This window comes from Homalodisca vitripennis, chromosome 5, assembly GCF_021130785.1.
Source record: "Homalodisca vitripennis isolate AUS2020 chromosome 5, UT_GWSS_2.1, whole genome shotgun sequence".
Classification (NCBI taxonomy): domain Eukaryota; kingdom Metazoa; phylum Arthropoda; class Insecta; order Hemiptera; family Cicadellidae; genus Homalodisca; species Homalodisca vitripennis.
Genome location: NC_060211.1, coordinates 181,823,866 through 181,895,954, shown reverse-complemented (window position 1 = coordinate 181,895,954; position 72,089 = coordinate 181,823,866). Strand labels below are relative to the sequence as shown.

Genomic DNA, 72,089 nt, shown 5'->3' with positions numbered 1-72,089 from the left:
CTGATACTCGAGCCGAGCACGAGCTCCTCCCGTTTTGTTTTCAATGGGGTGATCGTGACAGGCGGAGAGAAAAAGTGGGGGATGGAGGGGCCCCTCCTGCCAACTAGAGATAGCCCGCGTATTAGAATAGTGGAATAAGCAGTCCGCGCGTTCTCGCTCTGTACTCCTCTGAATTTAATAGAGCCTGGTGGGTGTAATATGTATATGTATGTATATGTATAAATGTAATATATATATTACATTTTCAAAGCTGGATGCTGCAGGATGCAGCGCAATTAAATTTATTTCATTGAACCGTGATTTTACAACGTAATTAATGGCAGGCAATTACTCTTGTCTACATACAAATAAACCAATTACAACGGAGTATCGAAATACCAAAAAAGACGTAAGGAAAGGTCTAATGTAACAAAGTAACTTCGTTACATTTCAGTGGCGTAGCTATAAAACATTCGAGGGTGGATTAAACATCCAGGAGGATTAAAAAGAGCCCTACTTAGCATAGTAGTTAAAGAATTTATCTTCAGGGTCTCCAAACACAAAATCAACAATTATGTTGAGTTTTTTTAATTGCATCTTTCGTATTAAAATGTAAACCAATAAAATTGTTTCGTAACATTATATTTGGTTCATTGCATTTTCCAACTGCCTTAATCAAATAAATATAATTTGTAGGTTACATTACTATTAGTTTAGAAATTATTCGATAATTTCCATGTACTATAGATCAGATCAGCATTATAATCGCGTACGCCAGACGACACAAAATGACACTTATCAGGCTTGGTCGAAGTTGCATGCACAATTTCAAGTCTAGCTTATTTCTCACGTGCTATGTTAGGTATTTAAGTCAGGTAGTTGTCATTGATTTTGTCATATTTCTATAATTATGTTTTTGGTTAAGTAATTATTAATTTATTTACTACCAATTAAGGACTCCACATTATAATATGTTGCTTTTGTCCTATTAATTTTGAATATATTCCAATATCACAAAAAGATAACTGGATATGGTTATAATTTTATATTTATGGCATTTTATGTATACTGAATTAGCTTTAGGACTTTGGAAAATTATATAATGTGTTTTTAATTCAAATTTAAGTGTTTTATTAAAAGCTTAGTTTAAATGGGTAGATTTATCGTATTTGAATTTATTTTGTTAATTTCATTTTGCTTGAGTGTTGTTTTCTTTTGTTTTTCTAAGAAAGTTGGAGCCTCTACACAGGCAGTTCCTTGCCTTTTGAGGTCCTATTTTGTTTTCTTGAATTTTGTTTATTGATGTACCCTAGCTGTATTAAAATAAAAAAAGACATGTTCATATTTCTTTAATAAAAAGTAACATTGCTTTATTTTTATTCTCATGTCAATTGTGTCTACAACTAAGGAGCAATGTTTGTGTTTGTGCTTAAGGTATAAATGATGTTTATATAATTTTACTATTGTACATATTTTCAAGAAAATAAATAATTTTTCTATTCTATTCTAGATTATGACATTTTATTCGTTTGTGCACCATCTCACATTTTGTAAAGTATCTTTAGAGTTATAAAGAAAGTTTCAATATTAATATAATTAATTCGATATAATTTCTATGTTTTGCAGATATGTTCGGATATAAAACGACTCATTAATTCGGATATAAAACGACTCATTAATTCGGATATAAAACGACTCATTAATTTGTAAGATAATAGAAATCAGAACCGTCCGAACTGAGGTCGCTATCAGCCGCAATGTACAGGGTTTGTCAGGAATGTTCGGGATTTATCGGTACTGCTCGGCTCTGCCCCCACTCTTTCTCTCCGCCTGTCACGATCACCCCATTGAAAACAAACGGGAGGAGCTCGTGAGCCGAGCCGCACGGCAAGCAGTGGCGGATCCGGCTCGGCGCGCCTGAATTTGACTCGGCTCGGCTCTTTATTGTCCATACACTGACGGATTTGGTCAATTTCTAGGCGAGTCGAGCCAGGCTCGCAGGTGTATGGGGCCCTTTAGAATTGTAAGTCGGACGTCGCGCACCTGGCTCGGGTCCCCCGCTCGGCAAATGTCGGAGGCGCTCGGTAAGTTCCGATCCCTTCCACAGCAACTACTCATTGCCCTCCCTACAACCGAGTTTGCCAGCGCTCAAAGCGGATTTTTGAAACATCGTACTGCGATTTCTGGCCTGTGGTAGAGCGCACCTTTAGTTTAAGGTCACGTCATCAACGATACATACGTTGTGGCAAATCATATGGTTTGGTTATTGTTTAAAATTTTAACATGGTAATTATAACAACTGCGTATCAGGTTTTCAGCTTACCTGTGATAAGTTATCCCCTCTAGTTTTCCTTTATTGAAGCATCCAAAAGCAACACATGACATAGGCATTGTGTGTTTGTGAAGACAACACCATCCACAACATAAACAAGAGTAAACAACAAGATGTTTAGCAACACGCCGGAAGCACACGCGTCAGTAAGCGGAGTGTATAGCAGGTCACTACAGTAAGCTCGACAAGGGCGAAGTGAAGAGCGCGGGTGCAAGGCGACGCTCCTCAGTAGGGTGACTCACGCCCGCGCCGCCATATTGTTGAGTTTAGCCGCTCCGCAGTGGCTTCACCTGCGAGCACCCGATGTCCTGTCTATTGGTCTTATTGTAATCTGTGGTCGCGACCCGTGAGCTGAGAGTCGCCAGCAGTTTAACATTCTTCGGTTCTCGTAGTTCTTTATGATCTGCTAGACATAGAAGAAAACTGTTTAAAATCTGAATTTATTATGGACGACAATTACACATCGTTGAAAACTATTGTATTTCACTTACAAAGCTTTTGAACCATTAAATGTATTTTACTTTACAGATAATATTAACGATGATTTCTTAATCATCTACATTTCATTGTACACAGAACGAGAAATTAATTTGTTTACAATAATTTTTAATGATAAAACCAAAATTGATTATATTAACTATTAGGCTATAATAATAATTGATCGAATCAAGATAAATGAATTAACTAAATTAATTGTTTATTTTGAATTGGTCCATTCGATGATCTGATGGAGCAGACGGATTGAGTGACGTCAGTGATCGGAATGATATGAAGAGCCGGTTCATTTCAGTGATCTGATCCGAATGAGCCGGATCTTTCTAAAGAACCGTTCTTCCCATCACTAGAAGGCAAAGCAGCACCGGTTTCCCGCCTTAATTCTGGCGCGGTTTTATACACTGTCACAGCCATCCACAGTTATGACGTTGCGCGGCAGGCAGTGCATGCGCGACCTTGACCTAGTTTTACTTCCGCTCGCCAGAGTGAGTTGTGCTTTATCCCCTCCACAGTGACGTCACGTCTCGACGTCTGACCACCAGACGGCGACGAGCCGATTCTCGCGACACGCAAAACCAAGCCACGGCTTTTACATCGATGGCAACCACTCTCTCTGTTCCTATTCCAACAACGAAAAGCTAACAGTGACTTCGTTACAGTAATGTTGTTAGCATGTACTGTATAAAAGTAACGATAGCACTGTAATCGATATTAATGGGGTTTTGTATAATCAGTAAGTATAATTTACCTTGTTTATAAGAATGGTGATCCGATAACGTTCTTATCTTATCTAGTATTGTCTCACCTGCGAATTAAAAACATCCTGCAAGATAGTACCTAGATTGTAACTGGCATTAGTGGCGTAAACACAACAATGTGAGAAAGGAATAAAATATTGGAATGTATAAATCATTTTAGAATAGTTTGAATTGTGGTGGAGAGGGCTAATAAAAATACCGAATATCAACTTGTGATCCCCAATATAAGATGAAAACAAACACCAGGATCCCCTACAATCAAGGACGTAGCCAGCGGGGAGGGGGCCCAAGGGGCCCGGAACCCCCCAAATTTCATTTTTTCAATTACTTGTACTGCTGAAAGATTCTTCTCAATAAAGAAACGGGTCAAGAACTTTTTAAGGAACAAAGTGGGGCCATACTCTCTGTCCACTACGAAAAAACTATCAGTTGTCTGGACCCCCCTCCCCAAATTTTTCCTGGCTACGTTCTTGCTTACCATATATTGATAAGACACATTGGAGAAGATATATCTTTCTATCAATCCTAATGCTCATGAGCGTTTTTAAACAGTACAATTATTTTCACCTGGTTCAGTTCTTGCTGTTCAATTTCCTTTCTCACCAATGCTTCGGAAGACGGCAAAGGCAGCTTACAATTTCTTCTCTTTGGTGGTTTCCCCTTTTCGTGTTTCGGCGGAGTACCGTCTGGGAACAAGGACGGTATGACGTTTTCTCTCACTCTAACACAAGATAGAGAGGTTCTGTCTAAATCCTCCTCGCGAAAGTGCTTTGAGCAGAGAACAGTGTTGGCCTTGGGCTCCCAGTCAGATCTGCCAGTGGCTTCCGTCCACTTCTGGCGGAGTTGGGGATTTTTCGGGAATCTGCAATAAAAATTATAAAAGAAAAGAAGCCTTTGCACTACTTTTGAAACTAATTGACACAAGAGACTACAATAGTGGCGTTTTGACCACGAGTTGTAGCTTACTAAGGCAGTGTTTGATTAAAGCACAAATAACGTTTTATTATTCAAGAACAATAATTTTGGGGGGGGGGGTGTTATGTGTTTAGTATTTTATTTTTTTAATTTATTTTGTTAATGATTTAAACATATTCTTCATTTATATTATGTAACTTAAACGTATAATACTGAATGATCTCATTTTACAATTTTTTGGGGAAAATATTACATTAATTTACCACCCCTTTTTGGTACCTCCGGGCAAGGATCAAGTTACGCCCCTGCTTCGTCGTGCCTGTTGTAGTAAATATCAATCAAATAGAAATACTGTTGGTATAAGCTCGTAACCATAAAAATAGTCTTTACATTAAACAATTTTAGCACTCTCACGAATGTGCTTATTTGGAAACCATTGATAAGTTTGAACCCAGAGGATAAAAACACTTAGTTCCTGATTTTCATCCTCCTTCTGATTTATATCGTGGATCCTTTACTGGGTCTTTTCTAATATGTTCTTGCATTCACAAAGATCGTAATTAAATATCAGTGATAAACGCGCGCCGCTTGATCTGGGTTTGGACTTTGCAAGCTCGAGTTAATTTATTTTCTAAAAGAGCAAGCAGCGGGCAAGCATCGCGTGATCTAACCCATTCTGAAAATTTTGTTGATCCTACAACAGGAGCACACACACAGAGAATCGAATCGCTCTGGGCGTCGGCAAAACGGCGTAATAGGAACGAATGCGGTACAAGTCGCAACTTGCTAGACTCATACTTGTGTGAGTTTCTGTGGAAACATCGCCACCAAAACACAGATTTGTTCGAACAAATCCTGGAGGACATTAAAGCGTTCTGGCCACCAGAATAGTATATTATTTTAAACATCTTTCATTACTAATTTGTGTTTTTTTCGTACAAATTAATAAACTTGTTTTTCAATTGTTTTTGCAAATTATTGTCAAAAACCTAGCTTAACCTAACCTCAAGTACCTTTAGAAATTACATTTGTAGCTCTAGTAACGTAATCTAACTTATAGAAATTAAAATATAGAATGCGGGGACATACTAGAAAAGACCCCCTTTACTGGGTCTTAGGCTCATTTTCCATACATTTTCCAATATAAAAGTACTCTTACCTGTGGTAAGTAAGGTTATCATTATAACCACGGCTTTTGCACCCAGGCGCTGAACAACAAGCTGGCATAATGTAAGATCCACAAACAATTCGGAACCAAGGTTTACTCGCGTGGAGGCTCCAAACTACATTGAGACAAGCTGGCCGAGTCGAGTCACTCGACACTGTGGCAGGGATGGATAGTGGAGGGAACCGCCATCTTGGTCTGGCCCCCCTCCACAACATTTTTCACTTCCGGTAACTCTTCTACTATCCAGCGTCACTGTTCTGTGATGTTGTCTACCTCCAAAATACTAATGTACACTTCGTCATTTTGCTCCATTTCGTACAGTTTGTTCAAAAGTCTCTATATTTTATTTGCGGAAATTGAATCTAAACCATCCAAACGCCCTTTAATGGGTTATTAGAAATGGCTAAAAGACAAGGAAGCAAGGACGTAGCTAGCAAAGGGGTCCAAGGGGTCCGGACCCCCCACATGTTCAAATAATCTTTTAGTAACCGATTCAATATTACTAACATGTACTACTGAAAGATCGTTCTCAACAAAGAAAAGGGTCAAGAAATTTGTAAGGGACAAAATAGGGCCCTTACTCTGTCCTACGAGAAAATGTCAGTTGCCTGGACCCCCCTAATTTTTTCCTGGCTACGTTCTTGTCAGGCTGTACCTTAAAACTCTATTTCGCTGTGGTTACAAAAGTCATAAGGTATTATTTGCTAAGATTAAAGTATATACCTTTCATAATTACTACTTCAATACATTGTAAATTTAAGTGGGTAATTCTTATTAACTAGATAAGTTACACAAGTATGTACAACTTAATTTTTTGCAATTTATCGGTTACCAGTTCGTGTACAATCATTTTGTAAATTATAGGGTTTCTACAATCGCTTAAATTTGGTTTCTTTATCAGACTCACTCACTATAGATAAGATAAACGGCCAGGTTTTTGTTATCTTACCTGTAGCAAGTAAGTTCGGTCATCCAGCAGCGATAATGTGTCATCTGGTCGTTATGGATAATTGAACATTTAGGGCAGAACAAAATCCTCTTTCAGCCAGATTCTCGTTGATGGAAATTATTAGATAGATACCTGTAACTTGTGTGAAAATAGTGGAAAACCGGTTTACCAGAACACTAATTCGAAAACATCTTCCGTCACGGTATCACCAATACTGTAAGTTAATACAAACGGATTACTGTTTCCACTAAGCAATCTTTGCTTCAACATTCCCAATCAAACATAGAGAGCGGGTCGTAGCGAAGTAAGTAGGTCATATGTTGAATGATTTTATCGTTTGCAGGAAACGGAAAATCTAACTCTGTAAATAAAACAACGGCCGTCCAATTTTGAAATAGGATACTTGACTAATCTTCCCGTAATCCATCTCTTAGAATCGAGAGAGTAGACATTCCAAAATGTGAATAGATTATATCACTATATACGGTTTAACTAACGATCACTGCTATTATTACATCCCGTCATGTACGCTAAGAATACATATATCATGTTATACACCTCATGTATGCCCTCCTCCTTGCTTCCTTACTTTGTAATATTTAAATTGTATTTGAACTTTTAAACGCAATATAAAACCATAGAGTAAGATATGTTTGCTATATTTATCCCACACCTGTAAAAATCTAATTAGGGCTGGCGATAAGATTACTTTTAGGTAAACATTATACTCACCTTTTACTTTGAGTGAAATGCGATCGGTGAAATGTTCTTTGTTGTGCATTGATAGCTCTTTGTTGCCTTCTTTGAAAACTTAAAACAAATTTATCTCTGCTGCATTTCCATTATTGCTTCTTGCATTTTACGTTTGAAGGCGTAGATGGACGCACGTATATTGTAACTAAGTGCGCACGATAATAAATTGAGTTCATGGGTGTATATTGGAGGGCGACTCGTGGGGCTGAATCGACTCCCCCCCCAAATTATGAAAGACAAACATTACAATTTGTCGCCGGAAGATTCCCGAATAAAAATTCATTTAATCAAACGTCAATTAGTTTTCTGTCTGCTTTATTTACAAAGTTTTGTCCAGAATAAAATTTTCCACGAGTTGTATTAAAATGTGTGATCTGTTTCTTGGTGAAATAACAAAGTTATTGTTGACCAAAGATGAAAAAATGTGTTTTTAACTCCATTTTGTTGCATTTGAGACTAGTTTTCTCAGACTACTATACTTAAAGGTCTGGGACCTGTTTTATTCAATTTATCAAGTCAAAAAGCTATAAGACATTGAATTCGCCCCTTAATCTACCTTACCAAAACCTTACCCTTATCAAAGCAATCACAAAGAAAAATAGTTCACAGAAATATATTTCTGAAAAATATTTAGTAACGGGACATAAAACGTATAGAACTAATCACTGTTTATAATAACACTTTCCTTTGTCACAATAAAAGTGAACCAAGTATTCGTTAATGATAAATACACGACGCATATTCGTTGGATGTTATTGACTAACACTCATTCATTAAAAGTAGTTCCAATCATTCATTAGTAGTATTTGTTCAACAGAAAATAGGCCGGAGCATCCCGCACAAAAATAACCCGATGGTGGCTGTGCACCTCGCGCCTACCAGTGTTGCCAGTTTTACGATGGAAAATTACTACTGAACCGTCTCAACATCTGTTCCGATATACCGACATCAGCTGTTACCGTACGTAAATATACGCATTATCTATAAGGTTTTATCATCTATAAGATAACATGTAAATCTAGCAGATCGCATGTGACCGGCCACATGACGTCATAGCGGGAACAGCTGGTGGTCAGCAGCGATGTGGCAACACCGCCTCAAACGTAATCGGACTACTTTCGTGCTGATCACAGTAGTAATTAAAATCATTCATTGAATGAATTCACAAAGAACAAACAAGTATATCGATGAATATCGATAACAACGATGAATATCGATAACAACGATGAATATCGATAACAACGATGAATATCGATAACAACGATGAATATCGATAACATCGGTGAATATCGATAACATCGATGAATATCGATAATATCTATGAATATCAATAACATCGATGAGTATAGATAATATCTATGAAATAACGATAACATCGATGAATATCGATAACAACAATGAATATCGATAAGATCGATGAATATCGATAACATTTATGAAATAATGATAACATCGATGAATATCGATAACATCGGTGAATATCGATAATATCGATGAATACTGTTCCACTCGAATACCACATCAATAATCGCCACTACGCCTATGTTCTAGTTACTCTGTGGGAAGCGTAAAGTTAGCAAACGCATGTTATGTTCTGGACGTCGCCTTACAGGTTAAATACGGAAGGATTTATCAGCATTTAATATTTGTAAGATAGATTTTCAATAATTTACAATTTTATTTTTAAAGAGAAAAAGCGAACTATTACATAATCAACACTAACCTCTTTACGGCCCAAATTGAGAGTTGGGACAGCGTCATCTTTAAGGAGTCTTCTTTGAGGCAAGCCTAAAAGTCTGTTTTTCATATCATCTACGTAGTCACTCTCTGCGAAATGGTCACTGCACACTCTGCCGGTATGTACATTAAAGGTGTCAGTTCTATTACACTTCAAAACCCACACATCATTCACGGACAGACTTTTTGGAAACACGTGGTAAATTACGTTTTTCGTGTACTTAGAGTGGTTTCTGCAGTTGGCTACACTGCACCCCACCATTGTAACTCAGTACATAGTATAGTGTAGCTAACACAAGTAAATTTGCAAGTTACAAAACGTCAATATCCACATTTGGGTGTGGAACAAAGAGTAGGAAACAGAGCGCTGGAGCACGCGTTATATTCAGCGCGGTACCAAACAGATGTTCCCGAGGAGTCGTCATTGTCTGGCACTGGCGTGTGGTGTTGATGGGGGGCGAGGGGTCGGAAGGCAGAGACAAGATTAAACACGCAGTGAAGCCCTTGGTATGCATTCCTGCATGACAGCATCTGTGTACCCAACCGTCTAAGCAAACAACAAAACAAACCCCTCTAACAAACAGTGCACTTATACAAATAACTGCTGCATTCAATCAAAATGCATTTCCTGCCCTATTTTAAAAATTATTTATTTCTAGTGATCAATTTATAATGGTTCATATACGCCTTAATATGGACTGCTGAAGTATGGTTCTTGGAATTAAAGTAGTGTTTAAATTTTAATTAAAATATGCAATATTCGTTTGAACCTCATTGTTTTTATCACATAGTCAATTTTTACAGAAATATGTAGGAATAAAACTGGAGGTGGTTTAAATTGAGGTAGGTTGAGGAAGAGATAAGATTGCAGATCTGAAAACATAGTGTTACTGATTTCTTGTATCACTGAACGATAAAACGTTGCTTCCCCGGTTTTTAAGTTTACAAAAGATACGACAATGGGGTTTGTTCCGTAAGATTAATGTTAAACACATTACGACCCTTTTTATGGGTGTAAAATTATTGGATATGTCTCACTACCCTTTAGATCCCAACCATTTTCAAAATGTAAAAATCCCAGCCATTCTAAGGGAGGCTTGTTGAGAAAAACAGTGTGTTATGTTTTATGTTTTGAAATAATTAATTTGTGAACATTCATATAGGCCTACTCGGACTCAGGAATTTTATGCAGATATGGCGCCTGTCTATATATCCGAGCATTTAGGGTCGAAAGCCTAAAGTTGTAATCAATGTACATCCAATTTCTTTTAAAAACTTCTTATAAAGCATATAATATTAAAGTATTTCACAGAAAAGGTACAAAAAATCATTGATCTTTGAAAAGTCTAAAAAGACGAAATATTTTGGATGCGTATTAAATAGAACCATTGTTGCAGTTAGAATCCAATTCTGATCCATATTGTAATAAATTATGAAAAGTAAATATGAGCTCTGTTAGAAAAGTCTAATCTTTTGCATGCCTGTAGTTGTTTTTGCTCCGCCATCGGCAGCTTAGACACGAAATTCGCCTCTACTTTTCTCAAATGCAAACCTTTGGTCAAAATGGAATGTGCCGAAAAAGTGGTGATGCCCACCTCTTCACAAAAGTCAAACGACGGTCCCACATCAACACAGCGTTCACTTTGGCAATGATCCGATCATTTCGGCCGACCGGAGCTGTGTGGCCATCTTGGAACCGTTTTTATCACTCATTGATATGCTTGATGCCCATAGCATTCGTGTCTGAATTTTCCGAATGGTTTCTACTTGGCTATAGCCCATTTCCTGGAAAATTTTGATGCAGTTGCGTCGCTTCAATAGTTCCGTCATTCTAGCAATAAAAGAAGACGAGAGCACCACCTCACTCAAACACTGCCAGCCAGTGACAGACTAAATGAATTCAGCAGGTAAATGGTAGGAATTCGTGGAATTGGCAAGGATAGGTTAGTCTATCTCTATAAGATAACAATCACTAAGAAGATAAGAGGGAGCTGAAGCCGCGAAAAGGCGGGAAACAAGTCAGCTGAGATTGTATTGTACCTGCTGCCGACAGGACACAGACAACAGTTCTCCGAGTGAGCTCCAACCCATTTGATAATCTTGTCGTTTATTGATCCAGTCAGTAGCGTATCTAGAATAGCTTTGGGGGGTTATCAAAGGGGATACTACTTAAAAGGAAAGGATGGACCGAGCTTATATTATAAAATTATATACTGAAATGATAGGGTGAATGGAAAGTGTGAACTACAAGTTAGAAAAATGGATTTTAGTCAAATTAAAGTTCGTTATAAAAATATGGCCTGCTCGTTACAGACTATATTTAAGCAATGCATGAATCTGTATCTCGTGAACATAAATTTAATATCCCTAATGTTATGATTGACTGTCGTCTTGGGATTATCGAATACCAGTTGTACTATTTTCCTAAATTTAAACAAAAACATGTATATTAACCAAGCAGGGTATTGCAACAAGATTAAATTGGAGTCTGAATGTATTTCCAAAAATTTCGATAGCATATTTATAAGGAAAAAGAAAGGGGGGTCCCACCAGTCTCCTTAATGTACGACTATCGCGATTCGACCTACAAAAACGTCCGTAACTCAATTAAAACGAATAATTCATGAAAAGTATTTAATTTATGGAATACTATATTAATTTATTACAAAAATATCCACTATTAGGAAATATTAAATTTTATCTAATGCGTTTTGGGAAGCGCTCCCCCTATGAATAAGTCGCTGGAACCAAAACCAACGTGGTACCCATTCAACACGCGCAGTACATTGTGGACACTGGTGTTCTTAGCAGTCGGGGAAGACTTTCGTTTCGTCTTCTTACCTTGTCATTTGATTCTTCTTGTAGCGATCTGTTTTCAGATGATACAGTTAAAACAGTTTATATCTTAACCCTTCCCACGCCGTAGATGGATTTATTAGAATTGTAGATTTTGACCAAAACGCCAAATACAGTTATCCAATATTATAGATTATGTGTCTTGGAGAGTGTTTTGTTCACAAAAGGCCTTCGAAATGCCTGATGCACGCTCCGTGCTTATTGTGGTTGCCAAGGAAGCATTTATAAACGACCTTCTCTCAGCGGCAGGGGACGGGAGCGCACTTTGTTCCCGACCGCCTGCTCATCAGTTTCTCCGTCTCCTACAGAGCCATTACCAAATATATCCGTAGTGTATATTACTATTGCCTCACAAGTGAGCGTCTACTACATATCTCGTTATTATTCTTCATTGTGAGGTAGTGTTGTGATTAGTTTGAAAGATTTATCTTGTTTTATAGTAAAATGTAATTGAATTTTTAAGTTTATTTTCATTTTACAATGAAATTAAAATTTATTTGAAATAAAAAGATTTGTAAATAGTTTTGTTATCATTAAATACGCAATTTTAAGTAAAATGCCCCGTTTTATACGTTTTTTGCTTTTACCTTTAATCATTTAGCTTCAATAAAAATTAGCTTTAAACGTAAAAAACAAAATTTTCTTACTTACGTTCGTGTTATAGGAAAGTTAATTGGATTTATTAGTGGCGTGCGAATGGTTAATAAGATACTCATTTAAATATTACGTATTTTCTTAACCGCTTTGTGAATTCTAGTGGTTTATTTGCGACGATCCATAAATATTAAAGTAGTAATTAAGCTAACACAAAACCATTGTTTGAAACAGGTTGAAATGAATGATGCATAAATACTCGTAATTACGAACCATGCGTGGATTCATCGATTGTTGAGAGTGAAGCTCCGCCCACTCCTGCTGTGACGTAGTGCCGGGCCGGTCCTCTTGCGGTCCACGGCAGTGCACTTCTTCAGGCGTGTTGACAGACAGAAACACGTTTTTTCCCCATCGTTTTGAACGTGAAACCCAACTCCCTTACAATTTTAAAAAACGTTGTTCTCTTGAACGTTGGTAAACCACTGTCCTCGTTCACTGCACGCAGTACTTTATCCACGGTCGGTTGCTCATTGTTGGAAACGTACTCGCACACTTTACGCCTTATAGCACACTTTGTAAATTCCTCTAGTTTCTCAAAAGAAGTCGCTCTTTTCTTTTTGTTCTCCGCCGATTTTAGTCCGGAAAGATTATCTTTCTTATAAGCGGAAATGATCCTATACACGGTGCTCTTTCCGACACCCACCATTTCGGAAACCATCTGAGCCACACTGTCGATCGGAAGGTCCTGCTTTTTACTCACTAAACTCGTGTAGAGGTTTACAACACACAGTTTTTTCTGGCTGTCAACAACTTGACCACGTTTGTTCTTAGTCACTGGAGAAAAGCTCTCCATTTTAGAATTACCGGAAACGCGATTCACACACACTGTCAACACTGAGGGCCGATTTACTGGCTACATGGAACAGAATCAGCAGTACAGTGAAACGTGTCCCGGACGAAGAGCAAGCGTCGACTAACTGGCCGCTGAGAACTGGGAGTAGGATTTCTCCCGCCAATTGGTCTCAACTCCAGAGCGCGCCTCGCTGTGGGTGGAGCTTCACTCTCATTACTCCGTGAATCAATTATAGTCTAACCGGTGTGCGGTGTCCACGCAGGGCCGTATACAACAATTCATTTTGGGGGCTCAAATTATGTTTATGTTTCTGGTGTTCACGCAGTGCCGTGTATAACAGGTTATTTTGGGGGCTCAAATCATGTAACTTATGTTTCTGGTGTCCACGCAGTGCCGTATACAACAGTTCATTTTGGGGGCTCAAATTATGTAACTTATGTTTTTGGTGTCCACGCAGTGCCGTATACAACACTTCATTTTGAAAATTATATACTGATGTATATCGTGTCCACGCAGTGCCGTATACAACAGTTCATTTTGGGGGCTAAAATTATGTAACTTATGTTCCTGGAAGAGGGGCGAGGTAGATTTAACTCGTCTCTTTAAATATGATTTATTACTAAAATACAGGATATTTAGAAACACTTCAAAAATTGGTAAACGGATATGTCCTCTTCAAGTAGCCTACTTCTTAAAGAGACGAAGCTATGTGCTAATCTAGTATGGTGTGCTGTGGTGTGCTGGATAACGTGAATGGACGAATACATTTACGTTACCGAATATTATATGAAAGACAATTGTCTCGAAATATCTCTGAATCGGTTTTTAAAGTTCTATAGCAGCGTAAAAATACCTTGTCTTACATTCGTAATGTGCTTGATATCAACACAAAGTGGTGCAACAACTAACAAAACATTACGGAGACGTATGCTAATTTTGTCCATTTAATTTCATAAAAACGTGATTATGAGTATTTACAAAGTAATGCGTTATAATGTTGATTTCAAATTTGTACATTCATGTATTCCCTTGACCATGGCTTTAGGTAACAACTCGCTATTACCAATTAGGACGGGTTAGCTTAAGGGCCAAACATTTTCCCTGATGAGGGAGTGTCACTAAACTATATGGCCAACTTTTTCTCCTGATATGTCTCCCCGACTCCAGAACAGCTGCGGCGGAAGCACTTCTTAGAGTTGAAGATCGAAGAGACCGTAGGTCCTTTAAACCGTTTTCGCACAAGGCCCAAAAAAATCATCTGCAAATGCGCACCGCAGACTCAACTTTAAAGAGAAGGCGTAAACTGTTTGTGTCGAGGGTTTCAATCCATTTTTCCCGCAGATCTTCGCCTTGTAAAAACCTTAAAGAAAGGCCTTACTTAGTTTCCAACAAGGACATCTGAACCTTACCACTGATTGTTTTTGGTCGATTGTTGGAGAATACTCCAAGATAAATTCGGGATACTTTGTGCATTCGGTTGTTCTTCGGTCAGAATTCACTATATTTAAAAATGTTCAATCAAATATATAAATCTGCAGAAATGGTATATTTAATCCTCATAGACCATAGGACGTATATATACGTCATTATAAATCTGGCTTTATCCATTACCTGTTTGTTTCCTACACCGTGTATGAATTTATGCATTTGTATTATAAATTAAACCTTTTCATGGTATTCTCTAGAAGGATAGAGACCCGTGACTAGTTACAAAAATATCTGTACTAGTAAGTTTGTGTTTTATTTTTTATTTTTTCTACAGATAAAGTATTCTTGAAACAAATTACTAAGCAGATGACGAGAAGGGAAACCATTTGTTTTGTGGATAGTCATATAAAAAGTAACAAATTTTCGAAGAAGTCAATCTAAACACATTCCATAAAATAAGAGACCCCTCCAAACTTAAATCCTTTATACGCCCCTGGTCCTATCGGAATAATATAAATAATTCTGTATAGGTTATCCCATTATATTTGAGATTTCTGTATGGTACTCTATGTACTGGTTGAGAATACTGATTAGGATTCATACTAATTCAATTCTACACCATCCCATACATAGAAGACATTAATTGAAAATAGTTTTTTGTTAGCAGTGGCTGCTTCCTGGACTGGAAGTATAATTTTGGTCGAGCGGCATCATTTCCCATAGGTTTATTTTATTCTTAGGCTTCCACGATATTAGGCTTCCACAGTGATTAGACTGTCGCCATATCATTCGAATTTTAACGCGATAAAACTAATACGGGCTCAGTTTATAAATATATACAAATTTAATGAGAATAAATCCAAATCAGTATTCACATCCAGTACGTAAATCTCAAAATGATAACTAATAACCGATTTCATAAGGGTTTACAAAAAAAAAAAGAATTACGTCTTTAACTATTAACTTAGAACTCTCAATTATTAGTATGTTGTTCTTCTAGAGATGTACAAGAAATGCTGAAAGAATTATTTCTACTATAATTAATAAAAAGGAGTTAAAGTGGAGGAAGTTTAATTATTAAACAGAAAACTGTGTTTTTCTCCATATTCTTGATTATCAATCCACAATAACTCACAAAATATTTTTCTCTTACTCGAATACATGGGTTAATCTACTAATCAAACAGTAAAAGATGTCTCCGATGTATTATAGGTAAATATTGTAGTGTGGTAGACGTTTGAAGTGAGATGTTTAGCGTATGAGAGAGGTCGCCGAGACCCGGATCCGTCAGGGATCTTTAGAAAAACAAACTACATACATATAATGTAACCTTACTCATTAATTCGCTGTATTGGTTTTGATCCGTTGGAAATAAATAAAAATGGAAACTACCAATTACAGGACCGATAAAACTTCTTAGTCCATACAGAGTTAGTGAGAAGTGGTTCCTTGGCTACAGTGACATTCACATGCTGGGATTTAAGCGCCAAAGTAGAAGTCTGCACTGCGCATGCGCAAGACAAACAGATGGCGCAATCGATAATTTGGCCTCACGCGCCAAGGTCATTTCACCACAAGCTATGATCACGGATCAGGAGTTATGATCAGGATGATCAAACACAAAATATACTTTTTCATCGGTTTATCACAGTCATGTTTCCGTTTTTTTGAGATTCCAAACGGACGCCCCAAACGTAGTCAATAGTCAATTATTTATTACGGAGGCAAAATACATTTGTATAGAAAACGTCAAAACATGATACAATTTGGACATACATACCACACCGAGCTCTCATTCAGACGTAAATCTCACCACTCAATCCACATTCGTCCATTAGCAATACTTCCCACTTCGTTTAGTTTTGTTATTGTGTGATCTCCCAGTTAAACTCTACAAAAATCTTTAACATTATAAAATGCATTTAACGCTAAACAGCGTTCCAAACGGGTTTTTAACGCCTTAAGCGCCCAAGGCTTTTCTTAGTTTATAAGGGAATGTGTGAATAAAATGAACTCCTGCCTGTGAAGGAAAGCGTTTATAAACCACCGTCCTGTGTCTCCCAGTTGGGTAGTTGTCTCTGCCTCTAGTCCCGTACGAATGAATGTCTCGGCCCGTAGTCTAGGCACATTTAGACATACAATACAACGTTGTTTCCAAAATGAAGAAGCTAGACAGAGTTGCAACCTTTTGAAAGTTTGAAACCAGCACGACTCTCTTAACTTCAATTTTGCAATGATCCCTTTTATGGATTAAAAAAAAATATATGTTCTGGAATACTCATGAATATTTTACCATCTCCTATGAAACAGCGCAAGCTATATATTTTTACTCCATTTCACTCTTATTATTTTAATTGATAATTTTGAACGGAAGGTAAATATTTGCCGGTTAATTGGTTGTAATTGTTTCCATAAATTACATTTTTCAATTTCTTTTTGTATTTAAACTTTCATATTTTATAGTTTTACCTCTAAGGGTTTAATTTATCTTCAGTCTCCAGACAATTAACACTATTTACATTACAAATTATCGCGGTTGATATTTAAGTTACAACAGGACAGCTTATTTCCTTTGTTTTAATCGTTCCTGTCTTGAAAATCGCGTATAGTCTATTTTTAACATGTTTCTAAATAAACTCTAAGTCAGAAATGCGCCTATGTTAAGTTTCTAAATTTTCTAAAGTTTCTAAGTTATAGATTAAAGATCTATGTTTTACAAGCTGCGAGAAAAATTCATCAAAAAAGGGACTAAACGTGAGTGGTGTTTTTGAGGTTAGCTTTATCTTCCGCCGTTGATTACGTATCAGTCTAAGATAAGATATTGGATCCCTTGCTGATATCTATTACCACTTTAAACTGTGTGGTTGCGCGCTATCTAGCGATAAAAGAAGGAAACAGCGATTACAAGTATTATTATGGACAATTAAACGTGTTGTATTGAGTAAACCCGGATAATAATAAAAAATATTCAACATTTCAAATTTACTCATACAAATGAGGTAATTACTATAATATTAAAATGGATTACAACTCTAAACAAAAGGCTACTTTTACTTTTACTCTCTTTTAAACTATGACGTTATGTTCTGAGGAATCGCTGCCAAGTATTTACTGAGTATTTAAATTACAGGAGCGGGCAATTCAAATCATCCGAGGGCTGGGATATCGGGGGAATGGTTATGTATATATATATATATATATATATATATATATATATATATATATATATATTGTCAAAGGCATTTTAATCTGTTGATTACTTTATGACGGGCCGCTTGGATGAAAAATTAACATTTTGTTATTATTCTATTTCTTCTTTTCTGATATCCAAAACATGCAAAATACAATATATTGTTATGTTAACACATTAATATGTGTACTCGACTTTGCCTATGATAACTTAAGATAGGTTTAGTTTATAGATATTTTAATCAATATTATGAAATGACGCTTGCAATTCGATTTTATTAATTGTTTTACTGCAATAAAGAATAATTATTATAATATTCCTCTTTATAGCAGACGGAAAAGGGGTACAATGTGGTTGGTACCAAATGGGGGGCCCAGAAGTAAATGTTTGCACAGGGCCCTGTGCAAAATATGGCCGGCCCTGTTGAAATCTTAATGCTACTAAATCAAACATGTTAGTATGAAATAGGAATAATCGTCTACTTACAAGATCACCGAAATCATCCACGAAATTTGGATCTCCAGGAATTCCAACGCTGTTTTCGGTACGATTCCTCGCTCTCCTTTTCGTGATTCTTTTCAGCCCACACCTGTAAGCGCTGATCGACGACCTCGGGCGGCTCGGAGACAGAGAGGGCACTGCTGAATGCCTCAGCAGTCTCTTCCTGTCGGTGTTCATCAGTTCCGATTTCAAATCCCTTTCGTAATCTTCGTCCAGGAAGTGTTCAGAGCAGACCCGGGCCGTGAGGACGCTGAACACCTCCGTCCTCCCGCAGGCGCTGGCCCACAGCTCGGCGGCCTGGGGGTTCCTCGGGAACCGGTGGAAGGAGATACCCAGCGTCTTCCCGAAGTCGGTGTGATTGGTGCAACCGGAGTAAGCGCAACACGGCATATTCACCGGAACCGTAACGACCGTTTGTTCTGACAGAAGGGAAACACGGAGAGGAGATGGTCACGACAGACCACGTGGAGAGAAAGCGGGACCCACACCGCTGACAGGAGGGGGGGAGAGGTTAGCCGGTACCTGTGTCGTCATCGGCGCAGTAGACCACTGCGCAGCGCATCCGGTGATCAATGGAAGCGAGCTTATGTATGCACAAACGTTAGACACAAAGAGAGCGTGGGCAATTCCCAATGCCACATGCTAGAGGGATTGGTTGCCACGGCAACGCGGACGCTGAAAAAGTCTAGCGACAAAAAAGCGGGCATCAAATACCCATAACAATCTCTACTTCTGAATTATAAACTACCCTTTAATTTAGAGATCATTACTTTTTGAGTCAACTTTGTTTAAGTAAGTACATTTCGATAAATTCTTTTCTTTGCAAATAGATAATTTCACAGATTTTGACTTTTAAACTACTGTTTGTTCAATAATATGATAAAAGTTGCCTATGATTTATAATTTGACAACACGTCATTCATAATTTATGTAAATAAAAACACTGACATAATTTGTTTTTTCTTTGCGAATTAAGTAAGGTCCTGCAAAGGTCGAGTTACGGAATATAATTTTCCTTGGCATGCGTTACAATTCTTATTTTTATTTACTATTAAATAAATGGTTGTAATCCGAAGCAGGATGTGATGTGTTGACTCTGACAGTCGCCCTCCGAAAATAAATAACGGGACGTTCGCATTCATTTTACATCATGCACAGTTTTTATTATTAATTATTTTACAATTAATAAGCAACAGGTTATATTGCCCATTAGACCATTTATGGATAGTATAATTTTGGAAATGTTTTGTTATGTTACAAAAAGTATTACACTACGTTTCGAGGATTGAAATCTACCCCCTTCATCAGGTGTAAACGTCCTGATTCATAAACATGCAATTAAAACCTAAAAAAGCGGCAATCGACTTCCACTAAAATGCCACACATAGACTGCCACTCCAAATTAAAAAAAAAAAAAATTAACAAAGGCCATAGCCTACAAAAACCAGTCACACTACTTTTCGAGATCTCCAGAATTATATCCTCACTTTGACAACTAACCTAAGACATAACTACAATTTGGGTTAATCTTGATTTCTTATGGCCTTGAGCGGTGTCAGTAACATTATAAATGGCTAAGAAAATTTCTCAGTATAATATTTTATTATTAGCCGTTACAAATAGTCTACTCTTGATTCCTCAGATACCCTCCAATATCGGTTACAAAATAATCGTTACAAATACAATCGCCATCACAACATGATATCTAAGTACAGAACTGGAGAAGAATACCAGTTACTCCTACCGTACCCATTACGAATGTGATTTGAAATACCAGTTACTTCTACGGGTATTCATTACGAATGTGATTTTAAATACCAGTTACTTTTACTGGTATTCATTACGAATGTGATTTGAAATACCAGTTACTTCTACGGGTATTCATTACGAATGTGATTTAAAATACCAGTTACTTTTACGGGTATTCGTTACGAATGTGATTTAATTATTTTGCTCGATTAACGACACGATATTCTTAGGAAAATTTGCGAAGACACAAACACAATTGATGTTTAGATTAAAATTTAGTACCTTATAGACATAGGCCTACTTAACAAATCCTCAAATTCGTCAAATCAACTCAAACAATGAAACAAATCAACGAAAACTCAATTCTAATACATAATGAAATGCAATAAAATTCAGTTACACATGTTAAGGAGGTGTAGGAGAGTCGTTCATAAAAAAACTTTATGACTTGATTCGTCATGTGTTTAAACTTAAAATGTTATAAATCTACATGATATTATACAAAGCGCTGCCGATCGCTTTGTTTTGGCTTCAACTCTTCAAGTGCCACTGTCCTATCAGTTCGTGATAACCAAGGCTGATACTTCAATGCCCTATCATTAATGGTAATCAAGACTTATACTCCAATGCCCTGTTTGTTCGTTATAATCAAGGTTGATACTTCAATGCCCTTTCATTAATGATAATCAAAACTGATACTCCAATGCCCTGTTTGTTCGTTATAATCAAGGTTGATACTACAATGCCATATCATTAATGACAATCAAAACTGATACTCCGATGCCCTGTTTGTTCGTTATAATCAAGGTTGATACTACAATGCCATATCATTAATGACAATCAAAACTGATACTCCGATGCCCTGTTTGTTCGTTATAATCAAAACTGATACTCCGATGCCCTGTTTGTTCGTTATATAATCAAGGTTGATACTACAATGCCATATCATTAATGACAATCAAAACTGATACTCCGATGCCCTGTTTGTTCGTTATAATCAAGGCTGATACTCCAATGCCCTATCAATTCGTGATAATCAAGACTGATACTCACCTTTTTGTCGTCGAAATTTCCACGAACGATTTCAAAAAGAATAGTTCTTGAAATGTCAGGGAAGAAAGGATGCAAACTATCGATCGTGAAGTGTCCAACTTCTTCCATTTTCTCCTTGACTCTGGATACGAGCTCCTCGGTCACTACGGAAGGCCGCCCCGAGCGCTCCTCGTCGTGAACGTTCGCGCGCCCTTCCCTGAACATAGAGCACCATTTTCGAACTGAAGATTCGTTCATCACATTGCCATAGACCTCAGTGAGCTGCTTGTGAATGTCAATTGCGCGGAGATTTTTCGCGTTCAAGAACCGGATCACGCTGCGCACCTCACATTTTGCGGGGGCGGTTATTTTGTGGTACATTCTACCGCGCGACGCTCCGGTACACGCCCATGGCGATCGCTGCTCGCGCCGTACTCGTACTGAGCGAAACGGTACAGTGCTGTACGTCATTGATCGAGTGACGCGCGGTGGGGGGTGTGCCCGCGTGACGCAATACATCTAAACGTTCTTTACTTCTTGGATGGACCTTGAATACAATTAAATCCATATGTATCTAGAATGTTGAGTAACTTTACGCTCGTTATAACTAGTAGTGACACCTTGGGATTATATGGAGTATATGGAGATAGAAACTCGTATTTAAGTGACACATTGGACTAATAAAATATGATCGAGTCATATAGTTGCATATATACTGACATTAACTACTGCAGAAATATGTTAATTCCTTCCAATTAATCTTTACTCTCACATCCTAAAATGTAATCCAATAATATAATATCTATCTAATTTTTTCAATGTAACTGATTTAAAAGTGACGTTAATGCAATAATATAGTAGGCACTATATATAGTAAAACTACGTCTAACACAAATATGAATTCTAAATCTTCAAAAGTACAAGCTGATCCTGAAATATGAAAAAATGTTGGGTCTACGATAAGAACAAACACATTGAAACAATGTGATGCTTTTGTTTCTGTTAATGCTAGTTATGAAAACTTTCTGTAAATAATTGCTCTATAATTTGGCATTTGTCAAATAAAAACTATGATTTTGACATTAAATCATTTCCTTCCTTATTTTTGGGGGAGATTATCACAAGTTATGGAGATTATTACAAGTGACAGCGTTCTTAAAAGTAACGGAAATAATCAAAAGAACGGTGGCAAACTTGACTGAATTCCGATGCCTTCACTACCCTAGTAGAGGTATTGACTACCCTAGTAGATGCATTTACTACCCTAATAGATGCCTTCACTACCCTAGTAGAGGTATTGACTACCCTAGTAGATGCATTTACTACCCTAATAGATGCATTGACTACCCTAGTAGATGCCTTGACTACCCTAATAGATGCATTGACTACCCTAGTAGATGCCTTCACTACCCTAGTAGATGCCTTGAATACCCTAGTAGAGGTATTGACTACCCTAGTAGATGCATTTACTATCCTAATAGATACATTGACTACCCTAGTAGATGCCTTGCCTACCCTAGTAGATGCCTTAACTGCTCTAGTAGATGCCTTGACTACCCTACTGGATGCCTTGACTACATTACTAGATGCCTTTACTACCCTATTAGATGTCCAATTTCCAATATTAAGTGTGACAAACAGTAGCTGAAACATTAAGACGAGCAAAATAGAATTTAAAGTGCTTTGAAAATTATTGCCACATGAAAAATGAAACACCCATTGATAAAATTCCGACTTCCTGACAAGAAGGAATCTAGATATATCTGTATGATGTGTAGGACATCTTACCTTCTTAGGATGGGTTATGGTCGGTACTGCATGCTCCTTTAGTTGCGCGCGTAGCAAAGATCTGTCAATGTCGTCTTTTTTGAAGTGGCTGGAACACAGCGAACTCCACTTCGACGGTTCCCAGCCTTCTCTGTTCATGGCAGCAATCCATTTTCTGCGCAGCTCTTCGTTTCGTGGAAATCTAAACACGTAAAAACAATACTTTAGAGTAGGTATGCACTATCGTTATGCAAAAAAATTATAATTAAAAAATAACAGATTGCTTTATGGTTTAGCACCACAATATTTATTTGTGAGTGGAATTGTTAAAAAATACTTGCCTGTGAAAGGTTACGCCGTCTACATTATTTTTGGACGAGTGGTTGCAACCGTACGCTGCGCAATACGGCATCGTACGCTCACAATATACAACACGAGTGCCGCGGGATACAATGTAACACGCTAGCAGACAATAACAGAGCGAACGTATCGGTGAGTAACACAGACTTGGCATAGGCGAGCGCCGTGTGAAGAAGCGAGGTCAGACTGGTCGACTGTTGGCACTAATGAGGAGTGGGGGGTCTGCGCGAGTCACTGCCATCTCGATTACACAACCACTCCCAGTTATTTGCTTACCTAGAGATGACTAAATCGGTACGTAGGCCTACATGTAACCGTTACATCTGATACCGTTACTCGGCGATACCGAGTTCAAAAACTGCTTATAAATACAAGTATTTCCGTACTAGTAACGTTTTAAATACTAGATACTCTAAATCACTATTTCAGTAATTGTAACGCTTAAAATACCGTACTGAGTATTTTCCCTAATAAAAACACAGTTTTGTAAATGCTTTGATGTAATTAATAATATTCAAAAGTACAACGCAATTATGTAAAAAATATATAAACATAATTTTTATTATTATAAATTTTATACTTTTTGAGATATAATTAATGGATTGTACGATAAATTGAACCTCTGCTTCTTTGAATAGAGTCCAATGGGCTGTTCCATTGGGTATTCTTTAAGGATATGACACTAAAATATTCTATTTTGTAAGTAATTTTAATTTTCTTTGTTGCATTTTCGGTAAATTAACACATTTTTCTACTCTGAATAAATTAAATAAGCTCTCATTTGAAGTAAAAACATAAAATATCCAATAGTTTACATAATTAAACACTTTTAACTCAATGTATTGTATAAAAACTGCATAGTTTTCTTTAAAACATTAGATTTATTAGGCTACTCAATAGCTAATTCAAGAATATCGCACTGACACCGGGGTTGGTAAGTGATTTACATTGTGAACTAGCAATATTTTCCAATTGGAGCTTTACAATCACAGTATTTATATTGTATTTGTCAGCATCGAGTTAATATTTCAGTATTCGGTATCAGTAAGGATATGAGTACTTCAGGACTAGTGAAGTAATCAGTACGAGAAAATATCTGTATCTTGTAACCATACAGAGTACCAGATACAAAGTATCTGTTATCAGTATTTTTAGTTCTCAGTAACCGTTACAGGTACTTGAGAAACGTAACCGTTACAAAGTACTGATTACTGAAATACCGACTCATCTCTAGGCTTACCTAATATTCTATAGTAAATAATAGGTATAACTGCTTCTGCTACTTTTAAATATAATTGCGATTTGTAATCTGCAACGCCATGATTTTGGGATTTGTTACATCCATTGTGAGCCATTTAAAGACCGAACTTATTTTTTTTTTACTTATAGATTTTTTCGTTTATTTTTCTTATATTAGATGTACTGAACACAATTATATCCTTTTTTGGTTCCAATTACATTTTGATGTACTGAATATTACATGTTCCAATTTGGGAACAGCGGGCTTCAAAGGGTAGGGCATTTAAAATTTAAACATATCTAGGGTATTATAATAAATTATTATGTAATAACACATAATATTTGGTTTAAAAACACACACATTTTATTATTGGCATATTTACATTATTGTAATTATGAATTAATACCTAAGCTTTGTTGTGAAAGACTTCAAAACAATGAATATGCAAAGCAATATCACACTTTCTGCACTCTATTCTTGAATTTTTTTTTACATTGTCCATAACGTGATTGTTTATTATTACTCACAATTACATGGTTCTGTCCATCAAAACGGACTTCCAATGTCACCCCTCTTGTGAAACTGCCAGTACTTGTCGGGTGCTCTAACCAATTGCCAATCGTTCTGAGTATTTCTGTAAGTAAGCTAAACTTATTGTCCTTGTAAAGTTTAGGAGATCAAGCTGCTGAGGTTTACTCTTTTCTACCCAACGGTAGAGCTGACAAGCAGTTGACGGACACGTTTAGTAAAAATGAAAGCGGTAGCCAGTATTAGTTTTTCCCTCTAATTTTTTACTCTCATTTTAGCTACATTTTCATCCATTCTGTCAACCTCCACCCATATAAGTGTTGTACATAACTACTGAAGCATGTGGATTTACATACACATATTTCTTCAAATGCCATTGTGACTACATTAATTGTCCATAAAAACGTACCAATGTAACGCCCGAGGCTAAATCCAATTACAGACTCACAAGTTCCTCTTTCTCTTTTGGCCATTGATTTTACTTCTGTCAGGAGGGGCTGTTTCGGTACGATTTGCTCTTATGGTTCCAGTACCATGAATATCTTTTTTTTGAGTTTTTCCAAAAGCGGAACACTTGTAAAGCAATTGACGAAATAAATATATTGTAAACTGTTGCCTTTTAGATTTACTATCAGATCCAACACAACACAACTGAACCTCTTAGCCCCCCTACATTTGTGTTTGTTATTCCTGTGTTTGATCCTTCATAGAGTTTAGATTGAACAACATAACCCAAACGGGTACAGAGGCACCATGCCTTGAACCCAAAACGTATTGGGTTTGTTGTGCATGTGCTGCTTTCCACCGTGATGTCCATAGTATGGAATCATTGACTCGTCCACACACAAGTTTACTTTATTTGGAAAATACTTTAACCACTTATCATTTAGCAGATTCCAAAGAGGCATTACCTTCGCAAAACGACTGTTTGACAAGTCGTTGTTGTCACAAACATGTAGGTATTTCATAATCTGAATGAATCTGTTGTGTGACATAGCCTCTGAAATACCCTTGTTGTTTGTATCTGGCCTTTCGTCCCCAGTACATTCGTAATCTAGGCACTTGACTGTTTAATTTATAAAAAGAATTGCTAAGAAAACGCGCAATTCGTTTTTGCTGAGTTTGAAATTTGGTTCAGCATTTTGAAGAGCATACAAATTTGAAAAATCACACAATAAATCATGAACTTCCTCATCATTAAACAATTCAAATTACCAAATTGGATTGATGCTTTCAAACATTTTGAAGACATTCATGAAGTTCAAACTCTTCTTCTATTTGTAAAGAAACATCTGTTGGCAATCAGTTGCGCATTTTAAAATTTTTTTTGCTTTCCTAGGTTGATTTAGGCCTACACTATCAGCAGTGCGTTTGGAACTGGAGGTTTTAGTACAAATGTTTATGTTGTGCATTATGTTGGAACTGCTCCCAATGATTTCAGTAAAAAATGCAATGTCACCTGTTTTACAGGGTGACCAACTGTTTACTGATCAGGCAACAAAAATCCCCTACTTGCATTCAAACTAGTTTTAAAAAATTTCAAAATTTTGTTCCCATTTGGGAACAGCGGGTCTAAATGGGTAAAAGGGAAAAAATTGAGAGAGACTCTTGCTCTACATACATATATAGATATGTGTCTACCATGTTTTGTGTTTACTGTTTATTTTTATTTCGATCCAAATATATTGATCGTTTAAAAACAAACTAACCACACGGTATAAAGAACGTAGCCAGGAAAACGTTTTTGAGGGGTCCAGACAACTGATATTTTCCCGTAGTGGACAGAGAGTAAGGCCCCATTTTGTTCCTTAAAAGTTTCTTGACCCATTTTCTATGTTGATAACGATCTTTCAGCTGTTCATGTCAGTAATGCTGAATTATTTAAATAATAATAACAGCATAATTAATGCACTTTGTTTTAACATTATGTTAAAAGAGTTAAAACAACAGTTAACATTCAGTTTTATACTGATCTCTGAGAATTATACTTCCGTCAAAAGACAACTAAGATAGGCTTTTTAAAAGTCTTTTTATCTATGATAAAAGGGACAACTTCGCTGAGTTCGCGGACCGTAGAACAGATTGTTAAGGGACTCCCATATACTCAAAATTTTAATTATATTTTAACCTTATAACTATATTTTAAAATATTTAATTAATTAAACATTTTTAAATGGTATAAAGTTGTCTTGTAAATGTTGTTAAGTTTAATTTGATGTAACATGTTTGGGTTTTGTATATTTCAATAATTATATATTAATCTCGTGTCATATATTTGTGTTACATTTATTTTTATGTTTTAACTAAAAAAATATAGTACAATAGGTTACAATTAACATGGTGTTGACGTATGCTGGACAATCTGTAAATGTGTTTTACAAAAGTGAAATTTATTTTTAATTACGATATAAACTAATATTAGGATACAACTCAAACTGCCTAAAAGGAGAACAAGTGCCGCTACTGAGGTGTAAGTGTCCACACAGGTTACCATTTGATGGGCCTGTGTGGGTAAGGAAACCCTGATCAAGGTAGAGATTCAATCTCTAGGTAGAGATGTGAATCCCTTTCGACAACTAGTAGCATCGGTCCTCCCACCGGCAGTTCCCGCGGTCTGTGTATATATGGCGACACTACACGCTCGCACTCCACCGAGAACTGAAAACTTCTCTAGGTAGAGATGTGAATCCCTTTCGACAACTAGAGCATCGGTCCTCCCGCCGGCAGTTCCCGCGGTCTGTGTATATATGGCGACACTACAACGCTCGCACTCCACTGAGAACTGAAAACTTTGTGTAAGAATTTTGTAATTACGGTACGGTCCATCTCACCATAGAGGTTAAATTAGATTTACAAAGAGATTAATTATCACGATTCCATGAATTGCATTGCACTATTTTACTAAGTTTTTAAATTTTCCCATAACCCTAGATTGAAACAAGGAAAAATGTAAAATTTAATAACTGAAGAACGTATACCATAAAATACATTAGATAAAGTGGCGTTTTCGGAAGTTGATTAAAGTCTAAGTTCCTGCCTCTTGTTTTTGTTACAGGACATTTTACGTAATAAATTAGGGCCTACTTCTAATTTCTGAAAGCAGTAGTAGAAAGTGTAATTATTTCAAATAGACATCGAATTAAAAGAGAAAAAATATTCTTCATATAAAACTCAAGATACTTTGTGCGCTCTTTCTTCTGCAAGTGCTGACCACTCTATATATTTAACTGTCAAAAATGTGTAAGCTAGATAGATGCTGTAAGCAAAATCTGCTTCAATTATCTCAAAAACTGTTAATTATATTATATCTCCGATATTAGCTGACCTACTTTGACGTGAATGTTGAGTCAAGCTCCACTACACCTTCCTCTTATTTGAACGTCAAAAATCAGACTCTATCAAAGTCTTAACTCCTGGAATTTGAAGTCATGTAAGTCTGAAGATATCCAAACAAGGTCGGCGACGAAGAAGATCAAAACGAACTATTTGCATAGTTTCGACATCAGAGACTCCCAGACTACAAAATGAAGTGTAATCTGGGCGAAGAGTTGTTCTCAATATCTCATCAGGTGGTTCTTTGTCGCCGACATTTTTGAATCTCTTCATAGGCTATGTATGTATACAGATTCCAGGAGTCAACTCTGTGACAGCGTCACACTAATATCCACGTATGCGTACTTTGATGTACCTTTTCCCATACACTGTTTTCCTGTAACTATAATTCTATTCAAAGCGCATTTGAAATTTAATGTAGTATTTGCCAATACCTTAAAATTATTTACCATTAGAAAGATGTGCCTGTGTAGATAAGAAGTAACTTGTGGTTTATGCATGATGATGTTCCAGATCATTGTTCTAGATGCACAGAGTGGAATCTATGACGGCAAAGAGATGAGAAGGACCAGCTCTACAGCGTGCACGACCTCCAGACCTCAATCCTTTGGATTTTTCTCTCTGGGCCGCCTTAAACACTTGGTTTATGCAGCAGACAACTCGGATGAAGGTCTTCATCGACATGCCATGGAAGCCCACGAAATGATCTGAAACCGCCTAGGAATATTTGAAAGGGCACAACTGGCTATTATTCGAAGAGTAAATATGTGTTTTAGGAGCAAGAGGAGGACATTTCGATCGTTTAATATGAGTTGATATGTTTGAGTTATAATTGTCTGAATGTAAACTTTCAAAAAGTACGAATATAAAATGATGCTCTTCTAAAAAACCTTTTTATGTACGTTAATCCTGTACTTACTAAACACAAAAATAAGTTGAATACATTTACAAATTTATCACCCACAAATTTCAAATTTAAGATGTTATTGGTAGTTTAGAATAATTAGTTACTTCTTTTAAACAGTTGTTCAGTAAATGAACCCTTTGTAGTGAAACCGTACATCGCCGCTCGCACAACCCACAGCAAACCATCAGGGAAGCGCGCGCCCATGGTGGCGAACGGGATGCCGGATCAAAACAAAACTAGGTAAAAAAGAACACCGTGGTCAGTATACTCAGGTTCATTTACTAAGACACAGCATAAGCCTATCCAGTCAAGATAAATATATAAATATATACTATAAATAAAAAAAAAATAAAAAAAATAAAAATTGCCTGCAGTAGTATACCTCAAACAATCCTCGTCAGGTGCACCTGCATACAAAAATTAGAAACGCCATAATTTGAAACAAGAAATGCCAATTCCACCCGGTATCCTTCGGCTAAGGGCGGGCTCCTAATGAAATCCAAGAAATAACTAAATAATATCTAAAACTAACTTAAAATTAAATAACAAAATATAAACTATATAAATGGCAACAATAACAATAACAAATAAATAAAGAATATGGGCAGGGTATCACAGATGTTGACTAGTAGAAATGTCTATCATGGTGGCCGTCCTTCAGCAGAGCGCAAAAGCGAAGGTTCTCTGCGACCACGCATGATGGAGAGATGACAGCAGAAAATCAACTCATCTCCTGGACCTCATCAGTGAGGGGCCGTAAACTTAGCCGCACATGTCAGAAGGAAAACAGCTCAGCAAAACTAACAAACACTTAATAAACAAAAATTTTTAAACTGGAGCTACTCCTAACTAGTACACCACGGCTCGGAGTCTTTGCCACTCTCCCGGAAAGGCCAAACGCCTTCAAATGGTCAGTGGCCTCTGCAGCCAATAAACCACACACACATACACTATATAACACACATGAGCTGGGGAGATATAGGTATTGAACCGGCTCAGACTCCCCCCCCAAAAGGAGGAACTCCCCTCTGTTAATTTCTTCAAAATGAAGAACCAAACGAAATGCCTCTCCCCCCCAATGGTTGAAGAATTATAAACCGGAAACCCTGAAGTCTGCAGAAGGGAAAACCAAGAAAATCCAGTTGGAGGCAAGAAATCCCTCCAAGAGTTGCGTGGGTACAAAGAAGAAAACAGGAACCTTGACCAGGAAGAAGGAGCAGAGGTGATCAGGCCTCTGGACCTAAAACCCCTCCCGCACAGACTAAAGAGAAATCACGGATGACTCCGGCAAGGCTTCAGATGGGATATGTGCGCCTTCCTGAAAATCTTCCCGGACTGAGGATCTCCCCGTCGGGCAGTCACCGGAGTCAGAAAACTTCAAGATGCGGTGGGGACCAGTCCACCTGTAGCAAAGTTTAGCAGCTCTTTTATCCACAGCCGAACTGACTGGGTGAGCCTTGCAGTAAACTAGATCCCCCACCTGGAAGGGATTGGCAATACGACCTCGGTTGTACTTCCTCCTTACTAACTCCCTAGCCCGAATGAGATTCCGCCTGGCTGCCTCCCAAGTGGCTTTCACATTGGGAGTACCAGGAGGTGGCAGAAGATCGCTAATTTTCCAAAGGTTCGCCAAAGGGTTGTTTGGCGGAAAGCCAAATAATAACTCGAAAGGTACCGCCTTGTGACTTTCATGCTGGGCCGTATTAAAGGCAAATTGGATCCAAGGTAGTTGTTGATCCCAGGTGGTCTGATTTTCCGCATGAAAGGCAATGAGAGCAGATCGAAGATTGCGATTAAACCGTTCGGCGTGAGAAGGCTGAGGATAGAAAGGGGAAGTAGTCACATGGCGGATTCCGTGCCCAAAGCACATTCTTTTAAAGATATTGGAGACAAACTGTGAACCATTATCGGAAACTAAGGTGGCGGGGATTCCAAAGTGTTGAAAAAATGGTTACGAAGTGCTTGCACCGTGAGCTGCGCGGTAGCACTCCGCAATGGGAACAACCAAACAAACTTGGAGAAGGCATCCACACAAACAAGTAGGAACTTATTTCCGGACTTGCTACGCGGGAGAGGCCCAACAATAGTCAATGAAAACCTTCTCCAAAGGTTTTTTTTTTCCGCCACCTCAGAAGACAAAAGACCCAACTTGGTATTTTGAGCGGGTTTTGCTTAGCGAGCACAGTTTCACAAGAACGTACTCGAGCTGCAATATCCCGTCCATACCTTTCCAGATGAACTGATCCCTAATTTTCGCGATGGTCTTATGAATTCCTAGATGTCCGCCCACAGGAGAAGAATGAAAATACTGAAAGACCATCGGTACAAGAAAGCTTGGCAGCATTAACTTAGGTTTTCTCCGCTGCTTGTCACGGCAGCATAGAGCACCTCGGTACAGAAAATAAGGAGGGTGGGCACCTCCGTTTTTAAGCTCATTGATGATAGCAGTCAGCTCGGGATCCTTAAGTTCGTGTGGAACAATGGTCCGAAAATGCCAGAGGAAAGTCCTAGGAGCACGCCACAACATGGCGGCTCTGATAAATTCTGGTGGTCGTTGGGTAAGTGATACATGCGTGACAGAGTGTCCGCTATGATATTTTGGGTGCCTCGCACGTGCTGCACTGTGAACTTAAGGGCAGAAATTTGGACTACCCAGCGACCAATCTTCCCGAGCTGACGGGGGGTGGGCAAGGAGCCAAGAAAGTGCCTGGTTGTCGGTTTCCAACAAAAATTCTTTATGTTCTAGGTAACGCCTGAACTTGTTAATTCCAAACACGACAGCCAAACATTCCAGCTCATAAACAGAACAACTCTTCTTCTCACAAGGGGTTAACGTGCGTGAAGCATAAGCTATGGGCTGCCGGATACCATCTACTTCTTGCGATAAAACAGCAGCAAACGGCTAAGGAGGAAGCATCAGTTTGCAAGACGAACTTACGACCGAAATCAAGGCATAGCCAAGACTGGAGGCTGCATCACTGCCTCTTTCAGCTGCTCAAAAGCAGTCTGTTGCGCTTCACCCCACTCAAACTTGGCACCCTTTTTCCTAAGAGAGTTCAGAGGGGCCGCCACTTCAGCAACATTGGGATGAAACGACGATAAAAATTTATCATTCCCACAAAACGGGCAATCCCCTGGCATCCTTAGGAGGAGGAAACTCCCTGATTGCCTGGGTTCTCTCTGGATCAATACAAACACCTCGAGAAGAGACAAGATGACCCAGAAACGATATTTCAGGCTGAGCAAAACTCACCTTTTCAGGATTGACGGTAAGGCCAGACTCTCTGCAGCCTAGTTAGAACTTCCTCTAGAATGAGTCAAGTGCTCCTCATAACTCTCACTGTACACAAGCAGGTCATCCAGATAGTTGAACACGAACTTAAATTTGACATCATGAAAGATAGAATCCAGGAGTCTGGTGAGTGTTTGGGCCCCCACAGCCAAGCCCATTGGCACTCGGGTGAACTGGTACACAAATTCCAAGGCACACAAAGGCAGTGAGAGTGTCGAGACTCGTGTTTTAGAGGAATCTGATGATATGCCTGATTAAGATCAAAAATGGAGAAATACTTGGCCTTACCAAACCAGTCGAAAGCAGAATGCAAATCGGGGAGAGGCACGGAGTCAATTTCTATCTGAGCATTGAGCTTTCGATAATCCAGGACCAATCTGGACTTCCCATTAGGTTTCGGACTAGAAACGCTGGACTGGAAAATTTGAGCAAGACGGCTCGATTACCCACTCTTAAGTAAATCATCAATCATATTTCTCAGAATTTCCATCTTGGGCGGAGCAAGCTTATATGGATGGGAACGTACAGGACGGGTGTCTGTAAGACGAATCTCGTATTCCAAGAGATTGGTCGTGCCCAGTTTTGTCAGTTAGGACTTCAGGAAAAAAACTGGAACAAATCTGCCTTATGTCCTCAGCCTCTTTCGGCGTAAGATGTCCTAGTTGGTCAGGAGGAGTCAAGCTCTTATCTTCCATCTCTAAGGCAGCAGTCCCACGAGACTCGACATCTGAAAAGGGAACGAGCACCCGCCTGGCGAAAGCAAAGAAAACATGACTGGAGGCCAAATCCAAAATCATGCCAGTTTTTCCGATAAAATCTGCTCCCAAGATGAAAGGAAAAGACAGGTCCTTAAGCCACCAAAAAGCTCCAATCCCAAGAGAAATAATTAATTTTGATGTGAATCTGGGCACTAACAGATAATAGGTTAAAGGTGTGCGTGAAGCAGTCCAGCAGATAAGTGAACTAGGCTCAACCTGCCGTATTAGCCCAGAGATTTTAGATCTTCAAAAAACGACAAAGAAATCAGGCCTGCGTGCTGACCCAGAATCAACCAGGGCCTTCTGCACCACATTCCCCACAAGTACATCCATTGTGGGCAGGTTGAGCGGGCAGCCCTTACTCCCTGCGCAGCCAGAGCAGCAACCTCCCCTCTCGGCCAACGATGATAACTGTCCCCAAGTCTATTTCTTTCTGTCTTCTTTCTGTTCTGTATTAAACCAGCTACCTTTTTACCATCAAAATTAGGTACATATTTGCCCTCAAAATTACCTTTACGGCACGAGTCGGGCTTACTCGTCCGCAAGCTTACTAGTTTTTTTTTATTAAGTGGACAAAACGGTCTAATATGTCCCACTTGCTTGCAGCCATAACAGGTAGGAGGCTGCCTAACGGGAAGGAGCAGCTGCTGGCTCAGACTGCACCGGAGCATGGACCGGCCCCGGAGGCAAGTGAGGAAGATGCCTCGACATGGCCTCCCTTTGATCATCCGCATCCTGAACCCCTCTAGAGGTGATGGAGAGGCGGTCCAAATCCGCAAAAGATGCGGGACGGCTACAAAAAATCAAACGGGAGCGTTTCTTCAGGTTTAATGCCCTCCAAAATAAGGCTCACCAACTCCGTTTCGCTCAAGCTCAAGCGCAACACCCGGGCTACATCCCGTATCTCCCCGACAAAATGGCTCAAATGTCTCGTCTGGTGCCTGAGAGACGGTAAACGCGTTCCACCCGTAAGCGCTCCCTAACCCGAGCAGGTACAAAGAACTCCAAGATCTCGGCGTGGAATTGGTCAAAGGTGGCACCTCTCTTAAGGCAGTCTAGAAGGCGATCAAAAAGCGGCCTTAAGGAAAACTGCGCTAAAATCTGCATAAGCATGGCATCTGTCATACCAGGAAATTTCTCTCAGCTTAAAAACTTCCAGAAGGAAATGGATAAGTAAAATTAGTGTCAAGCCCATCAACTCTGGGGAAGTGTTGTAAAACACTCCCCAAAGGATGGGGCAGTTTTTCCAAAGCTAGAAAAGTAAGGCACAACTATAGATGATGCCTCACCAGCCGCTTCAGGAGGGCCACTACCCATCGGAGACATAGTAACTCTGGGAGGCTCGAAAGAAAGAGCCGGTGGATGGTTAGCAAAAGTAATGGTAGTGGGAACCTCCGTTGGAGTGACAGCGGTAAATAGTACCCCCTTCTCTTTCACCGAGCGCACCTCACTCAAACCATCTAAGGCTTGTTTTAATTTGTTACTGGCCGAAAAAGCCCAACTTTTAATATCAGAGTCTAAACTAGGAGCTGACATAAGTAAAACTATTCTGTCACGCCAATGTAAAAGCTGAGATGCCAATCTAGCCTTTGCTGACCCGGACATGGAAGTGACTCAAAATTAATATCGTCTTCTAATTCCTCCATTCGGTTTTTACAAAAACTCAAATTCTGTGTTAATTTGGAACTCTGCATTCCAGCTGCGGTCCAACGCTATACAAGCCCGTAATTGAGCTCTTAATGCCCTCACATCTCCCTCGGTCTTCTGTCCTCTCGCCAGGACCTCAAAAACCAACTCGGGCTTGCGTAGATGTTCAGGCACCAGGGAAAACGCCATACCAAACAATTAAGACAAATAAATACAACAATAAAAACAAAGCGTACGCAACAATTACTTAGTAACCTAAGTGGACTCAACTCACAAAAGGCTTACACTGACGAGGTCCAAGTGAAGAACTTAATTAATACCTGCTACCTAATAGAAGGATACCCTGCAAATATACACTAACCACAACCTACAAACACAGAAGCAATAAATATAACAAAACAACACATTGATATAGGGGAGAAGTAGAGTACAGTTAGATAAATTTAGCGGTTTAAGCAATTTAGAGTCCCCTGCTCCCTGCAAAGGGTAAGTCTGCAGGAAGCAAGACACTAAACCAATTCCACCCGGTATCCTGTGCTAGGGCGAGCTCCTAATGAAAAAAAAAAGTTGTGTACTCTAACCTCCCCCTACCTAACACTAACCTACACCAACAAAACCAAAACCAGAACTGAGAGACAGCTGAGAGAGCAGCTAACCACGCTCTGCTAACCATTGAAACCGTACATCGCCGCTCGCACACCCACAGCAAACCATCAGGGAAACGCGCGCCCATGGTGGCGAACGGGATGCCGGATCAAAACAAAACTAGGTAAAAAAGAACACCGTGGTCAGTATACTCAGGTTCATTTACTAAGACACAGCATAGGCCTATCCAGTCCAAGATAAATATATAAATATATACTATAAATAAAAAAAAATAAATAAAAAAAAAATAAAAATTGCCTGCAGTAGTAATACCTCAAACAATCCTCGTCAGGTGCACCTGCATAAAAAAATTAGAAACGCCATAAATTTGAAACAAGAAATGCCAATTCCACCCGGTATCCTTCGGCTAAGGGCGGGCTCCTAATGAAATCCAAGAAATAACTAAATAATATCTAAAACTAACTTAAAATTAAATAACAAAATATAAACTATATAAATGGCAACAATAACAATAACAAATAAATAAAGAATATGGGCAGGGTAATCACAGATGTTGACTAGTAGAAATGTCCATCATGGTGGCCGTCCTTCAGCAGAGCGCAAAAGCGAAGGTTCTCTGCGACCCCACGCATGATGGAGAGATGACAGCAGAAAATCAACTCATCTCCTGGACCTCATCAGTGAGGGGCCGTAAACTTAGCCGCACATGTCAGAGGGAAAACAGCTTAGCAAAACTAACAAACACTTAATAAACAAAAATTTTAAACTGGAGCTACTCCTAACTAGTACACCACGGCTCGGAGTCTTTGCCACTCTCCCGGAAAGGCCAAACGCCTTCAAATGGTCAGTGGCCTCTGCAGCCAATAAACCACACACACATACACTATATAACACACATGAGCCGGGGAGATATAGGTATTGAACCGGCTCAGTAGATAAAGTATGTTTGGGTTTAAGGCTTTTAAAAAGGGGGTTTTTATTGACGAAATTCATTTCCAGATGAAAAGTGGGGAAAGGTAATATTTTCAAATTGAAACATATGAGTTGACAAATTGTAATGTATAAAGTGATTTCAAAGCATGGAAGATTTTAATGATCTAAATATACCAGAAATAACTCTTGAGTGTTGTTTAAGTTTAAATTACGTTTAAGAGTTTGAAATCGTGGGCCTTTACCATTATGTACAATAAAAAATAAAGTAATTAGTATTTTGTTAAAGTATTGTATTATTTTAGGAAATTATACATTGTTATAATGAACTGGCGTATTTTTTATACACTACCAACTTGTTAAATGTTCAACAACCGCACTGGCCATTGAACTCTTGGCTTGATTGATGGAAATAAGTCTAGGTAATTTGGTATAATCCAAAGACCACACTGTCTGTCTGTAAATATACTACTTGCTATTATACTGCATAAGTAGGTAAATACATACGTTCATATAATATAAAAATAGAAAAAATTAGTCATTTACGAGTGCTTAAGTGATATGAGCTTGAATTTAGGCATTCTCGAGGAATGTTCTCTTTTTGCGCCCGAAGGCCTCACTGATGGTCATGGTATTTCCATCGGTACATTCTCGACCAGATCACGTTCCAGATCGTCCGATTTTGCCGACGTCAGATCACGTTGGACGATCGAGAAAGAACCGATCGGAAATGCTCCTGATCGGTTACATCCGCAACTTTTGCAAAAAAAAAGAAAAACATCCCTCCAGATAGTACCCAACTTCAAGTTCAGATCACTTGAGCGCTCGTAAAAGTTAACTTTAACTTTGGTACCTCCTACTAGTAACACATTTATGATGACCTAATCTAAACCTACTTATGTCGCGTAGTAACGAATAGTAGATAGAGATAGAGTGGCGTCCAGATAATCCCAAAGTACCACCGGTTTAAGTCACCATCTCTATATTTTCCTCTTCTCTGTTTCGTCCCACTTCACAGGCGTACGTCCTGAGCGCCACAGAGAACAGGGCGACAATGTACAGCAGAGCGACATCCAGGAGCAGCGCCGCTAGGTCAAAACTGCGCTGCGACACGAAGATCGCACACAGAGCGGATATCGAGAAGAGCTGGAGGATCAGAAACTCGCAAGAAGACAGCTTCAGGGTAGGCGTGGGGTGTTTCTTGTACGTGCCGATGGTGATGGTCGCCCCCATCGGGATCATGATGGCCCCGGACACTAGGGTCCTGATGGCTCCTGCGTCCCGAGTCCTCTTCTACGTGACTCCTGAGAGTTGGAGGCCGCCGTTTAGGAGGTGGAGGGAGCTGACCAGGAAAAAACAGGTCGACTATAGATGCAATTACATATCTTATAGAATAGGTTGTCGATGGCCTGAACAGGCGGGAACATGTGCTAAGCATATTTCTTGACATGTCAAAAACTTTTGACTGCGTGCATCATTAAACACTGCTGCTCCAGTTAGAATCATATGACATTCGTGGTCTGTTGCTTGCATGGCTCTTATCTTATCTCAAATATAGTGATCAGAACATTCAGATTGTGAATGTCATATCAGAAAAGGTATGCCTTACGGTGTCCCTCTCAAGGATCGATCCTTGGGCCAGTTTTGTTTTTGATATACGTAAGTAAAAAATTTAAAATCGTCGATCCAAAAAGGACGAATGGTTAAATAATGTGATGATACGTCTGTCTGTATTTCATCTAAAACTTTTCAAGATTTGGAAATTGATTCAGTTATAGAACTGAATTCATGCATTCAAAATCTTTAGAAATTAATCTGAAGCCAAACCATTCAAAATCAAAAGTTATGAAGTTCACTCTAAACCGTCAGGAAAATTCAGCAGAACCTTGTGTATTTGTGGAAGACGTTGTTCTCGAAGTTATAGACTCCACAACATTCCTAGGAATGTACCTTGATCAAGGTCTGACTTGGAATGATCACGTTGACAAAGTTTGCACTACGGTACCGTCAGGTATTCATGCATTGTGCATCTTGTCAAAAACATGTTCTCCGGAATTCTTACAAATGGCCTATTTTGCCCTTGTTTATTCTCACCTTTCATACGGAATTTGACTTTGGGAAGTTGTTTCCAACAACAGTTTTTGGGAGTACTCAGACTTCAGAAGAAAGAGGTCAGAATTCTTTCTGGGTTAAACTACGAAGAGTCATGTAGAGATACTCACGGAGCTTGGGTTGCTGACATTACGCTGCTTCTACATTCATGAAGTGTTATTATACTGCAATTATTCTGCATCTTACGGTGCATGGGCTGGGAGGTCCACAATTATGGGACTAGGAGGCAGAGATATCTCACGTCTTCAGCAACACAGAACTGTTTCTTTTGCGAACCTTCCCAAACAAGTTGGCGTCAAATTAAATAAAAGGCTCCCTAAAGAGCTAAAGGCACTCCAACAATTTTAATCATTACAAAGCTCAGTAGAAACACATTTTGTTGTCAAATGCGTTTTACTGTGTCGATGGGTTCCTGACATGCCGCTGGGATAAGTTCTCTAATTTCTGTGCAGGTCTGACGGTCCTAATAGTACTGAATGAGAGAATGAATGATCACTTATGTATGTATGAATGTATGTGAGAATGCCTTAGCTATGGGAGTTAAAACAACTGACGCTTGCAATACAATGTACATATTGTCAAACTGCAATAAAGATTATTATTATGTTTTGACGAATCAACGTAACTCCCTCCCCCACATCCCATAAAAGTTTAAAATAGAATAAACCAACGGAAAATAACTCAAATTAAACATCTTTGGAAAAACCATTTAAACCATCAGAAACAAAATGACTACCATTATGTCCAAAACATTTACCATTTGAAACAAAGTAAAGTTCTTTAACTGGATGCTATGCTGGATGGAATCTCCTTAGAGGCCTACAGAATTTTAATTATTATTCTTTACTTACCGAGATATTTAAAGTAAAATGTAACATTTCCTCAAAATTCCTGGGAATACACCTTAATCGAGGGTTGACTTGGAATGAGCACATCAATCATGCTTGCGCAAAAATTTCCTCAGGCGTTTATGTCTTGAGATCCTTAGGAAAATACTGCCCTAGTCAGGTACTGATAATGGCTTAATTTTTAATGTTATGGCTTAATTTACCCCCATTTGTCTTACGGAGTGGTCCTGTGGGGAGCGTGCGCAAGCTCTCAGTTTCAGAGAGGATTCAAACTCCCAAAAAAAGCTATTCGAATAATCGCAAAAATAAAATTCAGACAGTCGTGCAGGCAAGCTTTTAAGGAATTGCAGCTGTTAGCTCTCCCGTGTCTGTACATTTTGGAAACCACTTTGTTTGTAAGTGTGCCTTAACCAGAGGCCGGGTCATACGTATGCATGAGACACGAGGTAGAGAATTACTACGAACTGCAAGCTGCAGAAAAGTGGTTTTTGAACACCTGCCCTCACAGGCAGGTGTTAATTTTATTAACAGACTGCCAAATTCAATAAAAACTTCCCTAACGCCCAAGGCGTTCAAAATGCGCCTTAAACACCTTTTGGTGTCACAAGCATTTTATAATGCAGGGGAATTTTTAGCATTTAACTGGGAGACCGCCCAATTACACGACTGATTCTGATGTTTAAAGTGGAATATATTGGCGAAGGATGAAAGGTGCATAAGTGTAAAATTGTATATGTGAATGAGAACTTTGTGGTATGAACGAAAGAAATTGTATATTAAAATTTGTGACGTTTGCTGTATAATGAAATATTGTTGCTGCAATAAAAACTGATTTGATTTGATTTGACATGGCGAGTTAAGAGTTTTTTTAAAATTAATTTTTTCGTATGTTAAAGATAGGTAATCTCCTCAAGTTCACTGGTAAGACAGATAGAGAGGTAATTGTGGTAGAACACAGGTTTCAGTTATCACACAGAGCGTACCATAATTACACAATTCTTACACAAAGTGTTTAGTTCTCGGTGGAGTGCGAGCGTGTAGTGTCGGCATATATACACAGGCCGCGGGTACTTCAGGCGGGAGGACTATGCAACTAGGTGTCGAAAGAGATTCACTTCTCTACCTGTAAATAGTGATAAATAACCTTTGAAACCCACACAGGACCATCAAATGGTAACCTGTTTGGACACTTACACCTCAGTAGCGGTACTTGTTCTCCTTTTTGCTAATTTGTAGGAACTTATATTAGTTTGGTAACATTTTGGACCACCCTGAAATCCCAGCGTATATTTTGTGTATTTTAAAATACATTTCGATCTTCTTCGCAATACAAGTTCTCATTTTAAAATACAAAATATTATTATAACATTAATATTACTAACTAAAGAATTGACCGTTTGTTCAACGTAGTTTGAGTATCTCAAGTGAATTTTGGTCTAGATGTCACTTACTTATTATAAATAAATGGTGTCGAATAGAAATATTGTTTACGAATTTCATGACATACGTAAACTGAAAAATATTATATAACTTCTTGATTTGTGTAAATATAAACTTCAAGTATACTTTAATTTTTAATAAAAAATCGTTTAACTTTAATTATGGATTAAAGTTTTGAAGGAAATAGATAATTATTAAAATATTGCCGTATAGTAGTTCTTTATAACCAATAAGTCCAGAGGGTTCACTTATGGCTGGTCTATGCCTTCTATATCTCCTTTCATAGGGTAGAGCAAAACACGTTGTATGACGTTCATCTGGGCAAACCCATGGATGTCCAGGAACGTCATTTTACTAACTCAAAATGTAGAGATATTGGGGTGTAAGGGTAGATGCTAGCTCTAGTCTACTAAGGAGGCTGACTGTTGGGAGTTGGTGGGGTTCCTCACGTTTTAAAGACGGTTCCTATATTTTGATTTTTACTAGATCCCTGACGAAGCCGGGTCCCGGCAACCTCTCTCACACGCTAAGCAACTCACTTTAAATGTTCACCACATTAACAATAAACACCTATATTACCTCTGAAGAAAATGTCACTGTTTAATTAGTATCCATCCATGTATTCGAGCAAAAGAAAAATTGTTATGTTTTATTGTGGATTTTGATAACGAAAAATATAGAGTTAAACACGGTTTTTTTATTAAAAATTTAGCTTTCTCAACTATAACTCATCATTATTCCAAAAGTAATGACAGTAAAAAAAATCATATACTGTTGTCTTACAGAATGTCATGCCATCAATTGAGCGTTCTAAGTTAGTAATTAAATACGTAATTATTTTTTTTGTAAACCCAGCCTCCATTATTTAATTCATAATATCATCATTTAACTAACTACAGACGTAGTTTATGTTATTACTACTGTGACAGAAACGAACAATGTATTGTGGACCGTACGAACCACTGTAATTTGAAGTGTAAGCCCACGCCATCTGTTAGCTGATAAGGGAACTGTGCCCACCTGCCGGCTAACTGCAGTAGATAACCTCATACGCCTTCATCTCTGCGATACTCTCCGCCGTACGGTACAGTATCAACGCAAGATACGGCGCTCTCTCATCTTTAAAATGATGGCCCATAAAACACATGATCAGTTGATGAGCGTGGCCCAGGACAAGTGTATTGGTCCTAAAAGGGATCGAGTAAGTAGTAAATTATACTGTATCACATTATTAGAACCATGACGCAATTGTTTATTTAAAACCTGAATTTACTTTGTTACTACATCGTTTTTAAGCTTTTATAAAAACAAAGGAAGACTTGACATAGAATCCAATAGAAATAAGCAATGAATGCGTTAAAAAGTAAGTTTGAAGTGGAAAAGAAATATCGAAAGACTATATTCGAAGAATCACTGTGCGGAGGAAGTAGAACGCGTTTGAGAAACCAAGGGAAATATCAAAGGGCATAGTAAATTCTGCAGAACATTCAAACTGGAGTTTGATGCTAAAATACAGATAAGTTTGCTAACCTCGATTGTGAATTGTCTGAAAAAAATAAGGAGCTTGACTGCAGAAAACCCCGTTATTCAAAATAAATGTGTACTCGTAGATGCACACTCTAATACATCCTTTATATACTAGCGTTAATTTATGTATTAATTAACGGGGTTCTTCGTATGGAGATGCCGCACGACACCTTCCTCGTAGGTTATGCAGATGACATTGCCGTAGTCATAACCGCGAGGGAGTTGGATGAGGCCCAGAGATTGCTAAGTCTAGCTCTGAGGCGAATACTCTGTTGGATGGGTGAGCATGGACTGTCTTTGGCCACCGAGAAGACAGAGATCGTGCTTCTCACCAGGAGGAGGATAGATCCCGTCGTGCAGCTAAAACGTCAACACGGAGCTCATCGATACCAAAACGCTGCGTCAAGTATCTAGGAGTGAGAATGGATTCCCGTATGACATTCTGGGACCACATCGCCTGTGCGGCCGAGAAAGCTGAAAAGATTGTGGCCAATCTGAGTAGGCTCATGACCAACGTCGGTGGACCAACAGAGGCTAAGCGCCGAGTCCTCATGTCCGTGACGAACTCGGTTATCCTCTACGGTTGCGAGATATGGGCGGATGCCTTGCGGCAGAAGCGTTAATACAGGAAGAAGGTCGTGGCGGTGCAGAGGAGAGGAGCTCTCCGGATTTCATCTGCCTATCGTACCGTTTCGGAGCCGGCCGTCCTTGTGATTGGGGGGGGGGGGGTGGGGGGGTAATTCCTATCGATCTTCTTGCTCTTGAGCGGAAGCGTGTATACGATGGGAATGGCACTGTCAGCCGTGCTACTGCCCGTTCGCACACAATGGATGAGTGGCAAACTCGATGGGAGACGGAGAGTCGAGGACGTTGGTCTTTTAGGCTCATAGGTGATCTGAGGGGATGGACCGAAAGAGAGCATGGAGAGGTAGACCGTGCCAGCTTCTCACTGGGCACGGTTGTTTCGGCTTTCTACCTTAACAGAATGGGGAAGATCCCGAGTCCGGAATGCCAGTACGGGGATTCGGATGCGGACGATGCCTTGCACACCTTCTTCAAATGTAGAAGGTGGGAAACGGAGAGAAGGGAGCTGGAGGCAGCTATCGGGCATGTTTCGCCGGAGACTCTTATAGAAGAGATGTTGTCCAGTCCCGAATCGTGGAACGCTGTCGCTGCGTTCTGCAAGAGGGTGCTAAGGCAAAAAAGAAGAAGAGAGCAGCTATAAAGCACCAGAATAGCTCATGCTGGTGGATTTTAGAATGAAGTAATGCCCATTGGGCGAACGATGGAACCCTCTTGAAGTAGTTGCAGAGATGCGTTCCCGAGAGGGTTTCCAATGCCTGGACCGGTAGGTTTTTAGTGGGTGAGAGTCCCACACACCTGGACGAACACCTGTCCCTGAAGGTGCATAATGCATTTTCCTATCGTAAAAAAAAAACAAAAAAAATGCTTTTTGGCGTTTTTTCAGAGATTGTAACTTTTTTATTTTTGTAACACGTATTAAATAAAACGAACTTTTTAATTACTTAATAATATATACTCAAAGATTAGGTTTACTAGAATTCACAAGATGTTCCAAAACTTTCATTAAATGCAAGACACCATAATATTAAAAATATTAGTGTAATATCAATTTATTTTATATGTGTGTGTTTTTTCAAGTAGATGTTCATACTAATATTTTCCCAACAAACATTATTTGGGTCTTTTCTATTATGTCCATGCATTCTCTATTTTAATTTCTGTAGCCACCAACTGTTTTTTCCATTCATTATTACAGAGCGTGAGTCTTATAGATATTAATGGAGGCAGTAAATGATTTGCGATGAGTTTTAAAATTGTACCGAGCTCCAAAAGACCCTAGCTTGCCTATTCAAAACTCAGATCACGCGATGCATGCCCGCTGCGCAGCGCTTTGCGCTGCTTGCTCTTTTAGAAAATAAATTAACTCGAGCTTGCAAAGTCCAAGCCCAGATCAACTCACCAAGCTTTATTGAACAAGAAAAGATATGACTGCTTACACACACAAAACTCAGACAGAACGAACGCAGGTTTCATTACAGGCAAAAGATAAGCGTCGCGCGTTTATCATTGATAAGGTAAGACGAGTTTATACTAGAAGTAGTACCTGGAGTACTGCCCTACGAACTAATTATTGTCAAAAACCTAGCTTAACCTAACCTTAATTGCCTTTAGAAATTACATTTGTAGCTCTAGTAACGTAATCTAACTTATAGAAATTAAAATAGAGAATTCGGGGACATACTAGAAAAGACCCCATTATTTAAATTAATACTGATGTAGTTTATCTGACAATCCAACTACCAATGAGTTTTAGATAGTCCAGTAGGATATAAAAATGGACGTGATGATAAACTGTAGTGGAAGTGTAAGCCCATGCCATCTGTGAGCTGATAAGAGAACTATGCCCACCTGCCGGCTAACTGGAGAAGATACCCGCATGTCAGGATTAGTTCCAAACTTAGCCGCCACGGAGCAGCACTGCAAAGAAGTAAATTGATGTTTCTGTTCTTTGTTATAATTTTTAAACTAGTTTAATTTTGTAAACTGATTTGTAAACGAGATGACCATAGAATTTTATGTATAGAACCATAACAATTATTTAATTTGTAATAGCATAATCGTTTCAAATAACTTATATTTCAACACCTTTTTGATGGAAGCTGCCAGTGGCCGAAACATTGTAGTCTTTGTAGCAGTTCACAGAAGACTTTAGTCCAAGAGTCCGTGTCCAAGAGCGTCCAAACGTCGGTAACTAACTAACAAAGACCGAAGATTTTCAAGGTCTGAAACTTCTCAGAGGCCAAATACCAAACGTTTTTGGGTAGCAAATCCAACATTTGTATGTAACGTTAAGAAACATTTCTCATACGGGGTGAGTATAAAGTCTGTATACATTTATTTGATACTTTAGCTAGATCCGTGTTTGTTGCAGGTGATTTGAGAGAATGCTTACATCTAGGGACCAACCAGCTTTTGTTAGTGCCCGTTTGGTCGAGATGATTTACAAACAGGTGCAAGAGAATTTTATCCGTAAGTTAAAAAAACCAAGCCCAGAAGAAAAACAGTCCGGAATATTATAAAACAATTTACACGCATAGGAAATCATGTTGATGAGAAACTCAAAGCTACATATTAAAGACACATGCATACCACATCCAGGTTGTGCATAAGCTTGAGGCTGAGGATTGTGCAACTCGACAGGCTTTGTGCTGTGATATGCTGCAGGCTGTGGAGAAATGAGAATCTCGTGGAACATGTTTTATTCAGTGAAGATTATGGTTATACAGTGTGCCGTTACTTTCGTGTTTGGTAAGAATTTTAATTATTGTGTTAGGCCTACTTAACATAGTTTTAGAGATGAATGGTCGTGTGGAATATAAGAACAGTTAAAAACGTTGTAAAATAATATAATATGTAGACTATAAAAAACTAATATTTCGCATACGACTGCTCGACATTAATGGCAATAAAGGAATAGTGCAGAGTAACTGTGTAATATAGAGCACAGATTTTCAGTTCTCGGTGGAGTGCGAGCGTGTAGTGTCGCCATATATACACAGGCCGCGGGGACTGCAGGTAGGAGGACCGATGCTTCTAGGTGTCAATAGGGATTCACATCTCTACCTGTAAATAGTTTACAATACATAATAAACCCTCAAGGACTCATCAAAAGACTATCCTTGAGGACACTTACACCTCAGGAGCGGCACTTGTTCTCCTTTTGTTGAATTGTGTAGAAAATTACTAATAACGTAATACTTAATTTTTAATGAAAAAGTGTCATTTACCATATAAAATACCAAACTACCATATACACAACCTATTATATAAACATTAAATTTATATTTTCCACGTTATAGAGTATACATTAAAAGCACGGTACTATACAAAGAAAGAGCACGCAATGTTCACTTCAAAAACAAAAACCTCTTTTAGAACTCTCAGGCCATTTACAAATATATGTTTGCTATTCTTGTGTTGTATCAAATACTTACTAAAGCACGCACATTTTTTCTCAGTTTCCAAACATCCAGAGCGTTTTTAGACAAGCTGTGGCTTGTTCCTGTCCAGTCCCACGATCAATCTTTGGGTTCCTATCGGTTTTTTGATCCAGTATACAGTAAAAATAATCGCCAATCTGTCAACATTTTCAGTGTTTGTGAGCAATTTACCATCCTATTGTAAAAATAATGAATCTTCACAAGTGACAGTTGATGAACATAAAGTAGGTGAAATTGGTGCAACTAATTAAACCTATTAAAAGCAAGTTTATCGTAATTGATTGCGGAATTGCTTCAAAAGTAACCTTTAAACGGTTACTTTGAAGGTTATTTTTGACGATGGAAGGATTGTGAAGGAAACGGGATTTTTCCGGACATTTCCCATCGTTCAGTGAAACTATAAATCAGTAACACCACGTTTCGAGATCTGCAATCTGATCTCTTCTTCAGGTAATAACTAACCTAACACATAATTACAAACTAGGTTAAAATAAACAAATCATACCAAAGCGTTGTGGCACGCCTAAGTCAAGAATCACAACTACCATTTTGTTTGTCCAACTTCACTAACTCTAAAAACATGCACTTAATAAAAAAACTACACACAACACTAATCATTAAAACTGAACTACAGAATACAGGTCACAATACGTCTGCATTCATCTACCAACAACCTACGACTGTAGATCAGTTTGCAGATCTCGAAACGTAGTGTTACTGATTTCTTGTTTCACTGAACGATGGCAAATGTCCGGAAAAATCCTGTTTCCTTCACTTAAACGGTATGAGCCTAAAAAGTACGAGTACATTTCGTATCCGGTGACCGAAGTACAGGTAGAAGCCATTAAAAATAGTAACAACTAACCTCACTTTCGTGGTTGCTGCGTGAAGGTGAAATTCAAGTATTTAGGGTTTTGAAAAAATTGAATTATTATAATGTGGAATGAATGCTTTGTAATGAATAATTCGCTTTTACGTAAATTCGTAAAAAATAGTTACAAGGTTTGAAGTTGTATATTTGATTGTGATTTTTTCAAAGTTTCAACATAAATGTTTAATTTTTGACAAACATTAATATTAGGCGATTGATTAGGTGATTGAAGTCCCGAATTCCCCCCCCCCCCCCAAGTTAGTGCACCCCTGCAACGTCGCACATCCAAACCTATATATGTTTTATATATATTTTGCAATTTTTAAAACTTGTATTCCTCCTCTTTTTTGACATTTCTTAAGGATTTAAGTGTATCCATTCAAACTTAGGAAAAGGAATGGTTATATTTTAGTAATTATGTAGGCCCTATAATAGCGGAAAACAAAAACATGTTTCAGATTTATCAAGTCATTTACAATAATGTTTGTTCCAACGTGTTTTTTTTATATATCAGGTATGTTTCCAGACAGTGGACGTACAATTATTAACTTGTCTACAACATTACGGGAATAAAATTATGAACATGCTTACTACCGTAGTTCGTATATACACAGACAAACTTACATCACTATAGCAGATCAGGTAGGTGCTGGCACCTAGCGGCAGCTCTAGGAACTACTAGAAACTGGTCCAACGCACAGTACTACTGTATATAATCAAACTACAATCTTTACTCTCATCTTCATATCGTGTACCGTACTACGATCATTGAAACTGTTGGGTTTACAGGAGTAAAGAAAGAACCAAATAATGCTTTATAAGATAATTGAAACTGTCTGTAGAAGAATAGTTATAATCTAACACATAACAGCTTTTAAAATCAACGATGAAGTAGAACAATACCTTAAACAACTTAACTATCCCAAAAATGAGGCGTTTAAAACCAACGTGTCCTTTATCCACTTTGAAAACACGTTGGGGAAATCGATAATAGTTTTTAACACAACTCTTATTTAATTTTTTAAAAACTTTAACCATGATATTTCAAGGATAAAAGTATTATTTAAAAACCTCAAAACATTTCACAGTAATGAATAATAAATATTATTTTAAATAGAAAAAATAATTGGAGAATGGACAGTTTGAATTTGGAACGTGAATAAGAGACGTTTGGGAAATTGAAGAAGCTATTTTTTGTATGGGTCGGAGACATTTTGTTTTTGAAAGTATTAACATTGAGATAGAATGTGTAAAATAAAGATTGTAATAAAAGTAGAATGTTATAAATATTTTTATTATAAACAAAAAATTACAAAATTTGTTATACCAAAAAATTAAGTCTTCCTCTTTTAATATATCTTCTTTTGTCACTTCACACATTATTATAAATAACGTATTATGTTAATAAATTTTGTTGTTACGTTGTATAAAAAGTGTTTAAACTTAATAAAAGTTTTGTTAAGAAAAAGTCATGTCTTTCTTCTTTTTTTATTTTCTCTTCCTTCCTCACTTCACTCGTAATTAAACACTACTTGCTAAGTGAGGTGTTTAAACACCTTTGTGGTTACAATTAGAATTTTTGAGTAACGATTTAGGTGTATACATTTTCCGCTTTTTTTCATTTTTGGACTATTTTGTATTTCTGGTTCTCTTCCTGTACAGGTAATGGTTTTATCTTACCACACTGACTAACATCCTGCGGGTCTTTTTCGTTTAAGGGCCAGCACCTTACAAACATACTATACCTGACTGACAGTGCATTTAATCGTTTTTTTGGTCTTTTGTGCTGACCCTTAAACGAAAAAGACCCCATCCTGCTTCTCAGCTTCCATTTTCACTTTCGCTTTAACACAAAAGAATAAAGTACTTAAAAATATCACTAATAGAACTTGCATAACTAACACAAGAAATCTAGACAACTACAAACGTGCAAACAGGTTATGTTTACAGCAATGAATCTAGTTGGATTGTTAAAGATTCATAACCAGCCGTTTAGCAGTTGTACCACTACAAAACCAAATGTTCAGGTTTTGGACAAGAGGCCATTTAGAATTAAATTGCAGTGGACTAGAGTCTCTGCAGGCAAGTTAGAACTAAAGACATTTTGCTTCTGAAGATTAAATATGACGCCATTTTGGATCTGCTTTGAAATAAAAGATTTATTTAGGAACTGAAGATGCCTTTTAAATTAAATTGTAAGACATAAAAGGGACGTTTTGGAACTAAAACTCGTTTTTTTCAATAGAAGATATGATAGGAAACAGAAAATAACAAACTTTATTTAGAAAAAAAATTTTGGTTCTAAATTTTAGGAAGAAAAAACACTCTACGTTTCAGTTCTCGGTGGAGTGCGAGCGTGTAGTGTCGCGATAATATACACAGACCGCGGGGACTTCAGGCGGGGAGGACCGATGCTACTAGGTGTCGAAAGAGATTCACTTCTCTACCGAGAGATTTACTTCTCTCCTTAAAACTTGGACCCACCGTGGTGGACTATCAAATAGTAATATCGGTGGACACTTACACCTCAGTAGCGGCACTTGTTCTCCTTTTGTTAATTTGTGGAAATTAACATAAATTTGGTAACATTTTGACAGCTGTAACGAAAATGTTTTCGAAATGTATTTTGTAAGTTGTGTTTTGATGCATTCCTTAATATCCTTAATAATCGTTATCTTTACATAGCCTTTATCAAGATCATCTTTATCTTTGTCTTTCTCATCCTAACACGAGTCATCAGTTTAAAATTCAAGTTTTTAATGATCTATCTACGATGATGGTAAAAAATTATTATTTGATCAATAATATCTCAGTGAAATGTAGGCTACTCCTATGTGGTAAAAAGTATTAGGTAAATTCAATTTAGTGTTCCTAGTAAATTTAAAAAGAGTGACAGACCTAATCGCTTGTATTAATTTAATAAATAAGTACCATTGATATTGTTGCATTAAGAAAATAATAGTTATGACTGTTTTGAAGTCTTTAAGAACATAAATTCACCATCATCATCATCAGACGTTTCCGTTATCACGGGTCGTCGTACACAGCCTCCTCCACTTTTGTCTGTCATTCCAGGTCTCCTCTTCCTCCACCTGTATTTTCTGTAGTCCCCTTCTCTCTATGTCTTGCCACACTTGGTCTTCCCATCTTCCTCTCGGTCTCCCTCTTGGCCTTCTTCCTCTTTCCTCCTTCTCCAGTGCTATTCTAGGCATTCTATTATCTCCCATCCTCTTCACATGCCCCATCCACTGTATTCTTCTTCCTTCCATTGTCTCTTGCAGAGAAACTGCCTTCAATCTTTCTCTAGTTATTTCGTTCCTTATTCTATCTCTTCTTGTACTCTTCTCTATCCCTCTTAAAAATCTCATTTCTGCAGCTTGCAATCTGCTTAAATAATTTTTAGTCCACGTCCACGTCTCTGCTCAATATAATAAAATTTGGTTGGAAATAAGATTTATACATCAATACTTTTGATTCTTTCCCAATGTTCATAACATTCTTTCCCAAGAACATAAATTATTTCGTACAAATGACGACGTAGAAAACCTCTACAAATAATGTTTAGTAAGAGCTATATATAACGGTTCTAGCACAAGAAACATTTAATAACTTCTCGCTGATTATAGATGGTTGAGCGTTAGTGAAGAGGCTGAAAAATATCACTTCTCTGCTTGCTGTCGGTCTATTATAGACTGTACTGAAATTTTCCCATGTCCCTCGAGTGATAGGCTTCGATTACTCTCAGTAGATATAATCATAGATTTTTAATCAGCCACCTCCTCCTCTTTATTATTCTCATCTGTTGCATGTATGTCCAAAGAACGATAACAAAACTGTGCATGTGCACTGTAAAATTCAAACACAATATTATTAATTTTTGGAGGTAACCATTTATTATTAATTTTTTACTACTCTGGTAGGGATTGTGGTAGGCCCAAGGTCAGTGGCAAATAGTTTTTGCATGCAGACGTATTACAATCTGTATAATATTTTGGTTCGGATTTTAATAATTAGTATTTGTTTTTCTTCGTTCTTAGAAATAGTGAGCTTAGAGTGAGATACAACACGTTTATTGTGATTGTTGACTTATGCGTGTCATACCGCTTTGGTATATTTGGTTTATTTTACCCTAGGTTGTAGTTATCCGCCTGAGGAAGAGATCAGATAACAGAACTCGAAACGTAGTATAGATGAATGGTTAATTTTCTAAACATAATGTTGCCTTTAGAATGCGCCCATCATCAAAACGAGCTATTTACTTTATTGTAGTTGATGTAATTTCTAATCTATGTTGTTAGAGTAAACGATCGATGTATGTATTATCATCGATAACTGCAACTAAGAAAATGTTGACCACTTTCGCTGCTAAGAAAACTAATTTGTTTGCACGATAACTAGAAGACGAGTTAACTTATAGACTTGAAAATTTGCGTGAAGCCTTTAATTTAATAGAGTCAACATTATGATTGAAGTTGGTTCGTGTCACTTCGTGGATTTTGGCTGGGCGTTAGTGAATATATTACATTGATCTTTACGTTGACCATGATGTCAAGGAGAAAATAGCGGAATAAATAAATTTGTAAACAATCTGACCACAAGCGAACGACATTTTAACATGTGAAATATTAACACATATGTTTATTAATCACCTCAACACATATAAAAACCATTAAGCTCTTAGGTATATTTATAGATAATAAGTTAAACTTTAAGAATCACATCAACAATACTTCCTTAAAATGCCAGAAAGATATAGGAATTAAAAATCCATTGTATGTGGTTCAAAGGGCGCAACACCAGAGTTTGCAGTGAATATTTATAAAAGTTTTATAAGAAGTAAGTTAGACTATGGATCATTTTTGTTTGGTCATGTCTGTAACAAAGAATTGAAGAAACTAGATGCAATACAAAACCAAGCTTTAAGAATATCATTAGGGGCATTTAAGACCACTCCAATCATTGCTCTACAAACTGAAGCTAACATACTACCATTAAATATCAGAAGATCAATACTTACAGATAAGTTAGTTTACAAAATATTATCAGAACAATGTCATCCTGCATACAGAAGTCTCATGTTTCTCAACATGCTAACTGAATGTAGACCATATTGGAGAAGGAAGACTAAACCATTGTATTTACACTCCCTTACAAAAATCAATTCTTTTGACCCAAACTTATCACTTAAAGAAAGCTGTAAAACCTTCTGGGACTTTAAACAACCTATATTAACAATGGACAATGAAATAAAATTTGTCTTCACACTCGAATATCCAAAAAAGGTAAGCAACAACACTATTGTAAAACAACGTTTTCTCGAAGTAACCTCAGAGAAAATATACAAACAATCGCTAAAAATATATACAGATGGATCAAAAACCGAGAATGGTGCTGGTGCAGCGTTCTACATTCCAGAATTGGATATCAGAGGTAAATTCTCCCTGCAAGAAGGAATATCCAGCTACTCAGCTGAGCTTATAGCCATATTGCAAGCAACCTTCACACTCGCCACCATCAGACAAAAAGACATCATAATATTCTCCGATTCACAAGCAGCCATAACAGCACTGAGTAACGTATACAACTACTCCAAAGGGGAAGGTATTCCGGTGAGTATCATCCATAATGTAATAGACAGTGGCAAGAACGTCACTTTTCACTGGGTTCCAGCACACGTAGGTATTTATCATAACGAATATATAGATAACCTAGCAAAACAAGCCATAGCAGACGGCACAAAATTGTTCAATATTTACATCCCAACATCTGACTTCAAAGCCTATCAACAAAGGCAGTATGCAGTAGCATATAAGCAGGTATGCCAACGTACACCAAAAGCGGCATGGTACAAAGAAATAGAAAGTACGACAGGCCATAGCCCTTGGTTCATCATGACAAACTTCAAAAGGTGGGAGATAGTCAATGTAATTAGAATGAGATTTGGACATGCTCGGGTCAATACAAAGTTGTTTGACATCAAACAATATTTCACACCACTTTGTTTAAGTTGTACCCTCGCTGAACGAGAATCCCTTGACCACGTTATTCTACGATGCCCAGCCTACGAGTTTGCGAGAGACCTGCGCTTTAAGATTAAATAATCTACTTAGATCACATAATATGAATTTGATTGATATATTAAAACTTCATAACATAGAAATATACAAGGAACTCAACCAATTTTTAAAACAAATAAAAAAACACATATAGCTTCAAAGACAGTACACCAACATATATGTCCCTGAGAACCACGAGGCGTCATGGGAATTCACCCGAGCCTGTTTAATTAGTAAACGAAGAAAAAAAAAAAAAAAAAAAACATCTTTGGTGACTTGCTTTGTGGATTTTAATTATACACTGATATGAAACCCAACACAATGAAGACAGATGTAAATGTATCATCTGGCAAGATGTCCCGAAAATGATTTCATCTGTAGACTTTGAGTTTTTCATGATACATAATTTTGCTATGGGGAAAACTGATGAATTAAGTACTGGCTATAACGCCTACAATATTTGGTTAGGCAATCACAACGCAAGTAAGCATTCAGAAAGTATAGTGCCGAGGGCAAGGCGCGTTGTATTGGCATTATGGGGGGGGGGGGGGGTGGGGGGGGGGGGGGGTGGGGGGGGGGGGGGGTGGGGGGGGGGGGGGGTGGGGGGGGGGGGGGGTGGGGGGGGGGGGGGGTGGGGGGTCCAAGTCACCCTATGGGATTTTGCTGAGCGTTAGTACATATTTTTAGATTGTTTTAGTGGGAGAACAGTGATGGCAACGAGAACATAGCATAAGAATAAATAAGTTTTTGTACATTAGATTGAGTACAAATCACATGAGATTTCATATAATGAGGTCGTATTCACAACATGTAGCTTATTGATAGCAGTAAAAAAGAAAAAATAATACTAGTGTAAGATAAACGCTAAATTTGTCCTCCCTTCCGGGTAGACCTAATGTGCGTTATATTATCGGCTCTCTAACTGAGAGAATCACGGGTTTCAAATCCCGGGGAGGGCTAATCAAGTATAAAACAAAAAACAAGAATAAACGAGTGAACATCGAAGCACTACATAGCTGAAGCTGAGGCTTAAAAAAAAGAGATAACAAAAAGCGCCTAAATTTCGGTGCCAAGATTTTAAAGAATTTCAAGCGCATTCTTGAGTTTGTAGTAGTCCTCAGCTAAACTTTTCCCATAAAAACTTTAAGGAAACTTAATAATTTTCTCAAAGACTCTGCCTAACCTACACTGTTTATGAAACCGTACAATCGATTTAACAAAATTGCGAATGGACGCATGTGGGAAAGATACCTCCGAAGGAAGATTTCAATTATGCATGAAACTTCATTTCTCATATAGTATCTAACACTAAAAACGAAAGTGCATGATAACCCATGAAAATTTGCGACCTCATTTAAACAGTTTATTGAAGCCTATCGCTCCAGTAGGCCTGAACATAAGTACCTAATTTTGTTTGAACGGGAAATGCCGCACTGTAAACATTTGTTTACTATAAGATATTTGCCTGTCCTATCTAGGGAATGAAATGGGCTATACAACTTGACAATTTTTGCATGTGACCGTCACCAACTGCACGACTCATCTTATATGTCGAACATGTGGTGTGAGCGTACGGCTACATTGTTGTAATTTAACAAGCAATGTGGGAAAAATCTTTTCTACCAGAAAACCACGGGGATCTCAAAGTCATATTTTTGTTCGAAGAGTTTTTCCTGAGAAAAAAAAAAAAACAAAAAAGTCATGTAAACTGTCCGCCCTAACTTTATAGGTTGAAGGTTTCTTGATAGAAAACCGTGGGTCCTTAGTTAGTAGTATTAAATTTGGGTTTCGAATTGAGTTACTTAAAAAAATAAAAATAATCTTTTTATTCTTCAAAATGCCTTTCCCTAGAGAGCGATAAAATCTAAATAAACATTTTAAACCCATAGAATTCCATGAGGCAGATTAAGTTTTTAAACGGCGGCATTTTAAAAAATTAACATGCGATTAAAAAACTTGTTTCAATTAAGATTTCAATTTTATTATGTTAAGGAATATGAAAAGATAGTATAAAACATAATATAAGTACATACTATAAAAGACTATAAAATTCCCTAAGTACGATTTCCTTGTACATCGGCATTTTCTAAAAATCTTATTTCACATTTAAAAAATATTTTAAAAATTTCATTATATTGAAACAAATAAAAAAACGACACATTTTCCCGTAAATTAAAAACACCCACTTAGTAACTCGCATGAGAGAATTACCACTGAGTAAAATTTATTTACTTGCAGCAGGTTAGGTTAGGTTAGGCTCGGTTAGGTTATTTTATAGGTTAGTTTTAGGTTTAGGTTTTTGGATAGGTTCAGTAGGTTAGGTTCTGTTAGGTTAGGTAAGTTTTAGGCTGTATATTACTTTCAGCAATGCTGACCATGCAGTATAATTTGATGTATTTTTCCCATAAATTTTTTTGACACCTGAAGGCAGTTTTTTATATGCCGTTACCCTAAACCAGTAAATGTGAAAGTTTATGCATATTTTTATTTTGTTCATTTATGTACTACATTATGCATCTCAAATGTAGCTTTTAAATGTAGTTTTATTTTTTGCCTTAGTAAAATATGTAAGTTTAATTTTTGTTTCAATACATATAGTTTTTTACGGCCCTGATTTTACTTTGCTTCTACGCACATCTATGTTTTTATAGTTTAGACTTTGTCCTTGTTTGTAAATTTTGGTTTCAGAAATTTAGCTGGTGGAATACATTTACAACTTACAAATAAGAGCCCCACCGTGTAAGCCGCCTGTTCTTGCGTAAAGGATAATTTATTGCAAGTTGGCCTCGTTTAAATAATCCGAGACCTCGTGACATAAGTTTTCCCCTCTCCCGTACTACAAACCAAGTCTTACAAACTGAGTTTTTTTAAACCAACTTCTACGTTTACGGAAACAAAACTTTAAATATATACACGAGTTAATTAGTTACGAAAACGTTTGCTAATGAAATACGGTTACAAAACCAAATATTAATTAGAATTCTACAAAACAATAATATTTGCAAAAACTGCAAATTAATATCCAAGTATATAATAAAACCTTTATAAATAACCGCGAAAGAAAATAACTGCAATAAGCCAACACAAAAATCATCAAAACATTGGCAGCCCATGATAAAGAAACTATATTGATAGCTTGATTGGTCATATTGGTTAAGCTTCAGCCAATCACGATGTAAGTGCCCCCCCCCTCCAACACAACTGTATAAGCGGGTATAGATTATTGGCAGTTTCCCATGTTTTATTGAAGATGGCTCTCCTAACCAGGTTTAAATACTTAAAGATTTAGTTTTGTGGTTATTAATTAAAAATTTCTCTACGCCATGTGAACCGGAAAAATTCTATTCGACTTATTTGAGTTTCATCATGCCCTTTTACATCCTTGATTTTGACCCTAGCGATATTGTAGGTATCTCATTTAATAGATATAATTTATGTTACCTAACGATTTTTGGATTTTTGTAAGGCGTATACTTTTAAATATTCTTTTTACTACGGTATACGTTTTTTAAATAACTAAACGATAAAGTAAAACAAAGCTCGGTAATCTTTCTGAATGGCCCAAAAAAGGATAAAAAACTACGTAGTATGACGTATAGATTATATCTTTAAATGAGACACCTCAATGCACAGCGCCTGGAATCTGAACGTTCTCATAGACTTGATTCCTGGAATCTGTAATAATGTTGGTTTGAAGAGATCCAAAACAATTCGGCGACGAAGGAGCTCAAAATGTACTCTTTACATCGTTTCGACATCAGACGGACGCAGACTAAAAAAATAATAAAATACAAGTGAAGAGGAATTCTCATTGTCTCATCAGGTGCACAACTGAGTGTATTGTGGTATTTAGACCCGATCTAGAAGCACGATGGAGCAACCGAGTTTTCTACACCTGAAGAGCTATGGTGGGAAGGGTTTGATTTTCAATTGTTTGGATTCCACCCTTCCCACTATAACTTGTAGGTTTTTATAGACATTTTTGTTATGGGAGCTACAATCGAGATGGCCTCTAGTAGCCTAGAGCCCACTCTTGAAACGATGATCATGACAGTCGCCCACGTAAGCCTAAGAACTAATAACTTAAAACGCTTTCTCTTCCGTTTTTGGCACAAAGAGCACAAGAACACATTGCACCAGTTTATTTATACAGTAGGAAAGTTTCACTATACAGCTGTATTGGAGCAATGATTCCATTAAGCCTGCAATGTGGTCCAACATATGTCCCTCGATGTCAGTTTTTTCCTCCGCTAATTCCGATTGGGGTCCTGGTATGGCTATGTCTTTGTTTAAAATTATAGGATCAAACAACAACTTTGCTTCTTACCTTGGTGCTGTATTAGCCTATTCATCGACCTTTTGAAACAGTAAAGTTGTTTTCACACCCTGTCCTTAATATATCTTTGATGAACTAGATATCCAAACACCCCAATAAAGAATCTAGCTTTGTTTGTTTTGTTGTTGCATGTCCTCTAATCTAAATTTTTATGACCATGGAATTTAAATTGACAAGGACAATTTTATCGTTTCTAAGGAGAAAAAAGCGTTCGTTGTGATTTTTAGATGAATTTTAAACCTGGAACCCAAACCACTGTAAACAGTAATTTGTTCAAATATTTACTCTATCAAACCTGGTCTATAAATTTTTCAATTCGTTATACAAGCCTTCCACATCAAGATTTTTTCAGAAGGCGAAACAGATAGAGGATCAGACAATGGTGTGGATGTAAAAAATGTTTGTTAAATCTTCCATAGCTCCTTTAAGATAGACTTTTCTGGAATACAAGAAAATAATGTTTTTTGGTCACCTCCCCACTTGAAAGTTACAACCACTTAACGCGAACTTCGGGCCAGAAAATTGTTATAATCAGAGGACCAAAATAGAAATTGCTGAAGATCAAACCAATGTAAAATTGTGTTACCAGTGTGTACAACTGAAACCTTTGGGGAGCGACCATTGTTTTCATTATAAAAAAAACTCAATGTACTACAAACATTTTTTTTAATGTGTAATTTTCTTCAATTATTATTTTTTTAAATATAATATTTTTCTTATGTAATTAATTGAATACTCCCCTTAAGTTCTACCTCATTATACATACTATTGAAATTTTACAAGTTTTACTTCATTCATTTTTATTTGCCCCTGATTAAAAATATGTTCTAATTTTCCACTTTAAATTCCTATAAACTTCACGTGGAGAGGTCACCAACATTCCATTTTTTTCTGTATTCCATGGAAATTACTTAGAGAGTTGTGAATTTAACCTAAAAATATTTTTTAACCTCAAAATAGATGGCAGGCACCTTATTAGTGAATCAGAATAATGAGTTAGTGAGAACACTTCCCACCGAAGTGTCACAGTCATGTATGTTTATATTTACATCGCCGTGACGATGTGCGTACGCCTGATACGTCACGTCGAGGACGATACACAGCTGATACTCTTGTTTGCAAACAGCCGATTTTATAGGTTTGTAAACAAGTAATTTACCGCCGGCTATTGCTCCAAGATGTCAGCCTAACTGTTTGTTGATCGTCTGTGGCTTAGATTCGGTCTAATTGCTTCCTCTGAACTACACTGGACTTAACTTGTCTTGTAGGACATTACTGTGCTGTCGAACCTCGATGGAACTTTGCAGCTTTATCTGATTATCTTAATGTTGTTTACCCAGTGGACGTAACTAGAGGGGGGGAGTAAGGAGGATTAACTCCCCCCCCCTGTCACAAACAACCCCGAAGAAATTTTGAAAACAACGGCACCCCAACTTGGTTTAAATACAGCAATGAAACATTTTACGTTGAATTATGCCTATTCAATTTATTTAAATTTAGATTTATTCCATACTCCCAGGTTGGTTTGCTCTTCTATCAGATATCCGCCCCAAACTCAAGTTCTAGTACTGCTGCCACTGGTGTTATCACATTGGCAGCTAAGAGCCTAATTTTTCGTCTAATAGTACATAATTATATATACATGGGGATAAGCAGTTTAGGAGGAACAAAAGTTTCTGAATTTAGTGGCGCCTCGTTTTTTTTTTTCGAAAATCCAAACTGCGAATTGTAAATTGCAGAATGAGACATTTCTTAAACATCCCCCTTTTATGGTCATGATACTGAAGAGTACCAAAAAAATTAAAGCAAAATATATGAACAAATTGGGCCGGCAAGGGTTGTGAAAAAGAGAAAAGGCCTGATAAATATGTAAAGAAATAGAAATACATCAGTGATGAATACTGCCCCTAATATATCTTTAGTAATGAAGAAATGGGGTTCGCGAATAATAGTTTTAATAAATCAAAATAAATCACTTATATGGCGATAAATAACAACATGCGAAGACAGTTTTCAGATTAATATTGCTTATAGATAGGAACATGTACAAACTATTGGAAAATACGTACAATCGTGAAAAGGGTGAACATTAGCTAACAATTACGTCATGCTCATTAATTTGGAATTTGTTTTTGTTGTTTACTACTAATCCAAAGTTTGAAGTTAAAATAAATGGGGGGGGGGGTGGGGGGGGGGGGGGGTGGGGGGGGGGGGGGGTGGGGGGGGGGGGGGGTGGGGGGGGGGGGGGGTGGGGGGGGGGGGGGGTGGGGGGGGTTCCATCAGGTAAACTTTCAGAGAGGAACTTTACTTCAGGCAAGCTTTCAGAGAGGAAGTTTCTTTAGGTAAGATTTCAGAGAGGAAGTCTTTACAGGTTGTACAATTTCCAAAATAATAATCTGTTTCTTGCATTTTTTCACAATTTAAATTGTATCGCAATAGTCAATATGGTAACCCTGACATGAAAATTGTCTCACAGTAAAATTTGTCACAAATTTGCTCTAACCTATTTGCGGTGGTCTATCTCAGGTCTTGCCTATCCTTATATCATATATCCCAGAGACTCTTTGTAGACGCTTTGGACACAAACAGGCGTTTGAGAGTAGTTTAAATTGATTTGGGTTGTTGCGGTTTTTTTATTCCTTCAATGAGGTTGTTGATAAATGTAACTCTGACTTGTTGCTGTTGGATAACACCAATCTGAACTGTTGAAATTTGAAGTTGTCCCTGCCTCTAGTGGCATATTGGTGAATGTCTCCGCCACATATCTGCATGCACCCTGACCTGCAGTACATGATCACCTGACACATACAGAGGCAAAAAAAATCAGCAATCCCAACTTCTGAAAAGTTTTCCTTCACAACTTTCTGTAATTCAGCTTGCCAAGTTAGTTTGAGGACACAATATGTTTAGCACAATTAACCCATAATCTCACACCATAAGCAAAATGAGTATGGGTGAAGCCCTAACTTTTAATTGACAGATTCACGTAAACCAACAATCACAAGCTCTCTTAACTCTTAGTGAGAATTGATATTTTGGTGATAACTCTTTTTTGAGCATGATTATTCGAGCTTAGATGTTAACAATACTACGCGTAGCATCCACAGGACTTCATATTTCATCTATATTGCCCACGACCCCAATTTTGGGGTTTTATTACAAAAGCAAATCTTTCTCTCATGTTTAGTATAGAACTTTTCAGTTCAATGTCGAGGGTGTGTTGTGACTATGAGCTTTTCACTGAACCACAATAACTCCGCTATAATTTAACTTGTACAGACTTAATTTTAAGGCATTTGGAAATTATCTCATTACAGATCTTGTTCATAACCAATTTGCATGTCACTTGACAGGTGTATCACTTCAGTACCTGATCGGTTCCTTCTTGCCCTGGTATTGGCTGGCCTTCATCAACGGATGTATCCCTACAGTTGCGTTCATCTCTGCGTTCTTCTTACCCGAGTCTCCCCAGTTCTTGATCAACAAGGGTCGGACTGAGGAGGCAAGAGCTGCTCTGCGAAAAGTAAGAGGTGAGAGTGTCTTGACAGTAAATTTTCGTCCTCTATCATTTTTTATGGTATTTTGAAAATCCTCTAGAGGAACGATAATGTTTTGACTGAATCGATTGTCGACTAGGGGCCTCATGTGATGTCGATGACGAGTTGCAAGACCTGATCGACTTCGTCAACAAATCAGCGGCCAAAAACGCGACAAGTGAGCCAGCAAAAACCAGCGTCCTCAGTGAGGTCTTGAAACCTGCGGCACTCAAACCCTTCACCATCCTTGCGCTGTACTTCCTCCTCCTACAGTTCTCCGGGCTCAACCCCGTCACGTTCTACGCTGTCGAGATCATCCAGGTAGAGTCCATAGTACCATTAGCATCTTCAGTTTTTTATGCTGTGGCCAAAACCAAACTTCATAGCCAGTTGATTCGAGTTGCTAATTCAAACATTGTCTTGGATCACAGGAGTCCGGGGCCAACATGAACAAGTACGCTGCCACGATCATCCTAGGACTGGTTAGACTGGGGTTCACTGTTATCTCTTGCATCCTGATGAGGCGGCTGGGCAGGCGACCCATGACATTCATGTCCAGTAAGTGGAGCCCTGTCATTTGATTCATTACTGTCTATCAAGCTTTTCCTTATGATTAACAACACCTTGTGATTATCCTAAAGAAATAGACATTACTACTTCATCTACAAGGGCGACATCCAGAGTGGTCAGAATGGATAGTCTTTCCATTGATGAAATTCCTGCCAGAATTCTTGCTTCATCACGTATTTTTGTTTTGGACCATTCGATATAAAGGAGATAATCATAAATTCTACTTAAATCCAGACTTTTCTCACCAGAATTATTGGAGAGTTATAGAAACAATTTATCAACTGATATTTATTCAATTCTTTGTTTGAAGATTGTTTTTGACGATGAAAGGATTATGAAGGAAGTAGGATTTTCCGAACATTTGCCATCGTTCAGTCGTAAAAGAACCAGTAACAACTACGTTTCGAGATCTGTAATACGATCTTTTCTTCAGGTAAATAACTAACCGAACACATAATTATTACACACTAGGTTAAAATAAACAAATCATACCAGAGCGTTATGACACGTGTAAGTCAGGAATCACAATCACTATGATGTCAACGCCACTAACTCTAAAACATGCACTTAATAAAAACTAAACACAACACACATTGTTACTAATTAAAATAATAATACGAGATAATGCGGAATTATTGTTTGTGTTTGTTTAGCCCTTACAATGCCTAAATTTCGTTTTTCTGTTTTTATGAATCTGTTATAGATTATGCTGCCGGATTGGAAGCAAAAAGTTAACATTTTTCTTTTTAAAGGAGAAGCCGAAGATATAAATTAATATCGACAGAATCATATATTGGATTCAAAGATTTGTCATAGCTTCTTTATTATTGATGCTTTTTGATTTTATCATATCAACATGTTAATTGTAGGCCCTTTGAAGTAAAGTAGAATAATTTTAGATCTTCGTAATCTCTGGTTAGCTCTAAGAATGGAAAAGGTTTACCCTCATCCATACTATTCCCATTCTCAACCTAAATTCCTGTAGGTTTTGTTGTTACCATAAAAACCATCAACGTAAGAAGTTAAAGCAGCCAGCCAAAATGATGTAAGTGGTTTCATGCAAGTAGTTGAGTTCTCTGGCCTGTATTTTGTTTCCATGAATGCCCACGACAAGCGTAATCTGTCCAGGTGTTGGCTGTGGATTAACTATGGTCGGGCTGGGATCCTACATGTACATGGGAGAGCAATGGGCGGCCGAGGGCAAGGAGAAGTCCGCCACTTGGATTCCGATCCTCAACCTCTTCGTTTTCATGACCGCCTCGACCATGGGGTACCTCACGGTGCCTTGGGTCATGATCGGGGAAGTTTATCCATCCAAGGTTGGTAATCTCTTTGCTCTGCTCTTTGCAAGATTGTCCAAATCTTCAAAAATTACGAAATGTTTTAATCAGTAGTAGGTATATCTACTTTAAGCTTGAAGCGGGTGTTTTTTACGCCATTGGCATTTTAATCGGTGATATTAATCGTATTTTAGAGAAAAGTTCCAAATCATTTGTAAATTTTTATTGACCTCCTTGGAAACCGAACCCGTGATTTCTCGGTTAGAGAAGTTTATCCATCCAATGTTGGTAACCTCTTTGCTTGGTTGTCAACAGATGTGTATTTTGTAATAATCGATGAGTCTTTGCCAAAGCATTGTGCTTGTAAGGCGTCTGTGACAATTATGTAATTAAATAATAATAATAAACTATGTGGCTTTCGCTACTTTTAGGTAAGGGGGATCATGGGGGGTCTCACGACTTTCGTGGGCCACTTCTGCATCTTCCTCGTCGTCAAGACCTTCCCGCTCTTCCAGTCAATCAGCAAGTTCGGGACGTTCATCTTCTACGGGGTCGTATCCCTCCTGGCCACCATCTTCTTCTACCTCTTCCTGCCGGAGACCCAAGGTCGCACCTTGCAGGAGATCGAGGACTACTTCAGCGGCAGGACGAAGACTCTGGGACCGTCGAAGGACACCACTAACAACAACAACGTGAAGAAGACCAGTATGAGTGGGCCCTGAACTATTGCTCAAATGTAGGAAACTATTACATTTTATAAATGTAATAGTTAGAATACCAAAGAATACTGTACTCCGAACCTCAGATGCTTCGACATTCGAGAGGTATCAATTCTGTAAATACGTTTTTCTAGAGAACGTTAGCTGTAAGTACGAATGGAATTTTTCAAAATTGTAAACTCCAATTACATTTGATCCATTTTTTACAAAGCGTAATTTATTTCGGAACAGAATATTACGTATGAAAATACTTGACTGTGTATAGTCTAATTTTGTAAATAAATAAATAGCAACATTTATTTAGAAAAAGTGTTTCTTATTTTTCATCCATAGAATAAAATTTACCTATTCTATTTTGCAATGTTTTGGATACTCGTCTTGGTAATATTAAAAGACATAAGTGCCGCAATTTACTAACAACTTTTTTAAATAGGCAAGTAACATCGTATAGTAATATGTAAATTGTACATTTTTAAAACTGATATTCATTTTCGAATGTAGCAATTTAAATAGAAATACACGAAAATAATTTTGTTCTCTGTTTTACATCCTGGCCTTGTCTATTTTAAAATTAAGTAACTACGCACAAATACGGTTCTGGTTTTTAAATTTTAAATGCAAATTATAATTACTTTCACTTTACTCAAAGTCTTGGAGTAACTTTAAATGAGATATTTATTCCTTTGCATTTTTTAATTAAACAAATTATATACGAAATACCATATTTAACGATGTAATCGTTTTATTTTTATTAGATTCCCAATAAATTGTTAATACGATAAAAGTCATGGAACAAAATATATGTATACTAGATTTTCAAAGTTCCCACCGTTCTCAGATTGGTCGAGGCACGGATGTATCCTGTTAAAACAACGAATATCAAAATTGTCAACATGTTATAATAGCGTCTCTGTTGTTATAGGATAGATTGACAACAGAATTTAATGACAGTTCAGAAAAGGCCACAACCTTTTTGTAGATAATCGTATTTTTTTAGGCACGAGGTGAGTCAGCGCTGTACTCGACAGGATGGTCTATTACCAAGGACAAGTTTAGAGACAGGGAAAAAGGCATTTAGACACTTTGAACCAAAAAAAATATAATGCTCTGCCCACTGCAATAAAAAAACCTCAGCCTTTTAAAATTTTAAAAAGTGTTACAGGCACATTTAATTAATTGATAAATGTTTCTCGTAATTTTATTATTGTGTGATCTATGCATAATGCATTTTGTACACTTTGACAGGAGTTGTCATGAAAAGCAGAGTTTGTACTTTGATAAACGCTCGACCAATAAAGACATTTTTATTTATATATTTATTATAATGTGTATAATCGTATGCGCTCAACAACAATTTCTGCACTATATTTTAGTTATCAACGCATTTACCCAATATTGGTGTAGCTGTAGTAAAAAGGGAGTTTTCTTGATGTAACCACTACACCACGATGGACAAGGTGTTAAACCTTCAAAATTCAGAAGTGGATTTGATCCATGTTTTCAGAGAAATCCCTAATAGTGTTTTCTAGTACATAGTGAAGTAAAGAACTGGGATTTTGTTAATTTCTGATATGCAACTATTATTCTAGTTATGTATGTGTATGCTTGGATGTTGATTTTACTTTAAAAAGTAATCTCCAATACAATATTTGCATTCAGAAAATTCATGAAACTGTATTGTTTTGAATCCCACCACGCTATGTAAGTAAATACTGTATAGTGTTTAAATATAAAAAAATACATATATGTTTATCAAGGCAAAAGAGCGAACTGAAATTGGTCGTCATAAATATTATTAATTTGAACCACAAGCACTCCTAAAAGCGTAAAACCTGGAGTAATAATTACTCGTAACTTTGCTTAACCTCTAATCTTTTTAGCCACGAGGAAAGAAAATTAAGTACCTGATATATAACACTTTCGTTTCAAAAATATATCACCCCATCGTATTACAGCACGAACGCTTTTTTAAGTGCTTTCACTAAAAAAGCACTACGGACTTAAAACTTTGGGTTCCTCCACGTTGGCCTAAAACAGTTCAAGTGTTACAAACATCTTGCAAGCTATTCAATCAAATACAAGGAATGATGCAAAGAGTATGCTGGCGAAGCCGCGGGTAAAGGCTAGTAACCATCTAAATTTGAATAGTGAGCGGCAGCGCTCAGGTCATGTTTGAATAACACCTGTTTGTTCAAGCTTTGACCTGTCGAATCCACACCTGTCTTTACATCTCGCTGCCCTCCACTCCTTCAGACGAAGTAGGAATATGCCACAAAACCTGTCACGTGACAGGCTCTGGTGAGGTTGCTTAAAAATTCAAATCTATAGCTGGTACTTTGGGATTATACCGACCACACCAGTATGAAGAACACAACAAAATAAATTTATAGAAACAAACATGATAGAACAAAAAAACAACTCTTTAATTACAAAATTACAAACTTACAACGATTATCAAATTTTAATGGGGTCAAATTCCGTTATATGCACCCAACGCTTAAACTTTTTTCAATAAACTTAGAACGTTATAAAACGATGTAGTTGAGTAACAGAACTAACATTCCATCAATCAACAAGCATTTCCAGGTGTTGTGATCGGTATTGTTGTCGCTGTTATCTTATCTTTCTCGAGAATCCCGATTACGGCAGGCCGCGCGGCATCACATGATTAATTAAGTTTTTTGCACGGTACATAATTGCCTTTCCATTACAATTCAATTTATATTTCTGATCAGCCCCTCTAGAATTTGATATTTTACTGATAGGTACTATCTCGAGGGATGTTTTTCTTTCGATGACATGGCCAACGAGGCACTCGCATTTTGGGTGGCGGAGTGCGATCAAAAATAAAAACAAGTTTTGTATGTTTTTTCAAAAAAGAGTTTAGTTTTTGTTTGGTAATGTTTGTTTTTGTTGAATTTTTGTGTTTGGAGAAATGTAGGGGTAAAACACGGAAGTACAACAAAGCGACGTACCAGCTGAACGGTGAGCCTCTGCAATCACGTTATCTACTAGACTGCTCGACTTTGACCTCTGAGGATGGGGAGCGGTTTGCGATAAGACAATTCCTGTTTTATATTTAAGAAATATTGTTCTACGCTAATCTAGTAATCAGTAGAAGCAAAATGTCAAATGACGATTCACGTCTGGGTGTGGTCGGTATAATCCCAAAGTACCACAAAGGAGGTATACCATACAAAACCTGTCACGTGAGAGGTTCTGTGAGGTTGCTTAAAAATTCAAATCTATAGTTTATTTAGTTCCTGACAATAATGCAGGTATAGATAGGGATACGGGCAAACATAAGAAAATAAAATTTTTACATCGCCCAACAAAAAAACAAAAATTACGTCGGCCTGAGTGATAGGCTTCAATAACGCTCAACCAAATTTCATGGTTGCAAATGCACCATTATAGTACTCATTTTTGTCTATGTGGAAATGAAGTTTCATGGAAAATTACAAATTTCATAGATATGTTTCTCGAGATATCTTGCCACTTTTTCATTAATTTGGGTTTTATAGCAGTTTCCAGATAGTAAAAGTCTCAATGAGCTAATGAGGGGTACAACAATGTAGCAGGGCTTAAATCAAATATTTTATCACTATATTATTTTCCACTCTATTATTTTTTCTTCTAACATTACGAATAAAAATGTTACAAGTTGAAACTTTTTACTCGGAAGACAAGCAATGCATTTAGATAAGATTTTATTTAGAAGACTTTCCGATTCCAGAGTCTCCTTCACTATTCTTATATCAATCTTGAAACATTTGATTAAAGCCTAATTCAATTCAACTGTTCGAGTGATAAAAACTACTGTACTCTTTTATTTGTCGTATTTTATTTTTGAACAATCTAATATTACTTTATTTTAATTTCTTTAATGAATTAACTCGTTAATTTTAATTATTTCAATTTACTTACAGTTAAATTTTTAAACTCTGAAGATCAAGTTATTCTAAATTCGATGTTTCGTACACTAGTTTAAATGTATATAGCGAAAAATAATAATACATTGTGGCTGTTAAACATTATACTTCCACAACAACTAGAGCTAAATAAATTTTAACTTTTTAGCTGGCCCAGTTATGTTTGTAAATTAATAATAACTAGCATACTAGTGAGTTAGAAAATACATTTTAAGTGGAAACAAGGTAAAATATAGTACTTAAAATAAAAAATATCCAGAACGCAAATAACTTCGAACGTAAATAGAATATTAAGATTGTAAAATGTGCTAAAATGATCTGAATTTCAATTAAGAGAAACCAAACTATGTAATGTGGTCATTTATAAATAAAAATGCATCCCATTGTTGTACATTTGAATTAAATTTAGATTAAAAGCAGTTAATAAATCAAATATTAGACAAATCATAACAAACATAAATTTGTGTAATGTTTTAAATTTTGAACGTAAACTGTACACATTTAAATTTAGTTTAAGACTTCTTCTTTAATCACGTCCCATTCCTGCTCCTCTTCCTCGAACGTTTGACATGGTTATTGTTGGTAGAACTGTTTCTGGACGGTCCCAGAGTCTTGGTCCTGCCGCTGAAGTAGTCCTCGATCTCTTGCAGCGTTCGACCCTGCGTCTCCGGGAGGAAGAAGTAGAAGAAGACAGTGGCCAGGAGGGAGATACTCCCATACAGGATGAACGTCCCGAACTTGCTGAAGGATTGGAGGATAGGGAACGTTTTTACGGCCAGAAATATGCAAATGTGGGCGACAAAAGTTGTCAGCCCTCCCATAATTCCTCTGACCTGAAAACATACCAAAAAAGGTAGTTGGTTGATTTTTGCAAAATTCTTCCAAAAAGACTTTTGTTATAGGTCCAAGGATTTTGTTATATAAATTATTTTTGTCAAACTTGAGTGTACGAATTTGTTTCCGAAAATGGGCGATATTTTGACCATGTAAACGATACAATCCAAATCAAATCATATTTTATTGCATCTTCACAACTGTACATTGAATCATCGCAAACGCCAGTAAAGCATTGTCTGTAAATAATCATTCATACACGCACCCAAACTTATACCTCCACACATTCACTCACGCACACTCTCACTGACCCCAGATCCTATGCCTCTCAAAATTCCCAGCGGCTCATCATGAACTCATTGACAGAGTAGAATGCTTTAGACACCAATAGGCGTCTTTACGAGTTTTGAATTGGTTTTTATTGTAGGAGTTATTTATACTTTCTGGGAGCTTATTGATCAATCTGACACCAACCTGTGGCAGATGATGCGTAAGCGTTAGTCTGTGATGTTGAGCTAGATAGTTGGCCCTGCCTCTTGTCTCATATCGGTGAATGTCCCCGCCACGGACCAAAGTAAATTTTGATCTGCAGTACATAATCACGTCAAATATGTAGAGGCAGGGCAATGTCAGAAATTTAAGCTCTGTAAAAGATTCTTCCTTTTTTACTGCATCTTGTAACCTCTGCATTTAGATGGTGCAATGGATGTTGGATTTGGATTGCTCTTATGTCAAATTCAGGTATCTTTAAAAACTATTTAAAATCACAACGTGAGATTTTTACAGCATGTACATAAGTCATAGCACCGAAGAGTGACATGTTTTTGTTGTAAAAAATAGGTACCGTAAGAAAATTCATTTTGAAAAAAATGCGTTTAATAAAAAAATATTTTCTTCAATAATAAATAAATATAGGCTAAAAATGTTATTTTTTGCACGTATGCAAGTTGTATGAAAGAGCTGTAATAAATTTAACACGAGAAAGTACTTTCTAAACCTATAAAATCTAAATCTATAAAACCACTTTAAACCCGACTGCTCATATAAAGAGTTAAGGCATGGTTCTAAAAAGACTGATATAAAATACGTTTATTTGGATTCTTTGGAACCCGAAGTTAAATTTTGAGATCAGCTGTAGGCCTATAGTGTTCTTCATGATTCTCAATGTCCACTGAACTTCTCCTCACTTTATATGAATTATAAAAAAATTGCCTTTTGGTCCTCTCTTTGTAGCACTGATTCTTCTATAAAGGACATGTTATCCTCCAACATATCTTATTGATGTTTATTTTAACAAATACAATTTTTATCCATACCGTATAACGTTCTTTGGTAACATGCCCGAATTCTTGTAAAATGGAACAAGGGCATCATCAAGTCCTGGGGTGAGATCTTTATCTATCTTTACCTATGGGGTGAGATAATACTACTCATATCGAAGTGTACACCGTATCTCATGTCGTGGTAGACCTGGATCTGAATGTCCAAAAGGTATGTCATAGGACACCCTCATCTATATGGTCTTCAAATTTCCCTGAGCTTAAATATTTCTGGAGTTGAAAGTATTTGCATCTTTCAAATTGTGTTTTACTGTGTTAGATCCGAGAATTCTTGAATTTTGGTTGGAAATTCACGGGTAAAGTTGACTGAATTGCAAGATGTCTCTAAACATCCCTGAAGTAAATCATTTAAAAAATCCACATCTCCGAATCCAATCCGACTGGAGTTTGGACCTCCAACTGGAACAGCATCGGCCATCACCCCTCGCCTGAGTATCTAAATACTCGTATTTACAAGCACCCTTGAGGAACCGGAGGAATCTCCATGTCTGCAAACCCATTCCATTTTGGCACATCAATTCCGAAACTTTGGATCATTCCAATAAGACACCATTTGAGATCTTTATATGCAACAAGTTTAGTGCAACAAAGTTTTGCACGAAGAAAACCAAATTTATGCACCTGAAAATATAGATGTCCCTGTGGTGTCGTCGGCGAGGTTCCTGGGGGTCATGGTGGACAGTACCTTGAAGTGGAAGGATCATATAGCACAAGTGGCTTCAAAATTAAGCTCTACTTGCTTTGAGATTAGGGATATTTCTCAAGTCGGTAATCCTGAAACTTTATGGGCTATCTACTCGCACGTGATGTTCTGGGGAAACTCGGTGGACTGTAATAAGATTTTCATTGTTCAAAAAAGAACTATTCGGATAATACTTTGGCTGAAATACAGGCAGTCCTACAGGTAGTCCTACAAACCCTCTTTTTGTTCAATTTAGAATTATGACTTTGGCCTCCCTATATATTAATTTATGAAACTTTCTGTATGTACATAAATTTGCAACAAAATTCAATAAATACCAGTAGGAACATAACTATCAGCTGAGACACAGATACCTTTAGTATCCAGTGAACCTTATATGAAGCTGGAGTTTACTACTCTGCTCTATAAATTATAACAAGCTCCCCCCACACCTCAAAATTGAAAATTTCCACAACAAATTTATAGTTTCCCAAAAACACCATCTCCTTCACCGGGCCTAGTATACGGTGGACGAATTTTTAAACAAATACAAAGAATACAAGAATTTAAAATTTTTTCACTCAAAGCAACAAATACTTTAAGTTGCCTTAAAATTTGTAAATAATTGACTTGTTACAAATTATGTAGTTGCTAATTTGACATGTCACGTTTACTTGAATATAGCTCATTTTTGTAAACAGAAAATAAATAAACGTTTTTTAATTTGTATTTGCATTTGAACAATCTGATTTGGTTGTAAGGGTATTTTTTTTAGACACGCTGTACAAAGTTTTGTAATTTCATGTGATTAGCATTAGATAGTACACGCACAGATGACACATAGGGCGGTCAAACAAGGCAGTCTCTTGCGATGGACAGGCCAAGAACCAACCTTGGATGGATAGAATTCTCCAATCATGACCCAAGGTACGGTGAGGTACCCCATGGTGGAGGCAGTAATGAAGACGAAGAGGTCGAGGACCGGAAACCAAGTGGCGGACTTCTCTTTGCCCTCGGCCGCCCATTGCTCTCCCATGTACATGTAGGACCCCAGGCCAATCATGGTGACCCCACAGCCCACACCTGTACCAATCACCTTGTCATAAACATGTAATATGATTGAAGTCGTTCCTTAAAATTGTTAACTAAGTGATGGACCCTAACGCGGTACTGCGATCAGCAAGTGACTCATAGATTCATGGAAAATAAGCTTCTAAGGCACAACAGAGGATTAAAGGTGAGATGGAAACAATACATGACTAAGCTTATCCTTACTTGTAAAGCTGTAGATTAGAGAAAAACTGCAAGTACCATGCACATACTG

General features: G+C 37.6%; 6 protein-coding genes across 6 annotated transcripts in view; 1 reads left to right on the top strand and 5 right to left on the bottom strand.

The window, feature by feature from the left end:
- The window catches only part of LOC124363273 (THAP domain-containing protein 2-like), a 4,479-nt gene extending 1,909 nt beyond the window's left edge, over positions 1 to 2,570 (bottom strand). The window contains exon 1 of the mRNA XM_046818483.1: positions 2,303 to 2,570. Within this exon, the coding sequence (XP_046674439.1) occupies positions 2,303 to 2,370 (68 nt within the window). The 5' untranslated portion in view covers positions 2,371 to 2,570. The remainder of the gene's footprint in view (positions 1 to 2,302) is intronic.
- A 1,438-nt stretch (positions 2,571 to 4,008) lies between these two features.
- Positions 4,009 to 5,860, bottom strand: LOC124363276 (THAP domain-containing protein 6-like). The gene is made up of 2 exons (XM_046818486.1): positions 5,639 to 5,860; positions 4,009 to 4,426 (listed from the first exon to the last, which is right to left on the bottom strand). The coding sequence occupies exons 1-2, from the start codon at positions 5,704 to 5,706 to the stop codon at positions 4,090 to 4,092; spliced, it is 405 nt and encodes a 134-aa protein (XP_046674442.1). The 5' UTR covers positions 5,707 to 5,860; the 3' UTR covers positions 4,009 to 4,089.
- Positions 5,861 to 12,814: 6,954 nt separating this feature from the next.
- Positions 12,815 to 13,495, bottom strand: LOC124363275. The gene has a single exon (XM_046818485.1). It carries the CDS (start codon positions 13,387 to 13,389, stop codon positions 12,910 to 12,912), a length of 480 nt encoding a protein of 159 aa, XP_046674441.1. The 5' UTR covers positions 13,390 to 13,495; the 3' UTR covers positions 12,815 to 12,909.
- Positions 13,496 to 13,509: 14 nt separating this feature from the next.
- Positions 13,510 to 19,394, bottom strand: LOC124363760. The gene is made up of 2 exons (XM_046819023.1): positions 18,369 to 19,394; positions 13,510 to 13,579 (listed from the first exon to the last, which is right to left on the bottom strand). The coding sequence occupies exons 1-2, from the start codon at positions 18,896 to 18,898 to the stop codon at positions 13,510 to 13,512; spliced, it is 600 nt and encodes a 199-aa protein (XP_046674979.1). The 5' UTR covers positions 18,899 to 19,394.
- Positions 19,395 to 37,897: 18,503 nt separating this feature from the next.
- LOC124363759 (facilitated trehalose transporter Tret1-like) lies at positions 37,898 to 64,286 on the top strand. The gene is made up of 7 exons (XM_046819021.1): positions 37,898 to 37,967; positions 52,848 to 53,089; positions 61,138 to 61,402; positions 61,509 to 61,729; positions 61,840 to 61,966; positions 63,107 to 63,297; positions 63,690 to 64,286. The coding sequence occupies exons 1-7, from the start codon at positions 37,898 to 37,900 to the stop codon at positions 63,978 to 63,980; spliced, it is 1,407 nt and encodes a 468-aa protein (XP_046674977.1). The 3' UTR covers positions 63,981 to 64,286.
- A 4,101-nt stretch (positions 64,287 to 68,387) lies between these two features.
- LOC124363278 (facilitated trehalose transporter Tret1-like) overlaps positions 68,388 to 72,089 on the bottom strand; it is a 16,560-nt gene continuing 12,858 nt past the window's right edge. Inside the window, exons 7-9 of the mRNA XM_046818488.1 lie at positions 72,088 to 72,089; positions 71,658 to 71,848; positions 68,388 to 68,742 (exon numbers count right to left, since the gene is read on the bottom strand). The exon at positions 72,088 to 72,089 is cut by the window's right edge and continues 125 nt beyond it. Of these exons, the coding sequence (XP_046674444.1) occupies positions 68,440 to 68,742; positions 71,658 to 71,848; positions 72,088 to 72,089 (496 nt within the window). The 3' untranslated portion in view covers positions 68,388 to 68,439. The remainder of the gene's footprint in view (positions 68,743 to 71,657; positions 71,849 to 72,087) is intronic.

Bases quoted from the DNA above. Each gene is read 5' to 3' on its own strand.
- LOC124363276 (XM_046818486.1), bottom strand. From the start codon at position 5,706: ATGCCAGCTTGTTGTTCAGCGCCTGGGTGCAAAAGCCGTGGTTATAAT. The intron at 4,427-5,638 runs GTAAGAGTACTT...TTTTTATTGCAG, and splicing joins GATAACCTTACTTACCACAG to ATTCCCGAAAAATCCCCAAC.
- LOC124363275 (XM_046818485.1), bottom strand. From the start codon at position 13,389: ATGGAGAGCTTTTCTCCAGTGACTAAGAACAAACGTGGTCAAGTTGTT.
- LOC124363760 (XM_046819023.1), bottom strand. From the start codon at position 18,898: ATGCCGTGTTGCGCTTACTCCGGTTGCACCAATCACACCGACTTCGGG. The intron at 13,580-18,368 runs GTACCAACCACA...CTCCACCCACAG, and splicing joins ACTTCTGGGCCCCCCATTTG to CGAGGCGCGCTCTGGAGTTG.
- LOC124363759 (XM_046819021.1), top strand. From the start codon at position 37,898: ATGATGGCCCCGGACACTAGGGTCCTGATGGCTCCTGCGTCCCGAGTC. The intron at 61,403-61,508 runs GTGAGAGTGTCT...ATTGTCGACTAG, and splicing joins TGCTCTGCGAAAAGTAAGAG to GGGCCTCATGTGATGTCGAT. The intron at 61,730-61,839 runs GTAGAGTCCATA...CTTGGATCACAG, and splicing joins ACGCTGTCGAGATCATCCAG to GAGTCCGGGGCCAACATGAA.